We start from the raw sequence: 53,437 nt of genomic DNA, 5'->3' as shown, positions 1-53,437 counted from the left end.
GGGGGAGGGGGATGATGGATAAGGAGAAGAAAGTCTGAAGAGGAAAAGGAGTAACTTAAGAGCCCAGAGGCAGAAGCAGCAGTAGCCTAGAGGAGAGATTTTCTTAGTGTGATGGAGAAGAGGAAAATAAGCACTGATTAAATTTTAGTTACAGCACATTTTTAATCTGTGAGCAAACCTCCTGGTGATATCAGCATGAGATCCAGTGATAACTGGAGAGGTTATAACGAAACAGGATAGCCTGCCTTATTTTCTCCTCCGCTCGGCTCTATTATCTTCCTTATCCATCCCTGTTTTCCCTGCCTGGGCCTGCCCAGCTCCTACAGAATTTAGCAGGAGCTTTGCCATGGGCTCCAGGAGGAGCTTGGCTGGGCCCCATTTGCAGATGACTGGCCATTGAGGCCAGCCCTGGCAACGAGCTCACAGAAGTGCCAGTTCTACCGCAGGAAGCAGGAGATGTCTCACCAACAGCGTTAACGAACTGCAGAACAATAAAACTACTGGGTTCTGGCATATTATGGAGCAACATGACAAAAACTGCAGAATCCACAATATTATCCTACCCGCAGTTTTCCATCGACCCTAATTATAGTTCTGCTGCTAAAGCCATATAATTTGATTTTCAACAGCGCACCAAAAAGGCAGGAGCTCAGCAGTTCCCAGAACGATTGCACACAGTTTGCTGGACAAATGCATTTTGCTTGTAGTCAGAGTTAAGGTGAATAATGAATTAAGAAATTAGGTGTCGTGCCTAAACATTGGATCTCCAGTTAGACTACAGGAGGAGAACCAATATCAGTTAGTTAGGACCGGCCTGCCTGTATCTTCGAACTCCAAACTTTGAAGCTGATGATCCCTTTTTACTCTAAAGGCAGGCAGTGGATCCAGCAGAGGCCACAGTGTCCTTCCACTTTTATTGTGAGCACAATTCTCATGTCTATAGAGATAACAACAGGCCAAAGCACCACTGGGGTGGTGGCACTTGGGAGTAACATAGAGTAACGCTCTTGGCATGAGTGGGAATTGGGCATCCTCTGACTAAAGTAAAAAGTGGCAAGGGACACGATTTCAGATTGGGACTGATTTTGTTTTGCTTTCAAAGGCAGCATGATTAGAATTTGGATTCTAATTATCTGCCTTTTTTAAAAAGTAGCAGCGCCTAACTAATTCCCACCAGTGCCTTCCCTAAGATCAGAAGCGAAGCTGTCTCTAAAATAACTTTTTTTTTCAATTTCAAGCCCCTCATATAAGGATAGTGACCAAGATGAATCAGTTCTATGATACTCTCATTCTGCATTTAATAATAAAATAAAACCAAAAAATACTAATGGAATGCCGAATCCTGCGGGGTGCTGAAAATTGCAGACTGTGGTCTGAGCTTGCACTTCAACCCCGGCTTACATTTGTCTGCTAAAGCACAGTAAGCACACAGGATATTATAGAAACAAATAAAACACAATTAAACCAATACATTCCGGCAGATAAAACCAACGAAAGTTTTACCACCTCTCAGAAATAATGTGCTCAGTAGAAGAAAATCGCTTGAAGTGTGGTATGTGTTACCATAATACATTTTCATGCTTAGATTCTCAAAACTGCAAAATACAGACATTTATAGGTACGTGTTTCAAATTTAAAATAATCTCTTTGGAGGGAGCAGATGATTTCTTTTTCTGACACACTGAAGGGGAATAATGTTCATTGTTTATGCATTTGCTCAAGCAGTGGAATTTTACATGGCTAAACTTCACTTCATCACATGTACATCAGTTTAAATTAGCTCAAAATCCATCCCAACATTCATTTTTAGATCAGAGTCTTCAGAGGAACTGATTTATCAGGATGCCTAAATCCAGATGCACTACAAATAAGCCAGGAGAGACAAATAAGCCTCTTGGCATAAACCAAATGAGCTGGGGGAAAAGGAATGTGAAAAAAAGAAAGAGCTAAGGGAAAGTAAGAGAAAACCTGTCAGTGGGAAGAATGCAGTTTCAAATCCCAGATGCTACCCCACTTGAATTTCCTCATGTTCTACCTCCCCTCTAGCCCCTCCTTTTCTTTTTCTTTTTTAATTTTTGTAACATCACCTTCTGGACCACATCCTCTGCCCTCACCATCAGCTCTCCGCTTTTTCACTTGCATTTCTTTTTAAACCGTTTCTCTTTGACAAACCTTATAAAACCATTTAGAGTGCCTGCATGAGAGCAGCTGGGAAGCACCGAAAAGCTTTGTGCGTGGTCTGATCTATGATCGCTGCCCGAGAATGCTTTTAGCTCCCAGCAAATACAAGGAAAAACAGGATAGGACCTTAAAATGAAAGGTAGTTGATAGCAGGCCCCTTATTATCCTTCCGTTGGGTATATCGGTTTGCTGGTTTCGGAGTTGTGAAGACTTTGTAAAAGAGTATGAGTGAAGGGAAATTGAAATGCTTGTTTGACACTACTGCTGGCAAGAAACAGCAGTCAAGTGCTAAAATATCTACCCTTGAAAGGAATTCGGGATTAAAGGTAAAATCCTTCCAGGCTGAGACCAGGTCTCCTTAGCCACGGAGCAGCCCAACAGAAAGAAATCCTTCTTCCTGCACAAGTTTTTCCTTTAACGGTGGCTAATTAACCTGCTGTTACGTTAAAGATTTACCACATTTATCAGGTCTGACTCAGTTCTTATTCATCGCTATTTAAGAACACAACAGAGATAACTTGTCTTATTTTCATCCTTGTTCGTGTAGTTTATCTCGGGTAGAGGATTAAATGAGCTCAGAGAAGTTACTTCTCTTAGATCATGTACAAGACACAGTTTTACCAGGTAGCACCGACTGAGTCGGTGCCCCATATATTACCATTATATTCCTCTGGTCTTGATTTTGCTCCTTTTGTTTCCTATCAGACTCCCTAGAGGCCTTAGTTTGTCTTCATTCACTCCCTCAAACGTCTTCCCAGATGCTCAAATCCCACTTCTGTTATTGCAGTTCCTTTTAAATTTGTCTGGATCCCTTGTGCAGAGTCAGGACTTTACTGTTCCTGAGCTCAGCATTCTCCTGGCTGGACTCCAGCTCAGGTAATTATATCCAGGGCTCTCTCCGACTTCTCTCTCTCTGGCTGCATTTGGAGAAGTTATTCTGCCCTTTTCTTTTCCCAACTGCTTTATAAGGTTGCGGATGCTGAGGACTGATGGGATGTGTATTTCGGAGAGGCCATGCATTATGCATTAGGGGTGAACCAACACCTTCCGTGGGGGGAACTCAAAGTCCCATCACAGCTTCCTTTCTTGCTATTTTAAGTGGACAGCTGTCACACAAAGGAGATGCTGAAGGACAAAAATTTGGCCCAGATTAATCTGTTGTTGCTATTTGACTGTGGAGACTTCTCCCCCTTATTTACTATTCTGAATTTAGCCTAGATTTGTTCAATGGCTGCTCAGTGGCTTATGTCACTTGAGCCGGTTGTCACAAGATGCTCACAAAAATAGATTTCTCACTTATTGGGAGAAATATCAATACAGAGGCTAAAGAGAGGATAAGCATCGCTAGAGGTAATGCCACTACATCAACCACGCAGCAAACTACAAAGCAAAAGCGATAGGAAACTTAATTTTGCAATGCCCATGTTCAATCTGCTTGTTAACCAGCAGGTTTCTGATTCTGGTACTGATCCAGTGCTAGGCCAAGGCTCAGAGTATTCTTTCCAAGGAAAAAGGATTCAAACACCATCAAAACCACAATTTGTAATTCAAACAGAATCACAAGGATTCTGAAACATTTAAGAGAGAGGAAAAATATTTTCCTCCTGAACTAAGAAGTATGAACCATAAATTCAGGCAAATTACAGAAAGAAAAAAAAAAAAAAATATATAGTAAAAACCAAGATAGAGAACAGCAATTAATCCACTTACTAGATGCTGCTCTTTCCCGCAGGATGCGGGCATGAGAACTGGCTGCAAGTATTTACGCAAGCTCATCTAACTGCTCACTGCAGTGCAGCTCCTCCCCGGCAAAGAAATGGATCTTCACACTTCAAACGAGTAAATGATAATCAATTCTGGCTCCCTCACCTTGGAGGAATTGGAGCTGTTGCTATCAGTCAGCGGAAGGTAGCTCTTCCCCACTCTGGGCAGAAGTGCTGCACTGGGGAAAATTTCAGGAAGGCAAACGATTCAGGAGAGTTCTACGCTCACAAAAAGTTTAAGAAACGCTTTTTTAATCTAAAATCGAAGGCTTTGCTTTTGCTGTGGATCATCTATCGGAGGAGGATTATCAGGGACCAGCCTGCCTGGAACTGAGGTTGGACCAAATTACCTCTGGAGGTCCATTTGAGCCTAAATCATTCCATGGTTATTCTCCAGCCCCAAGGATGATGGCCTGTAATATCTGGAAAGAAGGCGGCAGTGCCTGCTGTGCACCCCCAGGGGAATCCATCAGGCCAGAGAAACTCCTACTAAGGAAAAACAATAAAAGAAACATCTACCTGATGCAAAAGTAATACAGACTATATTCAATATTTTTTGGTTTTTTATTCTTTCCCCTCAAATCTTCAGGTTTTAAAAGCCGCCAGGTCCAGCTCGGCTTCGTGTTAAAAAAAATAATTTATTCCCAGTTAAGCCATGACTGAAGTTGGATCACTCGCTGAATTAGGTTCTCCAGAGCAGTCACAACCCTCACAGACTTCACCTGATGATGTCCACCTGGCTGAGATGGCTTCTGCATTTGTCCCAGAAGGGACTCCGGGGAGCAAAACAAAGAGAGGGGAAAGGAAGGACCAGGGGTGTGTGGAAACGTACATCTGGAAGCTTGAGTTAACCTTGCCCTGCTGCAGAGTCAAGTCAGCGCAGCCCCCGCGCGGGTTTGATGACAGGACTTGGCCGGTGCAAAAATAGCTGGCACCAGGTTCAGCTTCTTCCCCTTCTGCTAAACAGCCCTTTCAGGCAAAATTTAAGAAATCGACTCCACTGTACTCGGTAACATTTTTATCCTCCCTCCCCTGCAGTTCAGTGGTACGTTAGCGGCAATAAATCCGTATTTAAAGTGCTGTTGACTGCTTTAGAACTTCAGCAGCAAAGGAAATAAAGTAAGCACAGAAGCATGTAGCCCTTGCACAGTTAAACACGGGGATAACTAAAAGCACGGTTGACTAAGGAACTAAATAAAACCATAACACGCTGCTGTATGGTTTTTATCACGTGGATTTTTTTGTAATCTATGTAAGTGGAAACCAGGAACGGGTGCGCGTGTTTGCACAAGACAAACAACAGGAACTGACTTATTTTAGGATTCTTACTGCAACCAAAGCACCGGGGACAAGGAGAGAGTCAAAGTATACAAACATGCCCGAGAGTTGGAATTTTTATGAAGAAAATTTTTATGATATCCACGTAGAATGGATGCAGTTGGCTTACATTATACCAGCAGAGATGAGTCTGATGATGATGATGCTAAGGCACAAATAGCTTATAAGAAATGTAACATGTATTATTTCATGCTTATACATTTTCATAAGGGGTGATACAATGAAGCCAATTCTACAGCTTCAAAATCTTCAGCATGTTTTTTTTCTCTGTATGAAAACTTCAAACAGGTTTGGAGGCCAGCCAGCAGGCAAGTAAAAATTGCTTTATCAGATCCAACTCAGGATTTTCTTATTAATTATTACAAGTAAAGGTGTCTAATGTAAGAATAGCAACAGTCTAAACTTCCACAGTACCCATCACCCAAATATTTCAAGTTCTTTACACGTATTACTGGGTGAATTTGCATTGCACAGTGCTATATATCTTATTGAAGAGAAGCAAAGGCACTGCTATTATGGATCACGTTTTTGACAGCGTTGGTTGCCAGTATTATTCTCTGCGGGGTCTTTGCACATGGGGCAAGCTCACCACGGTACAATCCTTACCTTCCTTTAGTCACTTAGTAAAAGAGCCCCAGACTGCTCATAGACATTTCTGCAAATGCTGTAACGACCTCCTGTTCTCAAAATACATTAAGAGGGCTACCTATTTTCTTTTTTAAAATGTTGTCAGAGAAACAAAGTGAATGATTGAACTGCTGCTTTACCAGGCAGCCCTACATTTGTAGGTGAGCGAAAATCATCCCAGTCAAACTTTAAAAAGGCTGTGGAAATAACCATTAGCAAGCCAGAGGTGTCTGTGAAGATCATAGAGGATATAGAGAGGGATATTAAGAGAGTGCCGCGATTCAGCTGGGAGAGATCAAAGAGAGCCAGATAACAGCCAGGGGACATCAGAGTACCATGAAAGTTGCTGAGGATGTAGGAAAAGCCTGTGTGGTGCTGTGGGACATAAGGGAAACTGAATAAGATATGTGTGTCAAGAAAGGTCCCAGGGTGATACAGAAAACCAGAGGAGACATCATCATGACAGAGCTGTCTGAGAAAGCCTCAGGATGACGATGGAAACCAGAAAAGGCCGAGAATTTCCGGGGACACAAAAGACAGGCAGCTAACACAAGGGAACGTTACTGAATGTGATCAGGAAGGGCTATAACTGCTGGGCAGAGCTGCAATGATGTTTGAAATAATGAAGTCACAGAGTGCCCAGATTATGGGTAATAACACATGCTGCTGGAGGTCAGGGACCGATAAAAGGTAAATGAGGAAGCAATTAGAAATATGCCACAGAAAGCCAGATATTATCACAAAATAGGAAAGAAAGCCATTGCTAGAGAGCATGAGGGGGAATATGAAAAACGTTTTCACAGAAAAACTCCCCAGCCTTAGGAACCTTCCTGGAGCAGCTGCTGAGGCTGAAGAAGGCTACAGCATGCTAGGGAATGAGAGAGCAATCGTGAGATTGCTCAGATGCCAGAAGCAGTGAAGCAGATTGTGAGCTGAATGACAAATGTGTAAACTGCTGGTTGCTATAAAGGGCCACGGTGTCAGAAAAAGTCGGAGCCTGCTGTTCTGGCTTCTGGAGGCATCCAGGAAGAATGCAAGTTGAAAGAACACCGCATAGGTTGAGCAGCCTCAAGAAATATTGGAGAAGGCCATGAATACCTTCAAGCCTGTTCAGTGGAGGGACCCAGAGGAAGGCAGTGAATTACTGGAGCGGTTATCTATGCAGCCACATAGAAACCGAGGCGAGGCCGCGATCTCCCAAGGGCCTGAGATACCAGAAAAAAGCTCGAGAAAGAATGCAGATTGCCAGGGGGACTAAAGAATCCTGCATATAAACTAGGGACAACTGAAAAGCTGCGAGATCTGTCAGGAAGCACAGGGTAAGGTCACAGACTGAAACAACTCAGATGTCTGGTTTCACCATTTGACTAACAGAAGAAGGATGTGACCCAAGATAATCTTGCCCGATTCTCTTTTGGAGTGCAGAACAGAATCCCTTTCAGTACTGTCTTAAAGGAATGAATGCTTCCTGCCCAACGACCAATGCCATGTATGGAAAATAGCTATCTATCCTATGTCATTGTATGTGTTTAAACTGGGCCTTGGAAACCACATGAGACTAGGAGAGGAAAATAATCTCTTTGGGACAAGGGAAACTTTTTAAGGGCTGAGTTATGCTCAGCTCTGTCTGCTGGCACATGGAGCCCTGTCGCCCCTCACAGCACAGTTACACAGCAGGTAGGTATCACTGAGCTCTCATCCTGAGTTTATAAAAATACTGATAGAGAAAAACCGGTATGGAAAATATGTTTTATTCATGCAACATCTATCTCCAGAGCACCGGTCCTAAATAGAGTAACACAGCCAATGTATTTATAATTCACGGTGCCGGCTGGCTCTGGAGCGATGCCTTGCTGGAGCCAGGGCAGAGCGAGGACCTCAGCCCCCATCTGGCAGCCTGGTTTTGCTAAAGAGACACTTACCCTCTTTGAAACGTGCTCCTTGCTGCGTGTCTTCCCAGGGGAATGACGATCGGCACTGGCACCAGCACTTCAGCAGCACATCTCCTCCCTCCCTCTAGCACAGCTCAGCCTCAGGAGAGCCATTCTGCAGCCTGCATTTGGATAGGGTGGGGAGGGGGGGGGTAGGGGGGGGAGAGGAAAGAAGACAAAGAGTTATTTTTTGTAAGATTTGCTGCAGAAGGCAGCAAACAAGGTTTCCAGCCTCTTCCCTTTGTTTGCCTTAGGTCTCTCAATTTCTATATCAGGCTGTGGTACAGCTTCCATTAGCGCTTCCTCATCAACATCGTTAACAATGGTTTCCTCACTGAGGGTATCACTAGGATTATACTCACTGCCAGAATCCTCTGGCACAAAATCACTGTCTGAGTCAGAGCAGAAAAATAATTAACCCTCATGATACTTCTCTGAGGAACGAACAGAATACCTAATAAGATTTATGGGGCATCAAATTGATCCTGCTCCTAAGGAGAAAAGCATCCACGGGCTGAAGTTGGCATCGCCACCGAGAAGTGAGGAGGTTCCGGTGTCAAGACAGGAGACTTCTTCACCTCATCTGTAAGCGGCCTGCATTACCTTAATTGCGTTAGTTACCTTGCATGTCTAAACAGCAAACCACTTGTTTACTGCTCTGGCCCTGGATTAGATCATGGTTTCATCACCCCAAAAAACTATCAGTGTCAACGGATTCTCACCTTCGGTGAAACTGGAGTCAGGCAGGGTAAGACTATCTTAGTCTAAATTACCAGCATCTGATTAGCAAAACAGCCTTCAATCACTCCTGATCATACTCTCGATCTATAAGATTTAATCTATAGATTTACGATTCAACCTACAACTCCAGAAACTGAAAGAGAACTGCTGGAAAATTTGCCCTACGTATGGAGAAGAGCATTGCCCCACAGAAGAGAAATAACCATCAAGATTTAAACAAATTTGCGTGTTCTCGCTGTTTCCAACTCCAGAGACAAGATTATTTCCTTCCCTCCAAAAAGCAATCAGTCACTTCAGTAGCAGACATTCGCAAGCAAAGCTAATTAACTTTCTAGGTCCAGAAGGATCCCCTCCCAAAAGCTGATAATATGTCTCAGTGGGATTGGAGAAGGATAGTACAGTCCTAGCTGGCTGGGAAGGACCTCTGGAGAAGCATACATCATGCAGATTTCTGTCTTCAAAAAAAACCCAGTAGTCTGCTCAGATCTGGAAGCCTCAAAATCCTTTCACTTCTGCTGGGAATTTAGTTCAAAGCAGCTGCATGTAAATTTTTCATAGCAAATGCTACACTGGCAAATCTTTCTCACGATTCTTGTTTTTAAATCAACAAGAGTAAACTATATAGAAGAAGAGCTAGCTTTAGGGCAGCCAGATTTACCCTAACTGCTTTAAAATAAAAGTGAAAACAACCAATCCTAAGGAAAAAAAAAAAAGGGATCTGAAATATGTATGAGCAGCCACTGCCCTGCCTCATCTCTTTGTGCTGCATAAGGGGGACACAGATTGGCTGAATCCTTATAAATAGAAATCTGATACAGAGATTCCTCAGAAAACATGCATCCATAATTCCCAGTTCCTCTCCCTCCAGCCAGGAGCAGGTAAGAGGCAGGGAGATGTGGAAGGAGAGTCAGAGCATCAAGCTCGGAATCGCCTGAGGGCTCCTTATCTTTCTCCAGGCTCTAAAACGATGAGAGGTGAATATTTCCTCCTTTGTTCGCATCCCTTGCGTATGTGTTTCTGCTATCTGTGTGACCTCTAAACTTCTCACTCATCTGAAAGAAGGCAGAACTTTGTCATTTACTCCCAAATTGCCAAGCTCACTTCAACCTTTGACTTACTTCATATGCATTAAAAAAAAAATAAAATAATGAGATCGGTAAAAGTTGCTAATGGAGAGAGAAAAACACCTCAGCAAGAATGCAATTGTTAGGACACATTTCAAATCTTGTTAGTAGTTATCCCTTTAACACAAAGTCACAGCCCTGGCATGTAATTTATATAGATATTCCCTCTGCCCCCACTCCTACTCACTACCTACACCTCCCTTCATACTTTTAATGTACTCCTAATCTTATGAAAATGCTGAGCTTACTGTTTTGGGGGTAAAATTTCCCTACAGACTCAAGCTGACTAAAAGGCTGGGTAAATACCTTGCAACCCCAGTGACAAGGATGATAAGGAAGCCCTTCCCAGCACAGCTCCCAGCTCTTACGTCTGCGTTACGTGGGCCTGTGAGCCCCATAACCACGCAAGCTCTGTATCAGGCACCTCTTACAGAAAGCTGCTGCACTGTAGACATCAAAGGAACGTATGTGCTTGCAGTTGTTTCAGGAATTGGCCACGCAAATGCCAAGAATTCACTTTGACACTGATTTGACCATAATTTGGACCTTCTCGGCCCGACAGCTGCTCTGCACAAAGTTTTTCTACCGTTGTAACTAGAGGAAAACAGCTGCACCGCCGTGGTTTCCCATGTTGTGCCTGCCCAAGGCCGGTGTGTGTGTGTGTGTCTGCAGCAGCTGGTGTCCTCCTCTGCCTGCTGCGGAGACGATGGGAGAACTTTGCTGATTCAGACCCTCTCCCCCTCTGCTCAGCCCCTCCTGCTCCTTCTTGTGGAAATCATCACCTCTTCAGATCTGCCCGTGGAGCGGGTCGTGCTGCCACCCCGTAACCTACTTTGGCCAACCTGAGCCAGACTTAGCCTAAATGGATTAAGCAGGAGGTTTTTTGCTAACCCAGTTTGATTGAAGTGGGTTAAGGGGCACTCACACAAGCATCTCTGCAAACACATCGTAGAGAGGGCATTAATTGGGGGCTACAGGAGAGGTGGGGAGGGACTCTTGATCAGGGAGTGGAGAGATAGGATGAGGGGCAATGGTTTTACACTGAAAGAGGGGAGGTTTTAATTAGATATTAGGAAGAAATTCTTTCCTGTGAGGGTGGTGAGACACTGGAACAGGTTGCCCAGAGAAGCTGTGGCTGCCCCATCCCTGGAGGGGCTCAAGGCCAGGCTGGATGGGGCTTGGAGCAACGTGGTCTGGTGGGAGGGGTCCCTGCCCATGGCAGGGGGGTGGAACTCGATGATCTTTAAGGTCCCTTCCAACTCAAACCATTCTGTGATTCTATGAATTTACTTTGCAAACAGCAGAAGTTACTGTTTCCCACCAACCACACGTTGCTGCTCTCACAGCACCACAGGGAGAAGGGGAAGCGCGTTTCTCTCTCATTCGAGCGAGAAGTTGGCAAGGTTCACCTGCCAGGAAGGTTCAAGCTTTAGCATTGCAGCAGACTAGGAACTGCTTGTGTCTTCCTTTCTGGAGATGGAACTGAGGAGGTAATTTCCATCAACTTGGGCTGAGACATGTAGTTTAGAATTAGAAGTTGACTTAGTTACAAGTACCCAAAGCCCTTCTGCCCCAGATGCAGTTACTCTGCTCCAAAGGACCTGGGAAGGTATCGCCATAAGCATCTAATCTCACTTCCCCGTTCTGGTGGTTTTTACTCTGCAATTACGTCAGCCACGGCAGCATGAATAGCACAGGTAAACCAGCCTTAGGTCATGCCCATCAAATAAAAAGCTCTTCTATTTAAAGATTAATGTAAGAAATCAATGTGCTTCCAGTGTGTGCCAGCAGATGATCTAACCCCATCTCAAGCATGCTCAGAAACTCCACATCATGGTGATACAAAATCTATCAGCAGTTAATGCTAAGAGTGTCTGGCTGGCTGCTCCCAGAGCGCTTCAAATGCCGGTTCCTGAGCTGGCTACCAGATGTGGTCTCCTTTTCCCCAAAGGCCATCACGAGGGCTGCTATTTCATTCTCAAATCTCAGCAGTCAATGCTGTGACAGCGCCGAGTTCTGCTCTCTAACATATGTCTCTTGCATGACAGCACATTAATTCGAGGACGTTATTATGCTGAAGGGGCTAAACTGGCCACTTAATGGGAAGGGATGCATCTTTCCAGCTATCAGAAGCAACCAGCTTAAGAAGAACGCTGTCAGAACAGCATTAAAAAAACGAAAGGGCAGTTTCTATTAAGGCCAGGCTGGCAACACGGCCATGAGGAGAAGGAACGGGGACAATGACAGGCACCCAGGTCTCATCCTGACTTAAAGTTGTGACTTGGCTGGGACAGGGCACCAGGACAGGGCCCCAGAATCCTGCTGTCCGCATACAGACTTAATTAATAATAAAATAGAGTCATGAACTGTATTTTAAAACCAAGTGACACCAATATTTAATTATCCTTTTAGGACAGTACGAGTCCGAGTCACTCAGTAAGATGCTTGTGTGCAAAAGAAATAGAAAATTAGCACTTATGTAATCAACTATGTATGGCTCAATCTGGCAAAACCATTAGCCAAGCTGTTTAAAACATAAAGCTCACAGCAAGGAGCAGTCTGTTTTGTGCTCCTTCATGAGCTATGGAGTGAAAACCTGTGGCTTGGTTTGGCAAGTTATAACCCATCCAGGAGCAGGAACTGCTTCTGACTGCAGACTCAGTTCTCATGGGGCCTGAGACCGAGAAGCCAGTGAGATGTCAGAGACCTTAAATCCTACTGAACCCAAGATCTAGCTGCATCCTTATGCGCCCAAATAGCCTTTCAAAGAAAAATGTAACCCCATGTGATGGAAGTTTGCATCGGTACAAATCCCAAGCTGGTTTAGACCATACACACACAAGAATGGAATGTATCATCACCGTGCCCATGCCTTCTTCTCTTCACCGAGGGCTGGGTTGAAGGTATTTTGAAAGAAGTGACTGTATCTCCCTCGTTAAGAATTAAGCATTCCTGGCAGTAATAACTGCCTTGTAACTAACTCCTCATTAGCACTCTCTTAGACCTGTGTAACAGCACTGACTTTATGTTGCTCCTGGTCCAAGAACAGGATTATCATCTCAGCACCAAAGCTTGCTCTTAATTAAACTGTTACAGATACAAAAAAAAAAAAAATCCCCTTAAATAAATGGAATGACTTTGGATTTACAACAGCGTAACTGAGATCAGAGTTGGTCCTATTGTTCCCCATAAAATCCATAACTTAGCATGATAATGCACAGTGTTCTACTCAAAGCTTCTTTTAGCTGGGAAGACCAGCTTGTTTTACCCACCAGTAGTATGTCATGGTGACAGATAACAATTCTAATGAATTCAGTACTCTGATCTGAATTCCTTACCCAGGAAAGAAAAATACATCTACAAATAAGAATATGGCACCTGCTTTAGATGGAATAAAAGCATTAATGTGAAGAACAAGAAACCAAATATCTAACCCTGAGTGATGCTGAGCAGCTGCAACTTCCATGAGCTTTGCAGGAGTTGCAAGAAGCCAAGATCTCCGTGGATAATATTTTAAGATACAATGCAAGGACTTTTTGTACTGTTCTCGTTCAGTTTGTCATTTATGCAAAGGGAGACACTAGATAAAAAACTAAAGAAAAGAACACGTGGAATCCAGATGCCTGAACACAACTGTACAAAGCAGAACTTGCAGTGGCGATGCATGTAGAAGCTTGATCAAAGAGAGATCATTAATCATGTACATACAGGTTGGATGAGGGGGAAAGGCCTGAGGAAAAACCGCACAAAAAAAGTCTTCATCACACAAGTACTTACATTATTGCTTCATAGCTTTTTATGGCCTTAAATCCAAGTGAAAAAAGACATTATCTAAGGTGGTCTAGGGGATATAGCAAGGATATACAAGGAGAGATTGAGGAAGGGTAAATGAGGTTTTATAGCATTCCAGATTTCACTTATGAGTGATGGAATGGCCGTTAAGACCACTGGAATGATTTCGTGCATGGAAGAAAGCAAGAACTCAAGAAAAGAAAGCAAGATAAGTATGTATGTTTTAGCAGAATTCTTACCAACTACTAAATTATTATTGGCTGCATACCAAGCGCTCCACACAGTGATAAACAACTGTTCATTTTATTTCACTAAACAAAAAGCCCATTGAAAGATCTCTACTATTACTGCATTCACTGGAAACTCACTTGAAAAATATAGTTTTGGACGTACATCAAATACAACTTACAGCTGAATAACTGCAGTGGCCTAAGTTACTTTTCAAACATGTCAAGAAAATGTTCTGTTCTCCAAGCAAGAGGAGAACAACAGAATGAAGCAGCACACTAACTATAGGTATCAGACATTCCCTGAGGCTCAGAAATAGCTTCTCTTTTTAATTGCCAAGATTTCATCAACTGGCCTTGCTTGCAGAGGAGTTGGGGGGAGGTGGTTTTACATACAGGCCCCCATTTTTGGTGGCAAGCCAGCAAAAACAGTAGGAATTCCCATATCCTGTCTTGCCACCAAAAAAAAAAAGGTACATTTTCAACAGCTGTGTCAGCACAACAGTACGTAAGGCCGCACAGTAAACTGAAAAAACGAATGGATCCTGGTTGAAAAAAAAAAAGTGTTACTAAAAACGGTGCTGCTTTTAATCCAGCGCAGGTTTACAAACAGCTGTGGCAGCACAACCATGGGGCCACAGGTAGTGGTCATAGCAGGGAAGGTGGAATCCTCAAGATCTGCAGCCAGGAACAGGCTCCGCAGAACCATGCATCAGGCTGTATGGAGCTGTCATGGTGACACATCACATTTTCTTCAGAGGTAAGGCCAATTATGAAATCCCTCTCTCTGTTCTTTGCCCTGGCTGCTGCAGTTTGTCACCTCCACAGTTGTGCATATATAATATTTTTAGAAGCTGCTTCCTAAACCGGATCACAGAAATCATCTGGGTTAAGCAAAAAGAAATCCCACAATGGGCTTGTTTTCTAATCTTTCTGTGTCGCATTAGCTCAATGGCAGAAATTGTGAATTACAGGGCTAACGACTAGTCATTGACAAGCTCCTAAAACAGCTCTTGTGTCAAAAAAACACATAAAAGATCCTGAAAAATCCTCTGAAAAGCAACCCTAAGGTGCTTCTGACTGGACAGCCCAAAATTGGGACTCCTCCTTCAGAAAGAAAATATCTGTCTCCCACTTGAAAACCTGAATCCAATTTGGTGAGCAATGGTTCTGTGAAATGTCATGCATGTCACAGGGTTTGTGCTCCCCACACCTTTCATTTTCATGTATTTACATCCCCCATGTGTCTGTAAAACCCTACCAAAAGCAATCCCTACTCTGCATTATAAACAGCTACCCAAACCTGAGACATTGGAGAAGCCCTCCCTCCAGGTTAGGTTCTGTGTTTGGGGTAAGTGCTCTGTCAAAACATCTATCACATTTAATCAAGAGCTGCTGATTATCAGCCTCTCTGAAAGACAACTCTTACATTTCTGAAGCTGGGTTCTCAGACACGGCAGCATCTAAACTCTGTGAGCAGTTCTGGAAAGAAAAAGTAAAAAATATCTTCAGTCTTTCCACTATTCATACCCTCTGCTTATTGGTGCAAAGCCCTTTAACAGAATTGTTTAGACCACATAACACCCACAAGTTGCAATTTATTAAAGTTTGGCAGACTAATCACGTCAGACTCTCTCAGAGTTGATCCCCACAGTAACAATTATTTTCTGCTTTACTGACTCAGGGAAACTCATTCTAGTTTTTCTCCCCTTACCTCCCATCCACCCTTTTATTTCTATGCCGTGTTTCTTCATTCTCCCTTTGCACCTATTGTGCCTTTTGTGGTCAAAAACCCCTACAGCTAGTTACTTCCCCATGTTGCTACTGGAGACTGGAAGAGCCTGCATAATTTGTCCCCTTACATGCAGATCTGCCCTAAACTTTCCAGTTTATTTGTTTGGCCACAATGTTGAGGTTTGCTCAGTTCAGTACAATGAGCTTAAAGTCGTGAGTCATTATCGGGAGCTTTTGGCTTTTCAGTGTGTCCCCACAAAGCAGAGAACGGAGGACTGCAATTTTTACGTGATTATTGTAACCACAGCAGTTACACAAGCCGTGTGGCACAGCCAGAGCTTAAGCACTGTGGATGGCTATACGTTGTGTGCAATTAAGGAACAAAGATCACAGGTCACTGAAGGAAATGGGATCTTAAAATGTAACAGGAGAAGTCGCGGATTATTTTTTTCCTCCCTCATTTCTCTTTTGAAATGAATTCCTGTCAGTTTTATGGAAATGCTTCACACAGACACAGATATAGATAGACAGACAGACAGACAGATAGATAGATAGATAGATAGATAGATATGTTTGAAAAGCAGGGTTTCCCAAGATCTTTATAATTTCCTAACTTTCAGTCTCTTCCTGACCCCAGCAGCGTTACTGCCAGCGCCAGGCCCAGGGCGGCCAGGCCCAGAGAAGCCAACCAGCTGCTCCTGAACATCCCTTTTGTTCCGCACGGAGCCACCCTCCAGCTTAACAAAGGACTTTCCAGCCCGGGGAAAACCTGGACTACATTCAGCTGTAAGAGCCAGCCCAGCTAACACCGCACTCGCCACTCACTCGCCCGCCAGGCCGGGGCTGGCCCAGAGCCCAGGCCTCACCTCTCGCCGGTCCCTCATGGCCAGCCAAGGCCAGGACGGGTCCCTCACCCCCACGCTGGCCCACCCGCACCCCCCAACCCCCTCCATGAACCTCAGACCGGGACACTGAGGCGGAGATGCCCGCACCTGGCCTGGCGGAGCGCCGCTGCTGCCGCCCCCGCGGAGCCCCCAGCCCCAGGCGGGCCGGCCACCTGCCCCCCCTTTCGCCGGTGGCGGGGCTCGAACCCGCGACACCCAGCCGGCGCCGGCCAGCCCGCGCCGCTCCGATGCGGCTGCGCGGCCACCAATGGGAGCCCTCGCTGCGCCGTGGGCGGGGCCGTGCCTGCCGGCATCCCGCCGCGCCGGGCGGGGTCGCTGTGGCAACGGCGCCACTAGGGGTGGGGCCGGGATCTCCGAGTCATCTTCTTCGCCATTGGCCAACGGTTTCCCGCCGGCCAATGGGAGGTACCGGTTTGCGGGGACGCGGCGTCCGCCTTCGGTGCCATCTTGCTGCCGGCGGTGGGAGCGGAGCGGAGCGGAGCGGAGCGGCGGGTAGGCCTGGCTCCGCCATGCCGCACTACCAGGCCTGGGAGGAGTTCACGCGTGCTGCCGAGAAGCTCTACCTCGCAGACCCCATGAAGGTGACCGGGGCTGGGCCCAGTAGGCCTCGCGAGCGGGAGGGACGGCCGGCCGGATGGGCCGGCCGCGGTAGGCCCCGGGGAGGTGCGGCTCTGGGGTGAGGCGGTGGGCGCCGGTCGGGGGCGGCCTGGTGGCTCTGTTGCTTTAGCATTGGTTTGTTTTATGGGCTTGCAACCTCTAAGACCGTACCCTTTGAATTAATCTTGAAAAATTAAAATAGAGCGTTGGTTAGCTCTTTACCTTGTGGTGTTGCCTGCATTGTCTCTTCGGAGTGGAAAGTAATAGCTTCCTAAAGAGTAGGTGCTCTAGGAATTAACTTCTTGGTATATGACTGTGTTTTGTTTCTCGTAACTTTTTCAGGAATGTAGTTTGTGGAAATCTTAAACGCTATTTCAGTTTTCAGAATCAGCGTTGCATTTTAGCCAAAAAGTGGCACATACGGTAATGTTGGGATTTGTATGTCTGTGAAAACTTCTGTAAGAAAGGCCTGGCTTTCCTCGCCAAAAACAGAGGATGCAGAGAAACCTTCAGAAGCTGCGTTTGATGTCTGTCTTTAAATAGTATGGTTGACCACTTTCTATGCAATTGCCACCTGTCTACTGATAATAAATTGTTCTGGTTTACCTTCTTATGGTCTGTAATATCCAATTAAATTAAAGAGTGTGGGAGGGATGTCGCTGCAGCTGGGAGTTGCTCTTCCCCTTTTCTTAAGGGGCCTCCAAAGGCAATCTCTTTCTCTCAATGACAACACATTTTCTGTTTATGAAAGAGTTTATGTAGGCTCCAGGGTCACAACATGAGTGGGTACCCTCCTTTTATTTCCCAGAGAGCTAGTCTGAGAAGCTTCTGTATGTAATGGGGCTTGTCAGGAAACTGAAGGAAGAAGAGTTTGGGATGTTAAAGGAGACGAGTCTGTGCTCTTTGTGGGCTGGTGAGGCCAGGCAGTGAATGGTCTGGCCTTTTGTGTGAGCAAGTTGGCTACCAAGTCCGTGCCTGCTGCCTGCAGCAGCCTCTCTGTGCTTTTGGGGCTGCTCAGTTGAGAAATGTATTGCTCCGCAGCTGCTGTTGTTTGAAGGCGACAGTTTCTTAAACAAGATAGATAAAACTGTGGTGAGATCCATCTCTGAGCAGGAATTTCAAAATATGTTTTGTAGTCAAGGAGGTTGTTCACCATTAGCAGGGGTCACTGTGTACAACAGAGACCTGTTTATAGTGTGAGTTCAGAATGTTCTCAAAGGACACTTTACTTTGTTTCCAGTTACTTGTGCTGGCTGAGGCTGGAAACAATAGATAAAATGTCTCCATGGGCAGCTCCCCGTTCTGGAGGAAGCATTTAATGCTCAGTCAGTTGTTTTTTGTCACTGTGGTTTTGAGAACCTTGGTGATCTGAGAAGCCAGAAGGACTGTGGACAAGTTAAACCTCAGGGCAGGTGACTACAGTATGAACTTGCTCTAGTGAGAAGGTGAATGCTTGCTTTCAGACTTCAAATTTTAGCCTTACTGAGCCTTGAAAGCAATTTAATTTGCAGGAGCTCTATTCAGTCTTCTGATTTTAGCTGCTTTTAAAGCGTTATTCTTGTACAGTCCCTTTCTCCTTGCAAAACATCAGAACACTTGAAATTTGTCTGTAGGCTTCAGTGCAGCTGTTGAATTAACTGTAGCAATTAACTGGAAATACAACTTTTTAATAGCTTAAGTACTGTAGAAGAAAAAACAGCCATGTTGAGCTTACCCCAATCAGTTAATCCCTTTCAAGTCTTCGAACTTAAGTGTTTCAAGTCTGTAAACACAGGTTTCCATTTAGTTTTTCTGAAGTGTGATACGTGGCAAGGGATTGTCTTGTAGTTTATCTTACTTGTTACTGAGGTCCCTGCGACTGTCATTGGGCATGTTCAAACCCACTAACTACAGCAATGTTAAGCTTCCTGATGCTATTGCAATAGCAGTTTAGACTGTTAGGCAGGGAAATGTGATGATTTATCTTCCAAACCATCCTGGCTGTGGGATATGAGGCCAGCAGAGCTGAGGACCACCATAGAGGTGGCAAAAATGTGAAGCAGTACAGAATTATAACAAAATGTAGTCTGAATTTGGGCAGATTTTCTTCAGGTAGGTTCTGGGAATTGTTAGTAGATGTTAATTCTTAAAATGTTTGTCATTTCAGGTGCGGGTTGTTCTCAAGTATCGGCACTGTGATGGGAACCTCTGTATCAAAGTAACAGATGATGTTGCTGTAAGTACGGAACATGTTTCTCTTTCAGGGCTTATTGTACCTCACAGGGACTTGTGTTTTGCTGTCAGCTTGTGAGCTCTTAGCCATTGCCTTGAGAGTCCCTGACAGTTTCCTAAAAACTTCTTGTGCTCAGACTTCCCTGGTTACTGTGTCCGTGACTGACACTGACGTGTGGTTTCACTCTGCACGGTCCAGGAAAAGTTCCAACACTTCAGTGTCCTTTGTAGGTCTCAACGTCATTATTTTAGGTTTCTGTGAAAACAAGCACTGCTAAAATCTCGGATCTTCTCTCTGCCTGATAGGATAATAGAGCTTAGCGTGGGTGAGATGTTGAGTGTGGAGCACTGATAACAGAGAAGGGCAATTAAATTGAAATCTTCTGCAGGGGAAGGCTGGAGTCAGGCAATTAATGAACGGGGACTGTTTCAGCTGTTACACGGGTCAGGGGGCAGGGGCTTGGTTTGTTTTTCTATTTTTGGTGGTGTTTTTTTTTTTCCTAAAGGTGGAAAGGGAAGTTTTTCCTTGCTGCTAACTCTGTAGAGCTAACATAGCTGAAGGCAAAAGTAAACTGTTTTTCTACTGTTTGTCTCTGAATTAAAATGGGAATTTAATGCTGTCAAAAAGTTGCTGTGTTGACAGCACTGAAGAATGGAGCATTCTGGGGTTTTTCCATTGTTAACTCAGCCTGGGCAGTTGTACTGCTGCTGTACAGGTGTAAGGAACTGCTTAGTCCGCAAAAAACCTAAGCGGTCTTTCTGCGATAAATCAGCGGTGTATTACTTGTGTTCCTTTTGCATTCACAGGCTTGTCACATGAAGGAGTTCCTTTTGATCTTACTCAGATGTTATGTTCCTTATTTAGGGCTGTCTTAGAAACAGATTTTACTTGGGGGAGGGGATCCTCTTCAGTGGAAATACGGACCTGATTTTATGTCACTGGTGGTGTAACGTTAAGGACTTTGAAAGGCAAAATAAACATGCTTTCAGAATATAGAGCATAGGGAATTAATTTCAGGTTTAAAATCTGCTTCTGTTTTCAGATAGCACAAACAAAGGTGGCTTTTAAAGACAGCTTTAAAAGCCAAGTTTTAGCACCTCTTTTGAGAGAGAAGAAACAATCATGAGCTACCCTACTTTGAAAATGGAAGGTATGAGCCTTTCAGAGAAACTTAAATGTAAACACAGGTGTGTGTGTATTTTAAACCAGGATAGACATGTGTTGGTGCTGCTTCATGGTAACAACGTGCCACAAATGAACGTTTTAAGTACTTACCTTGCTTTGCGTGTTCCAAGCGCAAATTTCTTGCAATTACCAAGAGGCTAAAAATGTGGAAACTGATATTAAGCAACTTTCTCTTCCAGTGTTTGCTGTATAGAACAGACCAGGCGCAAGACGTAAAGAAGATCGAGAAATTCCACAGTCAGCTGATGCGACTCATGGTGGCGAAGGAATCCCGCAGTGCTGCCATGGAAACGGACTGAAGTGCTGCAAATAAAATGAGTGCTCCGGTCATATTTCACTGGAAGAAAATTATCTCTTGGATTTGAATGAATACTGGGAGAGGAGATGCTTTTATGTACCGAAGTGAACTGATGACAAAGGTGAAGCATTTCCCCCCCCTCTGCAAGACTCTGCTTTGGAAAACTAGGGAAATAAATGCTTTCAATTGAAAGCTTATATTTATTTTTGAGAATCAAACAAGAAACTATTCTTACACATTAGGTATAGTAAGAAGACAAGTAAATATTTTAAATCTACAGTACTTTAGTCTGAATATGATGGGCCACAAGCATATTTCTGGCAAGTTACTATAAAATTTTGTGTAGATTTCTTTGTGTTCATGCCTTATGCTGGTGTGTTCTCCCATGAGAAGGGTTATTAACGAGCACTGTAGCGTGATGACTGGATCGAAGAACTATTTCTGTAAGTGATATCCATCAGTAGGGTTTAGAAGAACGGATGTTTTCTGAACTGAAAGGTTAAAATTGCCAATTTGTATTAGCACTGTCACTAGCAAGACTTTAGCTTTTGGTATTGATCTTTTTGGTATTAAGCTGTGCAGCACTGTGGGGTGCAGTTTGTAGACCAGTTCTATCGGCTGAATGATCAAAATTCTGTATTTTAGAACGTCAAGTAAAACTTTGCTAGAATATTGCTGCAGCTCGGTGAGAAAAGGGGACTTTCTTTTCTGCTTATGCAAATACTATTATTAAAAAATAGCCAGTGGCTTTTTTTTTCCAGTACTTGAAGTATTTTATACTAGCAGGGAGGGAGCTTTTCCTCTCTTTGCTTCAGGCAGAGTTGAAGTATATCAGCAAGACCAATTCTAGAAGCTGTTGCCTATTATGTTAATAGAAAAAATGCAACCAAACACTATCCAGATTCCTTATTTTAGCAGCTTGCTAACTGTGCGTTTTCAAATGTTACATGTGGCAGATGGATGTCAGCCAACTAAATAAATGGATGAAAACCAGCTTAATAAATACTTAAATACCACTGTCAAAAATAGCTCAATGCTCCTGTGGCTTAGACTCGTTTCTCGTTGTTACCTCTGGTAGGGTGGTGGAAGCCTTAATTGTCTTTTGCAAAGGCTTTTTGCTTCAAAACCCAGTAGCTGAAATTGATACTTGCTTTGACTAGATCTTGCATACTTATAACCAGATGAGTATTTTAATGTAATTATGCTATTGGTATAACTAGGCTTTTCCAGCACTAATGTTTTGTGTTAAAACCAAGCCACAAAAGTAAAGCAGAGTCATACAGAGACTTGTCTGTGGTGGCATTTATGTATAACAAAACAATCTACTTCAATAGCTACCTGCTGTCACTTACATAAAAATAATTGAGCTGCTTGGAAGCAGGGAAGTTCCTACATTTGCCAAGACCTCAGAAAAAAAAACCCCAGACTTGAATATTGCATTAGAGCACCCCTTCAGCTGAGCATAGAACATTGTGTATTGTTGGAAAATACTGCAGTGCTAAATTCCCAGTGGCTATCCAGTTCTAGTCTGCAGGAGTGACCGGTACCCGTGGAACATTTTTCTTTTTGTATTGCCTTTTGAAATACAAATAAATCCAGAGAGAAGGGTAAATTTTATTCATAGTTAATCTTAAATGAGATACTGTAATGCTGAAAATTTTTCTTGATGCTTCAAGTCATTATCTCAATATTTACAGTATGGTATATTAAGTAGTTAAACCATTTTTTGTCTAAAACACTGTTCTGCAGTATGAACGGTTGCTGAACTAAGTCATGCAAGCAAAGATTTAAGCTGTTAAATTGGCAGGTGAAAAGGCAGCAGCTATTTTAGTGTAATTTTTGGCCATCTCGTATATTGGTTTGGCATGGAGAGGTCTGCTGTGAGCTGAGGTACAGAAAGGCTGGAGTGGCTGGAAGGATAAAAGAGAGAGAGAGAAGCCTTTGGTGAACCAAGTGGCTGAAAGGCTTAAGCTATGGACTTAAGCAGGTTTTGGAGGGGGGCAATTACAGCATCATCCGTATATTAGAGTAGCAGTTGTCAAGCAAAAGAGACGGGGAAATAGATTTCTAGTTTTCTAACTTCAGAAATTATTTCTGTAAAACTATATGGAAATATTAATGCTACTTTTGTAAGATCTTTTGTTGTTCAGCTTGTTCTTCCTATGCTCCCAGAAAAAAACGGGGCAGTTGTGTGAGGACATAATACACAAGAATATTGATAATATGGAGAGGTCTGCTGTGAGCTGAGGTACAGAAAGGCTGGAGTGGCTGGAAGGATAAAAGAGAGAGAGAGAAGCCTTTGGTGAACCAAGTGGCTGAAAGGCTTAAGCTATGGACTTAAGCAGGTTTTGGAGGGGGGCAATTACAGCATCATCCGTATATTAGAGTAGCAGTTGTCAAGCAAAAGAGACGGGGAAATAGATTTCTAGTTTTCTAACTTCAGAAATTATTTCTGTAAAACTATATGGAAATATTAATGCTACTTTTGTAAGATCTTTTGTTGTTCAGCTTGTTCTTCCTATGCTCCCAGAAAAAAACGGGGCAGTTGTGTGAGGACATAATACACGAGAATATTGATAATGCTACTGCTTAAAAAAACAAAAAAAAACAAAACAAAAAAAAAACACCACAAAAAAAAAAACAAACAAACAAACAACAAAAGCTTTTGGAAACTTCTTCAGGAAAAAAACCAGGTGCTTCTTGACTTTGTCCTGGAATTTTCAGCAACTTCAGTACTGTGTGGCAAGAAAGCTGTGAACCCAAAGCTCTGCTTTTTTGTCTCTTGTTGAGAGTGTGTGTGTGTATGTGCACAAAGGGCTTCCCAAATCAACTTCCAATGAGTTAGTCCATCATATTGCCAACTACTTGAATGCATCCCCTGGTATGTGATGAAAAAAAAAATCAGCTTAATGTGGGTGCTGCACCAAAGGGGTGGTTGAATGTGTGGCATGAGAAGCACTGAGTTTGGCAGCCCAGCGTGTTGGCAAATGCTTCTCGTTACCAGCTGGGAGCTGGTGCCAATTACAGGCAGCACTGGAGCAGATGGGCAGCCTGTCCAGCTATAGACAGGCGGCCTTCTTTGCAGAAGATTGCAGATTTAAAAAAATAAAAAAAGAGGATATTTTCCATTGCTATAGCTAATCTTGTCAGTGTGTGTGACTTCAGCAATTGTTCTGTTTTGTGAGAATGGTTTAATAAAGAGTATGGGTCTTGTTAGTGCACAAAGAGATTGGATTAGTTTACCCATGGAATTTATTCTGGTTTTTGGATGTTTTCACTTCTTGGATTCTCAGAGTGTCTCCGTTTCAGTTCTGCCATTGAGCAGAGCACTTCAGCTGACTTTGTGTCTGAGCTCTCTCTTAATGTGCAACTACATCACTTTGGTTTTCCTTCAGAGGTTTTAACCTTGAGATTCTCTGTGTGTAGTCCTTTTTGTAAGTGGATTCTGGATTACAGGAAGACCCTGAAATTATCTGTACAAGTGAGGCTTTTGGTCACAGGTGTCTGTTCTAGAGATCCTTATGAAAGAGGCCTTTGTTTCCACTAAAGTCCTAACCTACCACTTTCAAAAGGGACGGATTTATTCTGAAAAAAGGGATGCTTTGGTGCCTGAGGCTGTCAAAATGAGAAATGGAACTGAAACCAAGCAGGTGCTTTTTCAAAATGTTTTAACTTGTCAAAATAATTGTATTTCATCTCAGTAAGTTCCTTCCTGCAGTATAAGAGTGGGTAATACTCTATGTTTTGCTGTAATAAATGAGTAGAAACCCTGGCTTCTGCCCAGTGAGGTCAGTAAGACATAGATGATCACTTATTACCTACCATAGATTGATTTTTAAAGGATGCTGTCGTCTGGCAGGTGTGTCAGTCCTCTTGCGAGAGCCGGAACAAATCCTCTCACTTCATCCATCGTAAGTAAGGATGTTAACACTCTGCTGTTCCCTGGGCTCTTTTCACTTCTCTCCCTGGCTGCTTAAGGGAAGATAAAATTCTAACACAGAAATGATACTGTAACCCCATTTAAAATTAAGGTTGATATCTAAAGTGGAAAAATAAATATATAACAAATAGGTGTGGGGTTTTTGTATAGCTTATTCTCATCTAGGCTGCATATTTCCACAAGTCTAGTTCCCTTCGAGAGTCTGTGAACGTTAGAGGGGGACTTGAGGGAGCAGGAGCAGAGCTGAAAACAGTGTTATTCTTTGTACAATGCTCTGGGCTGGTGTAACTTAAATTGACTGAAACAAAGCTGGTTTGGTCAAGCATATCTAAAGAGTCATCTTGTGAACATACTTTAAAAAAGGTATCTGCTAACTGGTTTTGTTTTTTGGGATTTTTTTAATGGAAACTAGTCTATGAAGAACTACATCTAGTTTTTGCTTAAGTTAATAATTTGCTTTTCAAGGCACGGGGGTGTCTGCTCTGAAAAGCTGTTAGATGCTGTGACTCAACATAACTGTTTGTTTATATAAAGATTTTATCCCTTACAAAGGCGTTGAGAGTTCAAGGACTGGTATTTAAATACAGGCAGGAGTCGAATTGTCTTTGTTGCTGGGGATGACATGAAAACATGCCTTTAATCTCTTACTGCTTTTACAGTAAGTAGACTCTAGACTCATGTCCAGATAAACCTAGGTCCTGTAGGATGCTGTTCTAACAGACTGAATGCTCTCAGGAGAATGTGGGCTGAACCTGGACCACATAAAGCTGAAGTCTGTGGGAACTGGGCCACTAAAACCACGGTGGGTGCTGTGGCAGAGTTAACGGCCTTCGTGCAAGTACAGGCCCCATTGTTGAAAGGAGTCTTTGTTTCTGGTGAAGGTACCTCTCATTTTCTTACACTCTGCCAAAGCTAGTTACGGGTGTGTGTTCTCTGAGTCCTGTAATGGGAGCATCCTAAGCCATGAGTGACCGTGGTGAGTCCACCCTGGCTGGACGCCTGGTGCCCACCAAAGCTGCTTTCTCACCCCCCTTCCTCAGCTGAACAGGGGAGAGAAAATACAATGAAGGGCTCGTGGGTTGAGATAAGGACAGGGAGATCACTCGGCAATTACCATCACAGTGAAAATCGACTTGACTCAGGGAAAATTAATTTCTTGCCAATCAAATCAGAGTAGGGTAATGAGAAAGTACAACCAAATCATAAAATACCTTTCCCCTACTCCTCCCTTCTTCCCATCCAATCAAATCAGAGTAGGGTAATGAGAAAGTACAACCAAATCATAAAATACCTTTCCCCTACTCCTCCCTTCTTCCCATGCTCAACTTCACTCCCAATTTTCTCTGCTTCCAACCCCTGAGTGGTGCAGGAGGATGGGGAATGGGTGTTGTGGTCAAGCCCTGAGTGGTGCAGGAGGATGGGGAATGGGCGTTGTGGTCACTTCATCATGTTGTCTCTGCTGCTCTTTCCTCCTCAGGGGGAGGACTCCTCACACTCTTCCTCTGCTCCAGTGGGGAGGTCCCTTCTGTGGCAGACAGCTGGGGGAGGACTCCTCACACTCTTACTCTGCTTCAGCTGGGGAGGTCCCTTCTGTGGCAGACAGCCCTCCATGAATCTCTCCAATGTGAGTCCTTCCCTCATCTGTCTGTCTTGGAGCTGGCTGGCATTGGCTCTGTTGGACATGGGGGAAGCTTCTGGCTGTTTCTTGAGGAAGACACCCCTGTAGCCCCCCCGCTACCAAAACCTTGCCAGGCAAACCCCATACAGTGCCATCTCTGAGCACTGTTGAAAACACCCTGAGCAAGAACCAGTGCTCAACACACGAGTCCTCCCCACACCGATGGTTCTTGGGTGTCATGAATGTTGATATTCTTATATTAAGGGGACAGTGTGTCTCTTAAACTGTAATGTTGGTAGTTCATGAAAGTGTTTTCTATTTAAATCAAGACCAGCTCTGAGGATATTTTTCTTTGTTATTGTAGCAAGTTTTGATTTTGTGCTCGCATTTTTCTATCCCCTTTTTTGTGGTGATTCTTAGTCATTTTGTGAGAACTTAAAGCATCAGTCATACCGAGAGGTCTGGGAGAAATTGGGGTTTTTTTATTTCCTTTGAAGTTGTGTTTGCATGTTGGATTCTTTTTTTTTTGTCTAGAAGTGGTATCTGTTCATAGAAGGGCTAATCTGCATTGTTCAGCTTATACAGAGCAGAATTTTCCTGAGCATAGGCACGCGTTTACAGCAAGATTTCAAAGACTGGGTTCTTGGAGAGGGGGTTGAGTTTTCTGGACACCTACTGGATGGCTTTTCTGGCTGGTAGTGAGCAAATGAGAATTTGCTGCTCGCATTGGCCAGCAAAAATACGTATTTTTAACTGGGTTGCTCATGCATGTAAATGCAGCCATCTATAATAGAGTTCAGCTGGCATTATGTGGCTAAAAGATGAAAGGCTCGCCTCGGGGCACTGACAAATGAGCTCTGGAAAACTGTGTGTGTGGCTTAAAGATGTTACCTCCCAAAGGCATCTGCTCCTCTAAGGAGCCAGCAGGAGGACAAACTAATGCCTCGGACATGTCCGTGTGACAGTCAATGGCTGTCTTTAAAAATTGCCATGAAAGATACCTTTTAAATGTGGGGGCATTAAATGCTCTGTAAGGTACACGCCATACAATGCCATACAACAGAAAAAACTTAGCTGTGTCTGCATTTGTTTCTGTATTCTAGTTCCTATGGACAGAACAGGAAGTGTGGAGCAGAAGATGGTAGGTGATATTCTCTCTAAAGGCCTCTAAAACACCAGTAGTGGGAGATTCTGCTTTGTCACACTTGCAAAGAGTAGGTGTCACAGCAGCATCAATAACAAACTGCGTGACCAACTTCCTTATCCAATAACAGGATAAAATATTTTTTTCTTGATATCAAAAAGAGCTCTTAGGCTTTAGCAAACGAGAAGATCCTTCAGCTCAGACTGTGTTGGAGCATCCACCTGGATTGTAGCAACTGATTTACTTTTCTGTACTGCAAATTGCATACTATTTGACATTGTTTTACCTGGCTGAGGACTGCCTAGCAGTCTACAACTTGTAGTCATTACGTATCAGCAAGTCTCCGTTATAATTTGTCATCAATATCTGTCTTTTAAAAATAATTCCTTATATCGTAAGATAAAAACTGTTTTCCAACCCCATCTGTTGCTCTTGGTTTCTCTGTGCTCATATGAATCTCTGTCAGTTCTCTGCAGTTCCCCTCACACCAGTAGTCCCATCAGTTTCTGTGGTGGCCATCTCTTCCCCTTAATTTCTGTTTGCTTAACGAACTCCAGCAGCTTTAAAGGTGGAGATAACGCTGTGTCATGTTGCTCTATCTCAGCTCAAGACTCTAAAGCAAAACTACCTTTAAGGAATGCCAGACCATGGAGTCGCTCATGTTTTTTATTTCTCTTATTTAGAATCATAGAATTTCTCAAGTTGGAAGGGGCTCATAAGGATCATCAAGTCCAACTCCCACCTCCTCACAGGACTATCTAAAACTAACCCATATGACTAAAAGCATCATCCAGATTCTCCTTAAACTCTGACAGGCTTGGGGCTGGGGACCACTTAGCTGGGGAGCCTGCTCCCCTGCATGCTCTCAATGAAGAAACTTTTCCTGATGTCCAATCTGAACTTCCCCTGAGGTGGCTTCATTCTATTTCCTCATGTCCTGTCGCTGGTCACCGGAGAAGAGATCAGCTGCCCTTCTGCTGTCCCCTGTGAATAAGCTGTGATCTGTGATGTCACCCTTCAGCCTTCCCTTCTCCAAGCTGAACAAGCCAAGTGACCTCAGCTGCTCTTCAGATCTCTTGCCCTTGAGACCTTTTACCGTCTTGGTGACCTTCCTCTGGGCTCACTAATAGTTTGAGCTCCGTATTTTGAGGTGCCCAAAAGCCATGGGGCCTAAGAGACCTGCTCAACAACCAGAAGCATCGTATGTCAAGTACTGTCAAAACACAGAGGAAACTAATAGTTAATGAATTGGCAATTTAAGAGCATTAACGACCACAGGAAGGCGTATACGTAAGAGTGATATCTCCACGGTAGGAACTTTGAACTACCCTGTCAGCTTCGTGAAAGGAAGAAGTGGAAGGCATTGAAGAGGTAACAGGGTGCCTTCCTGGATGACTGAAGACACCTGATTTAGGAGTATGGGACACCCTGGATAAAGTATGAAACTACATCTTTAACAAGTTATAGAGGCTGAAGTTACTGGCTAGGTAGAGATTGGAGCTTAGTTAACTTGGAGCTAAGTAGAGATTGGAACTTGTTATTTTTATAACAAATAGGGGACAGATGAAATGAAATTTTTCATTAACTAAAATAGTCAAATACAGTATCTATATGGTAGCTGTAATAAAATGTTATGACAGTGGGACATAATACAGTTGCATTTTTATCAACTATCCTATAAAAGTTATGTTTTACTGTGAAATTCAACACTGTCTTACTTGTATGCTTGTGAAACGCCCGTTGTCTCGCAGAAGAAAGATGGGTTGCTACTAATTCTTTTGGCATCTCAAGAAAAGTAGTGTGGAGCTGCTGGTGAAGACAGATGCCCCAGAAGGAGCGGAACTCTTTGCCAGCATGTTTGCTGTGGAAGAAGAAAACAACAAAAAAAGACAAGCCTTACTTATAGAACAGTTTAAGTTAAACAGTTGCTTTAGAACAGATTACTTTTTTTTTAATTGAACTGCTATTGCTTCTCAGGAAAAGAGCAGGAGAACTGCACCAAATGCTCCTTGGGCAAAGGAGTGCCTGAGCAGACTGGGGTGGTTGGGTAGAAGAGATTGAGAGGTGTGAAGGGAATTGTTATCTGTGACCACAAGTCTGTTTGTTAAGGCTTCTCTTCAACAATCAACACAAGAGAACGGAGTTGGCGTGGAGGTGACATCGCAATATTGGAACCTGGGAGTGGAGTGATAGATGAAAACTGAGATTGAATGGGGAAAAAAACCTCGATGAGCCAATAAGGAAGATAAATTGCTTGTATGTTCTTACTGATGGGATTAGATTTTACAGCTTGACCTTCTGAGGCTCGCTCTGACCAAGTTTGGAAGACAGGCCTTGGAAAACACGAGTTTGGGGGAAAAGCACCCGTTACCTGTGTTCTCGGTGTGTTTTTTTTTTTTTTTCTGTGAGGCACAGGTTGGTACCCGGGCAGGTGGAGCAGCCTGAATGCATTTCTCTTGGAGAAACGGTGTGGCGAGTGCTTGGTGAGGTTGGCCGAGAAGCCATTTAGGAAGCTCACAGCTGGTGCCACCCGTTCCGTAGTTGCTGCCTGGCTGTGCCCCAGGCCTGCCCCTACAGCAGGGAATTACATTGCTGGGCTGAAGTGTGTAACCCTGTGCCGGGGAGCCCAGGTAGCCCCCAGGTGCTAATAATTCCCCAGGGGGGGCTCCATGGCGGGGACACGAAGGTAAAGGCTTCGCGGCCCATGGCGGGGGATAAGGCCGCGGCCGACCCGCACCGCCCAGCCCGGGCCGAGCCGGGGAGGGCCTCAGCGGCGAGAACTACATCTCCCAGCGGGCTGCGGGACGGAGGGGCCCGGCCGACAGCCTGCCCCTCTCCCGGCGGGGCGGAGAGGAGAGGAGAAGCCAGGCGTGCACCCTGCCGGTCCCCGCTCCGGCAGCCACAGGTAATGGCGGGCGGGCGAGCGGGCCGGGGGTGGGGTGTGAGGGGAGGCCACAGCTCCCTTCTCCTCAAGGGGAGGAGGCGCGAAGCCCCGCGGCGGCGGGGTCCTGCCTCACCTCAGCCGCCCGGTGGGGACAGGGTGGGTGTGTGTGTGTATGTGGAATGGTGCCACGGGGGGTGTGTGTGTGAAATGGTGCCGGGGTGTGGGTGGGTGTGTGTGTGTTGGGGGGTGTGTGTCGCTGTTTAAAGCGGGCTCTGCGCCTACATGCCTTAAATACCATCGTCTGAAAGAGTGTGCGCCCCTCTGCCAGCATCAAAATACTATTATCAATGGGTGTTATTAGTCTGGATCACAACGGTGGGGATTTTTTTGGGTTGATTTCCTGGACGGGAAGGTCCTGATCAGCTTTTCTTTGGGGGAAAGGGAGTTGGGGGTGTAGATGGGACATACCCTGGATTGAGCCTGGGTTTTTGTCCTGGCCCTTTCTGCTGACAGTACTGATGGGAACAACAAGTTTATTTAGCCTTCATTGGGAATCTGGCCAGGTTTTCCTGGTTTAGGGGGAGTAAGTGGCTGTAACTTTTAGCTTATAAACGGGTTTAGTCTGTTCTTGGTTTGGTTTTTGTTTTTGTTTTTTTTTTAAACTCATATCTAAACCGGGAATATGAAATTTAACTTTCTCTTTTTTTCTTTCCTCTAATGGGCCATTTGCCAAACCTGAAAATGGATTGAGTGAGCACCGTATACATAGTTACATAGTTCCCTTTGCTGAACAAGCATTTTAGGAGTGAGGAAAAAACGTTTTTAAGTTTAACGACCATATTTTGTTGCATAACTGAGCAATCTGCAAAGATGAAGCAAACAACATGCTTGCTCCTCGGGGTTGGCCAGTTTGTCAGAATTCAGCTGGGATTTTGACTGGGTTGCCCTGCAGTTAAAACTTGTCCTAATCAAGTGTATTGCTTCATTTTCCAATTCTGTTGAGGTAGTCCGTTTTGTCTTATTTTCGTTAACAGAGCTTTACTGAAAATAGGCAAACTCACATAGCTGTTGTAGGTGAACCCGGGAGATGGGATGAGTCTTAGAAGCCACTGCCTGAAACTTACTTCTCTGGCCACAAATGTGGGGTTAACGATTTGATTGGCGCTGTTCCTTTTGAGATGCTGTGCATCTCCTCTGCAACGGATATTACCCCTGTCTGAAGTAAGCTAAAACTGAGACTTGAGTGCACAAATTGCTAATGCTTACTGAAAATCGATGGGAGAGAGGCACCAAAAGCAATTAGGCAGCTTTGAAAAATCAATCCGCAGCTGAAGTTGTCCAAGGACAAGGATTAGATCTTTGTCAGAGCTGAAGTCTTTGTGGGGAAGGTCCTGGCACGGTGTCAAGTTCGTGACTCTTTGTTCTACATCGTTCCCAGTCTGAATTCATATATAAAACTTGTGTGTGATTTGCTTGAACTCCGTTTGTTTGTTAATTCTTTTGAATTGTTATTTTTTTCATAGGGGGAATCATGATGTTGAAGTAAACAATTAGAAGTAGAGCAGAGTGGGTAATAAACAGTGCGGCCTGAAGTTTGTCTTTATGAATTGCCCAAAATAGGTTTGGAATTATTGAGTGTTTCAAAAGGCCTTTTTCCCCCCATCTTGATCTCCTATACTTCTTGTGTTTGGTCATTGCATAGGATAATTCCATGTTTATCTCGGGTTTCAGCAAAGCTTTCAGACGTACCGAGTATTTCTAGCCAGAGAAGTGCAATGTTTTGGTATGGTAAACACTGTGAAACAAGTTCAGGCTTCTTAGTAGAATATACATGGCCAATTTGTTCGAAGTAATTACAGCAGGTACATAAAAAGGTTTGGGGTAATAATTCCTGAATGGTAATAGTCCCAGAAGTTCTTGTTTCTTCAGTAATAGTTTGTCAAGTAATTTGTCGGCAGGGAAGCAGGGATGGGGGTGGTAAGTGAAGTATAGCTTATAGCTCTAGGCAAAATGAATTGATTATCTTGCATATTCCTATGCATAATTGCTTGTATTAGAGTCGGAGTATTCAAATTTTGTGGCCAGACAAGCAGAGGTAAAGCTTTACCTGTGTGGTAGAGCGTGCACTGCTTCCTTGAGTCTGCAAGAGTATTTTCTTCATGCCACGCACAGTCCTAGAACTGGGGCAGTCGTCTTGAATGTGCAAGTTCCACACGTGGCAAAGAGATCTCTAATTACTGCCTAGGTCCCTAAAGAAAAGTCACTTGGAAGTAGAGTGTCTTGCCTCTCTCTCTGAAGAGCTTGGTCTGCTTGTAATTAATGCTGAAAACACTTTTTTCCCTTCTGAGTACTGCTACTGGAAGAAGTCCTGGAGTCTCCTTCTGAACACGGTATTTTTAATTAAAAGCATCATTGTACGTGCAAATGGGTACCTATGTAAATAGTAAAGCACAAAAATCTACTTGTAACACAGTTTGCTTTAATATCTTGGTCACACTAGACATAGCAGGATGGTGAACACAACAATTTGAATATATGCTGGATTTTATGGGTTGGTTTGGTTGGTTTGTTGTTTTGGGGTTTGGTTTTTGGGAGTTTTATTTGGTTGGTTGTTTTGGTTGGTTGTTTTTGTGGTGTTTTTTTTTTAAATGCAGCATTATCAGCTTTGATACATATTCAAGCATATTGTTATTGATCAAATACTTTCTGATTGGCAGGGCTGGGAATACTTTGGTGGGAATCATGGTAGCTGTGCTTTGTTAGTTGCTTTTCCCAATAGTGTATGATACCAACTCCTGGTGCAGTTGCCAGAATGAGGAAATCAAGTGTGATCATGTTTGTGGAGGGATCCTCTGGGAGTAAAGAATAGGAGCTGTTTTCTAGGTTTCTTCTCTGAAAAGTGAGCTGTTCTCCAACATTCCTCCACTTGGGTTTTTTTGAAACATCTCTGTTGGATGTGATTAAGTGTAATCCACAAGAAAAATAAAGCCTCAGCAAACATTTTTTCCCCCCTCTTCATTCTTTCTCTACCTCAAGCAATTCTTTTTATATTTCTTGTGCCCAGCAGTAGTTTTTTTCCTATTATTTATTTCATGTTGAACTCTGCAATGAAGACACACGACTGTCATTTGTTCTGTATGTGCCCACCATGTCTGTACCCTGGGTATGCTTTGCTGCCCAGTGCAAGATGAATCTTTCTCTAAGGTTAGTTAGTTGCATGTTATGAATCAAAAATAAAGCTCTAGTTCTGTTGGCTGCTCCATCATGAGAGCTAATTGTTCTAATTTGGTGGTTACAGGTAGTCACTTTTCTAGGTGAACCCCTTAAATCCAAAGCGAACTTAAATATTTAGTTGTTATTAAGAGAGAGATGAAGTAGCAAGAATCGTTCCTGTTACATGTTTACTCTGGCACATCCTTTTGGTGTTGCAGTTATTTGACAGAAAATGATGACTACCATCTGTTCCCCTCCTCTCTCATCATTTAAAGTTCCTTTTCTCTTTGAGACTGAAGTCCTCAGAGAGAGATAACAAGTTTCTATCTCTTCCTGTTTCCATAGTCACAATTTAAAACAAATAATATTTTTTTTCTTTTACACTCTTGTACACGTTTTTGTTTATGATGCCCTTACTACTTGGAGTCATGATCCTAATTTAAATTTACAGAGTGCACCTTGTCTTGCTGTCTTGCAGATTGCCAGAGATTTCCTCTGGCAGTCTTTATATTCATCGTTTCCGTCTCCACACCATCTTTTAATGGAAAGATTGTCATATACTTTGTTCTTACGTAGTTTGAAGTGCAAGATTTCAAACTGTTTGCACTCTTTTCCCCTTTTTCCCCTCTAAGGCACCCGTATGTGTCAATTCTGCATGTGTTAATAACTACAGGTTCTAGTAACACAGTTTTCTAACAGCGCTAATACAAAAAGCTTGTAAAGCTGCTAGTTAAAGAAGTCTTTCCCTCTCTGGTTTCATGGAAGGCAACCTTTTACTCTTCAGTACTGGAGGATTTGGTGAAGTTAAAAATAGAGCCTGAATTGCCCTTAAGGCCTGAGGAACAATTACCTCAATCTCATTTTCTTATCTGTAATATCGAACTCTTCTGGTTCACCTGCACTTTTTTTCCACCCCCTCCGTAAAAGGCGGATGCCGGCATAGGATGAGGAGATTAACCTCGTTATTGCTAGAAACTCTGGTGGCAGGCAAACCAGAACGATGTGCTATTCATAACTTCAGATACTGGATGCTAAACGTTGAAGTTCAAATGGGATGTTCTTGGCAATCTGTTATATTGGACTGTGTCATTTAGGGGCTAAGAACTGTTTTAAAAACTTTTTACAGGCATGATATCCTTCCCTTTTTTTAACTCTAACGTGTGGTTTGAGGGAGTTCTGTCTAGGAGGCCCAGCTTTCACCCACAGGTTGTGTGCCATGCTTCTATCGCTTCTCTGCCTGCCTGCAAAAAAATTCTGCTGTTGTTGGAACTTGAGCGTAAAGGCTCGAGAGGATAAATAGGATAAAATCTTTGCATGATCTAACCTTAGTGTTTTAGCTAGCAAATGCGTTATTATGAAAGTTTAAACAGTTCTTTCACCCTTAATTAATTGTGGCTGAGCGGTGCTGATTTCAGAATCCTTTAGCAGGTTTTCTACAGATGAGTCCTAACCAGAAATTACTGCAGATGGAGAGCAGACCTCCCTTCCCCCGAATTGTGTGCATTGTCATTGGGTCACAGACCCATTGACACTGGGTCACAGATGTCCGTGTCTGATAATGGACATCGCACCGATCCTGGGTTGGATTCTGCCAGTTTGTGTTTATGTAGCCCACAGGCTTTTTTTTTAGACTCTTTGAAGGAAGTGGGTTTGTTCAATAATAGAAGCAAAATAAGGAAAATTGAGATAAACAAGACTTGTACTAACTGCCCTGAGTTCTGGGTGATAAGTACAAGCCTTACAGCGCTAGAGGCACGGGGTGTCCCTCAGCAGTGATGCAGGTGTATCCCCCAGCCTCTCCTGGCAGAGGCCTCGCTGTCCCCCTGGGAGAGAAACCCCCTGGGTTTCTCCTTCTTTGGGGAGGTGACTCCTTCCCTTGGTGGTAGTCTTCTAATTAGGTTCCTGCTGTACTGGCTAATTCCTGATTGCCAACAGTCCAGAAAAAGATTGTGGAACAAAATGATAACATCTCTTCCTGCTGTTTTGGAGATAGCATTGTGTGCCACTTCCCTATGGCAATAAAATAAATGTAAATGCTACATTTCTTATCGAGACAAGCCAGAAACTCTGGATTTGTATTTCCTGGCTTTGATTTGCTTCCCTGCATAGGACTCTTTGTTTCATCCAATGCCTACCTCTCCTCCTTTCCTAAAACCTTAACGGATCGCTTTATGCTCACCTGGGAGATCTCATCAGGTGTATGCAAAGCAATTCCTATGTTGCTAAGCTATTTTGAAGCTTGTCATAATGCTCCATAAACTACATAAATAGGCAGCTTTTCTTATACAAATGTCTTCACTTTGTGGTTTTCTTCTGTTTCTGGTGTGTTATAATGACAAAAATGTGATGCCTGGAGATGGTAGGAGGTAGAGTGAGGGTGAAGCTTCTGCGGCTGTGCCGTGTCTTAGTCCCTTTTAGGCTCCCAGTGCTAGGGGCACCTGTTATAGGTGCCACGAGGTTTTGAAGTCCTTCAGTGGGTTGTTTTTCCTTCAGATCTGTTGGGAAGAGAAACCTGCAATCGCTGTTCTTCAGGCAAACCGATCTGTAACCAAAGAGGCTGCAGCAGAGTGGTGTCTTTTCAGTAAAAGCTAATAGGGGAGTTTATGTAACACAACAAAAATAAATAGAAACATCACTTCTAAATTGAGCTGTTATTCCTCCTGCAGAGTAATTATTAATCAATAAACCTTGTATCTGACAGCATCAGAGTGTGCTGAGCTATCTTACAGCGTGCTCATAAACCAGCCTTGGGTTTCCAGATGTTAGGTTGAAAAGTCTTTCCAGTTGCTTATTTCTCCACTGATGTGTTCCAGGCCAATTCTAAAGCAAAGACCAGTAGAACAAGATGGGGATTTTACCATTAAGCTATTTCTTAGATGACCTCTCCAAAAAATTATTAGCACTGTTCTCCGGGGCATCTGTTACTAGATACTGATGAAAACAGGGCATAGCTTTCACGTAAATAATATTTGTTCTCTTCTTGTGGAGCTATTTGCTCTGCTGTTAATGCATGAACAGAGGACAGTGCAAATCAAAATGCAAAAATGCAAATAAGAGTTTTCAACAAGGAGTAGTAAGATGCTCTAAGAAACTTTTGGGGTTTTCTTGCAAACAACGTATTTCTTGAGGTGCACTTGGCCTTTTTCAAGAGGAGCTAGTTTTTGGGCTATTTACCAAATCCATCACACTTCAACATTTTTCTTTCAAAGCATGTTTTTAAAGTAGCAAAACAAAAACATTCTTCCTCAGATTCTTTAGGATAAAAGTACTGTCTGAGGTATTTAGGTGCTGTCTACAAACAATGTCCACCTTGGAGTACAGCAAAGTCTTGGAGCCTAAGCACTTGACGGTGGAATAAATGGAAATATTTCCTTCTGAGGTCTTGCCTTTGGTTGCATAAAAAGAGGAAAAAGCCAAAGTAAAACATGAACTCCCTTTGAAGTAGTCCTTTTTAAAGGCAACGTGCCAGCACGGTTGCATCAAGAGACTTTAGAGAATAAAAATACCAGCACTTTGTTGTTTACATCTCTGAAAACTGCAAGGGTAGAGAAGTTTTATTGTACCTGCTCTCCTTCCACATTCCTGGTGTGGTGTTAGGGAAGAAGTGCAAGGGGCTAATAACTTCCATCTCACAACAGCTCAGTAGTGATTAGCGGAGGAAATTCTGGTGCAGATGCGTCACGACTGAGGCTGCTTTATGCTGTTGAAATAACACACAGGAGTTTTAGAGAACTGACTTGAATAGCAAACTTGGGAAATCAGTGAGTACGTTTGCTCTAAGGGGTCTCCTCTCAGCATGGGCTGGAGGGGTTAGTGGGAGCGTGCTGCATTCCAGTAACTCAGAGCTGGCAAAAGAATCCCTTGGAGTGTGCTATGAACTGGTGCGAGTTAAAATACTGCTGACGCACTTTGCCCTTTCTCTTCCTCCTGTGCACTCAGAAAAGAAAAAAAATGTAGCATAGTTGGAGCTCTAGGCCCTAGTGTTTGTCATAATTAGGAATTTTGCAGGCACTTTCAAAGGAAGGGAGAGAGAATGAATATAGAGAGCAGCTTGGGATCTCTCTCTGTTAGCAAAAAACAATCCTACCGGTATCAGAGGCAGCTTCTTCCAAGTCAAAATGACATCTCATGCAAATCAATTTGTCACTGGCCCCAATTCGCTGCAATAGAAGACAGAACTTTTGTGAAATCTGAAATTGATTTTGGCACTTATTGTTGGATTGTAAACAAGCTCATCCTAAAGTCTGTCTGGAATTAATTGCAAAAAATGGCTATCTTTTCACATAGTGAGTTCTTTGTACATACGCTCCAGGGCATATGCAAAATACACAGGTTTGTATATACACCCACACCCACACATACCCACACCCTATGTCTTCTGCTGCAAAAATTCTGATTTCTCAAGTCCCCCTGAGAGCAAATGGGAAGAGCTGAAATATTTTTATAGTTCTGGGTACTCCAGTGACTTGGGACGTAGAAGTTTCTTGCGTGAGAATGGGCTGGGATTCTGTTCCTGGGTAGTGCAATTCCCTGTTGGGTGCTGTGCCTCTGTCACCACGTTGGCAGAGCCCACAGTGCTGATACACCATAATCCAGGAGAGAAATTTCTGGTTTTCTAGGTGTCCCCAGCCATCCTGCCTGAACGACGGGGCTGGCACCCACAGCAGCTCTTCTCTTGGTTGTTTGTTGTGGGGTTTTGTAAATGTACTGAAAGCTGGCCAAGAATGTGAATTTTTCCTACACGGTGTTTACATAGTTGTGCTGGGGAACCTTTGTAGTCTAGTCATGGCCTGAGCTGCGCTGTGATTTCAGGGAAGTTGCTGTTCTTCTCTGTGAAGACTTAGTAGTAGAAATGCTATTAAATACTGTGGTAGGTATTATTTCTATGTCAAGAGCTTTGAGGTTTCTAAAAGCCCCTCCAGTTCTGCTTTGCAGTAAAATTTCATTGTGCTCTAGAGGTTCCTAGACCGCGTGGGTTTATGTGTTGAGGCAAGCTGAGATTGGATAAACTTTTTAATTTGGGGGTGAGTTACGGCCTGAGTGTGCTGGAGGTGGGAAAAGATTGTCTTGTGCTCCAGAGAACATGGTGAAGAAGAACTAGCACCTCCTCGCACAACAGAAATTATGGAAGGACAAGTGAAATGAATGAACAGATCAAGTTTTTTCAGTGCCTGTCATTTCCATTTCTCCAGCCTCTGAGGATCAATCAAGGTTGTAGCACTTTCATATGTAAGAAATATATTTTTGTAGCTCACTGTCCTATACGCATAGGGCCTGACTTCTCTACAAATGCTTTGCTGCCTGCTTATTTTGACAGTTTTATTTATTTATTTATTGCCAGCCACTAGAAAATTGAACTCAAGAGGTTGACTAAAATGTGTCCTGTCACATAAAGGCATTTAAAGACAGATCAGTTTTACTCCTGTTATATTCATGTGAGATCCCATTACCTTGCACCACAATTCCTGGTTTTGATCCAGAAAGAAATTTGGTCCATTCTGTTGACTCTTTGAGAAACTTCAGAGCATCAAATTACTCTGTAGCACCAAAACCAACAAAACCTTCCAGCTTGGGAGAGAATGGAGATTGTTCTGTGTCATAAACAATGCTTGCCCTGCAAAATTTTTGAAATATTTAATGTCTTATCAATTCCCCAGCAAATGAGTGTTTGAAACGTTACATTCTTTAAAATTATGCATTAAAATGCTGACAGTACTGTTCCCCAAACCACCTTGCAAATATTTCTCATACTTTAAGGGATGCTTGAACACATTAATTTTTAGAGTCTGAGTAACTATTTTTTCTACTTACAGTATGGAACAGTTCAAATATATTCAAAATGGATTTATTTATTTACTTATTTTTCTGTTAAGATGTTCTGTTTGACTAAAGCCCAACAGCCCTACAGTTGGATTGTGCAGATCTGCTGTGAAATCAGGTTGTTCTTTGTTTTGATGGAATTTTATTACTTGGGGAAGGGTGTTTTAGAGCCAGGAGAGAATGCATGTGGTCTTCTGTTTTCTTTTTAAAGGAGTTCAGAGGGAGAAAGAAAGGGTTAGGTAAATGTAAGTTGTTCAAGGGTTCTGTAAATATATCCCTGCCCCACTCCCCCAGGCTGATGGGGAGGTACAAAGTGGCTGCCTCATGCTCTTCATTGTTTATTCTCTATATGTCATCTTGTTTTTTTCCCTTCCAAATTTATAACAATAGATATGTGGGCCTTACTGAAGAGATGCTCTGCTGTGGAATTTGGGGGAAATCTAGAGCTTCAGAGGAGGAGAAAGCATTAAGCTTGAATTATACCTACAGTCACCTCCTCTTCTGTTGAAGTTTAGCAGCAGTCAGCGGCCACTGAAGAAGTTTTTAATCAGAGAACTATTTAATTACCAAGCCATGTGATCTCTTGACTTGCTTTGAGTACTGTTTTAACTAAATGCTTTTATGTAAAACACTTAATTCCTCCCTATTTGGGTTGCGTAGGTTAAAACATCCTATTTCTGAAATTTTACAGAAGTGTTGATGTCCCGTGAGTGACAGAACGTTATGTAGATCAAATCTTAAGAAGCACATAAACTCTTCTCTATATATTCTATATTCTTTATAAAGTAAATTGTATGTCTCTGAATGATCTCTTATGAGCGTTCTGTTCTTTTCTTGCAGGCATTATGCTGCTGGAAGTGTTCCTGGCTCTGGGGGCAGTCATCATCTACTTCTATTTTTCTAAGAAGAAAGAAGAGACGTTACCTTTCAAAGAGGGATGGTGGGGCAAGGGACAAAAGCCTGATGCTGAAGAAGATACAACTATTTGGCCATTTAAGGTGGAAACTACAGAAGAAGACCTGAGTGTAAGCAAATCTCTGTACTGGGGAGAGGGAAGTACAAAATGGCCAAATAAATGCAGAACTTGTTTAGAAGTAATTTTTAAATTGAACCCATAGTTGCATTTATGAGACTGAGCGATGATGTCCAGGGCTTGGAGGACAGGATTTTTCAGTACTTCAGAAGACAGGGATTGGTAGGCAGATTTCACATCCTGCTGTACAATTTAGTTCTCAGCTGGCTGTTGCAAGATTGCTAGTAAATAAACCTACTCTGCAAAGCCTAATAAAGATAAAAATCATATTACAGATTACTCAACTCTGTGTTCCTGTTTGTGCACGTTCCTCAGTTTGATTGTAGAGGCCAGAATATGAACAATGTCGTCTTTTTCTTTTTTTTTCTTTCAAAAGCAATTATGAATATCTCATTTTTTTGACTGCTTTATATTTGCAGCTGTGTTGGATGCTGATTCTTCTGTAATTAATGATCTACTTCGATCAACACTAATACCACAGCGGTAATTACAGTAAACACATACATTGCAGAATTTGTTAGATGGCAAGATCTTGATTGTGTATGTTTAAGTCAGGGATTGCACAATTTCATAAATCTGTGTGGAGCAGTGGGATTCATGGGACTGCTTGTATTATTCATTTGCAATGGATTCCTGTTTTCTCACTGAGGCCTGGGATTTTTAACACTGTTTGCCCTCCTTAGTAATATCAATGGACATTGATGTCCAATATGTTTTCCTCTTACACTGCAGACACAAAGTGAGGTAATTTCTGATTTATAGATATTTTTGAAACACACGATTCTGTATTATGACAGCTATTGCAACATAATCCATCAGGAAAAAACTGTTTCTAAATAAATGTTTACATAAACTAGGAATTAGAAGTTACGCTAGCAGGCATTGCTAAGGTATTTTTTAAAAGGTGTTGAGCGTAGACAGAAAGCATTTATGTAAAGATAAAATCCCTCAGTGTTTCCCGGTGAAGATCCCAGCCCCTTGGTTTGAGAAGGACAGGGAAAGGTTTGGGTCAGACCCATGCATTGATTGTGAGGTTGGGCTTGCAGATAACCTGGGGAGCAAAGTACCCTGGAAAGGCAACACGACTTACCCTGTGAAGCCCCAGTGGTGTCAGAGCGTGTTGTCCTCTGGCTATCAGCCTGGCAACCAGGTTAGCCAGCCCTGCAAAACAGAGAGAGAGAGACTGTTAAGAACAGCTGTAAATGGAAGAGGAAGGAGGCCATCTGGAGGAGAAAAAGAATTGGAACAGCTGACGGACCATCAGGAAAATGCACAGGTGTCATTAGAGATCTTATTTTAATTGTTCTCCTTTCACTTGTAACTAGAAATCGCACACAGCAGAGCCAAGGTGGCAGACACAAGCGCTTGTAACATCCCTCGTTCTTTTTTCTCTGTAGGACTTATTTAGGAGACTCGACCAGGCTCGATTCACTGAGCCGCTGGAGAGCAGTTGCTTCCATTATGGGACTAACTCGGTGTATCTCAGGAAGGTTGTCTCCTACTGGAAAAACCAGTTCAATTGGAAGAAACAAGTTGAAGTCCTTAACAAGTACCCACAATTCAAAACTAAGATTCAAGGTGTGTGGCTTCTTCTCTTAAAAGAATAAACAAGTGGTAATACATAATCTTGTCTCCAAGGGCTTTTGGTGATAAGAATGCTATGGTTGTGTCGCGTGGGCTTTCCCTGGATCGTTGCCTCCGCTGCTGAAGCAGTGAGAAACTCCCTTCGTCGTAACCGAAGCCTTTAGGACAGGGAATGACAAATGGAATTCTCTTGTGCATGGATGGGTTGTCAGCTGGTGTTAACAGGAGCCGAGCGTGGGTATTTGAAACAGAACTGCATCTTCAGATGTACGCCTGTTGCCTGACTCGCATGCAGTCACGCAGAAATACCTCTTGCTGATGCCTCCGGATGCCTCCTCTTGCTCCATGGAGTTCCCCAGCTGCTGCTGTCGTGGTGATGCCGTCAATCTGGCAGCTCTCCTCAGCTTGGCTTGTCCCCACTTGGCAGGCCAGATGCCTCTGCTGCACCGTTTCAAGCGGTTGTAGGTTGAGAAACACAGAACCCCTTTCCCTTGGGGCTGACGTGCTGCCAGGTGCCACTGAATGGTTTGTCTTTCCATTCCAAGCACAGGGGCCACTCAGCCAAGGTCTGCTGGTGCAGGAGCTTGCTCAAGCTGTACATTTTAAATGCTTGAATTAGGTTGTGCTTGGGTCATTTGGGGGTACAGCTGTAGATTTAGAGCACAGCAGGTATTCGTCTCACACGGTGGCAAAATTCAAGCTTGAGATTATACTATTAAATTTATACTTGCACCCTTAATTGTACGTTATTTCGAAGGGGGCGGTTCACCATAATATTTAAAATGGAGTTGGGAGAATAAACGGTTGTTACATATTGGTTAGAACATAAAGATTTTATTTAAGTGTATAAAATGGGATTAGTGCTGAAAAAGATAAAAGCAAAAAGTCTTTCCTTGAAAAAAAAACAACAAAGTACCACCTGAAATAAGAAAGGGAAAAGAAGCTATGGACAATGCACTGTGTATAGCAGTGGGAAGAGAAATTTCAACATTAGGACTGATTAGAGAGATGAGCCATGAAAAGATGAGATGGAGCATGCTGTGTATCAGATTCCGGCTTCATCACCTGAAGTTTTTCAGAGAATACAGAAATCCACAGAACTGTCAAAGATGTGGAAATCTCAGTCAGTGAAAGGGGTGTGAGCTGGAGCCAATGTGAGCAAAATATACTTACATACCTCAAGAATGGAGGCATTCAGGCTCGAGTAAGAGCAAATACTGTTTCCTGGAAACCAAAGCCTGGAATGGGTTTAAGGAGAGGCAGTTCACCTGGAGCAACTGGTGCAACACTGTGAAGCTACTGGTTACGTATTGTAAGAATCACAAAGGAATCAGAACTGCAATTTTTATCTTTTTATTTAAGAGGAGACTGGTACTAGAACATTGTTTCCTGGTTTGGTTCACTTACTTAAAGAGATACTGAAAGCTTTGGACAAAAGTTAGGAAAGAATACAAAACTGAGGACTCTCTTTTGGCAAGGTGTGTTTTCAAATCTTTGATTCAGCATGAGTGGTTTATCAGCAGTTAGGATGTGTGATGACTATAGGAGGGCTCCACAGAGTATAATCACTGAAGGCTTTTTCAATTCCTTTTGCTGGGACATTGGGATTAATGGCTGGAGACAGCAGCTAGATGTGTTCAAATGGAAAGTAAGGCATGCACAGAACAAGATAAGTGATTAATGCCCCCAAACAAACAGGATTCCCTATTTCTTCATGCCTTCAAGTTGCAATTGCCTGCCTTTCAGGACAGAAAGGTTGGCAGAAGCCTGTCTAGTGCTATATAGGGACATTTGGGTAAAATTTAAGGGCACTTGGACTGAATGATGTCATCATCTCTTCTGTCTTCAAGCTGTGTGAGTCACTGTGTAACAGTCAGTAGATTGCTTCACTTCTACATCCTAATATGTCAATTTATTTTAGAACAGAAATACAACAGCCTCATTTGGCTACTGTGCGGCTTCATTGCCCAGTATAAAGTACTTGAAGGTCCTTGGATAAATGGGTCCAGAGAAGTGCAGTGTGTTTGTATGCTCACCAAAAAAAGGACTTCAGAAAAGATTTATTCGTAATCTGTTCTGTGATTAGTTCAGTTGCAGTAAATTTGGGCAAGTTAATTAATTATTTTATTTTTGCAGGCATTGATATCCATTTTGTTCATGTAAAGCCTCCCCGTTTGCCTGAAGGCCGTTCTGCAAAGCCATTATTAATGGTTCATGGTTGGCCCGGCTCATTTTACGAGTTTTACAAGATCATCCCTCTCCTGACGGATCCCGCAAGCCACGGCCTCAGCGATGAACACGTTTTTGAAGTCATTTGCCCATCTATCCCTGGTTATGGTTTCTCGGAAGCACCCCACAAAAAAGGTATGATGTATGAGAAGAAAGTGAGCTGACACAAGCCTAGTCTCACAGAGAGGAAGTATCTCCTGCCTCTTCTTTTCCCAGTGTAGAAACGTGGGAAGGGGGAAATGACAGCGTGACTTCAGGTGACACCTTTGATCAGCTTCAGGAGCAATGTACAGATAATTTACAAAGGGCTATAAAAAGTTATGAAGTTACAACTCATGAATTGTAATGGAATTAACGAATTGTGTGTGGGTGAGCAAGAAGGGTAAAGTTAATTTGTTCCAGGTCCTTTGGGATGTGTTGAATCCATATTCAACGTTGTTATACAGGCAGGTAAGCAACACTTGAAACAAATCAATGCAACGGTGGTTTTTGTTTTGTTTTGTTTTAATGCAGACTTTAATTCTGTAAGTGCTGCTTCTGTGTTTTACGAATTGATGCTCAGACTGGGATTCAACGAATTCTACGCGCAAGGTGGTGACTGGGGCTGGCTCATCTGCACCAATCTGGCCCAGATGGCTCCCACGTGAGTATCCCTTCAGTGCAGCTGCTTTATTCTTTCAATAGTTATTTCTTGTGCACGTGAGAGTTCCTGTCCAAGCCCTCATATGTGTAGTTTCTCTCACCAGTGCTTGGTGTTAAGCGGTGATCCAGAATTACGCACCTTAGTTTTATATTATGTACCTGTTCTTTCAAACAGTCATGCAGTAGTTTTGTCATGGCCCCACTGGGGTCTGGAGTGGGATGATTGCTGGTAAAAAAAAGAGGAGGATTTGTGGCTTAGTGTCTGGGAGTGTGTGCTGATTACTGACAGTCGTCTCTTTGACTTGTTTTTTTGTGTGAAGATCCACACTACAAAGTACACTGAAGGTCAAGATGTAATTAGCAGGTCACAATTTAAATATGTCCATTTTCGTTCATAACATTTTAAATATAACAACTTTAAATCGCGTTTTATTTGTTGTTAATTAACGGGGGCTTTTCTGTTTTTATTTTTAGGCATATGAAAGGTCTCCATTTAAACCTAGCCACGGTTACAAACATGGGACTCACTCACCTGCTCTCCATTCTGCTGGGCCGCTACTTCCCGGGGCTCTTCGGTTTCCAGGAGGAAGATGTCAGGCGGATGTTTCCCTTCTGGGAAAAAGGGATCTACAGGATCCTGCTGGAGTCTGGCTACGCTCACATACAGGCTACAAAACCTGATACTGTTGGTAAAAAAAAAAACAAACAAAACCCCTTTTGAGCTCAGAATACTCAGTCTGTTCATTTTAGTTGTGCTTTAATAGAAATGAAACATACTGCTTAAAATATGCAGAAAAATCGGGGTTTTTTTCAGCGAAATTGAAGAATTTTTAAAAGGTGGGCTTCTTTTCCATATCCAAGTTAGAAAAGGTTACATATGGGTATGTAGTATCACACTCTCTTGTATGCAGACGTGGTAAATCTGCACATCAGAACTGAGCGTGCTCCGAGTGCCACTGACCTCATTTCAAGTTTTCATAAATAGTTTATTTAATACTTTTTCACTTCTGCTCTCACTGGGGACTGGGATTCTTTTCCAAATGCAGTTATGCTGAGAGCAAAAGATAGTTTCATCACAGAGAATGGATCACATGCAAATGACGTAAACTACAAAAAGCTTTTAGCTGTCTCAGCGCGCAATGGAGCTTATTTATAGGGATAAGTAATACCTGAAAAGTAAAATCAAATTTAGTTCTTACTCATTGTTCTGAATCACTTGCAGACTTTCAAGGAAAAAAGAAAAGCGTACCTAGGAACGTTCCTTCTAGATGAGCTAGTCACTCAGAAGGTTTAACTGCTTAAAGTATCTGAGTATTAAGTGTTTCTATTTTAAAAAACATCTTTTGCAACTGAATTGAACAACTGAGTCAAGAAAACCGAATACATTTTAGTTTAGCGCAGCAGCAGTTCACTCGTGGATTTTATTAAAAACATAGCTGAGGAAGCTATTTCTTAATGGCTTTCCATAAGCTTAGCTACAGAAGCAAGCAGATTTCACAAGGTCCTGTGGACCTTCACGTTCCTTAGGTGGTCTTGAACCTGATCTTCTCCTATAGTGGGTGGTTCTTCATTCTAACAGCCCCTGGGTTTGCCTTCTGCAGCTTGGGTGGTGTGGTTAGAGCTCCTGTTGGTGAAGACTGAGGTGAAAAAGTCATTCAGTACCTCAGTCTTCTCCATATCCTGGGTGACCAGGTCTCCTGTTTCCTTCCAGAGAAGGCCTACATCATCCCTAGTCTTGCCTTTATCTCTTATAGAAGTACTTACAGAAGTTTTTCTTGTTATCCCTGATGTCCCTGGCCAGATTTAATTCTGTCTAGGCTTTAGCTTGCCTATCTGGTTCCTGGCCACTTCAACAGTTTCTGTGTCTTCCTCCCAGTCTACCTATCCTTGCTTTCACCCTCTGTAGGCTTCCTTTTTGCTTTTGAGCTTGTCCAGGAGCTCCTTGTTCATCCATGCAGGTCTCCTGGCTATTTCATCTGACTTCTTTCTCGGGATACATCAATCCTGAGCTTGGAGGAGATGATCCTTGAATCCTAACGAGCTTTCTTGGGCCCCTCTCCCCTCCAGTACTTTTTCCTACATTACCCTGCTAAGCAGGTCCCTCAAGAGGCCAAGGTCTGCTCTCCTGAAGTCCAGGGTGGTGATCTTGCTGCACACCCTCCTCGCTACCCTAAGGATCTTAAATTCTACCATTTCATAATCATTGCAGACAAGGCTACCCTTGAGTTTGACATTCCCCACCAGCCCCTCCTTGTTGGTAAGGACAAGGTCCAGCATGGCTTCTTTCCTCATTGGGTCTTCTACTATTTGAAGAAGAAAGTTGTCGTTGACACATTCCAAAAACTTCCTGGATTTCTTGTGGCCTGCTGTGTTGTCCTTCCAACAGATACTGTGGTGGTTAAAGTCCCCCATGAGGACCAGGGTCCCACTTGGGTGGCCTGTAGCAGACCCCCACTGTAACATCACCTGTCCCCACCCTCCCTTTAATCCTAATTCAGGAAGTTTTGCATTCAATGATAATATTAAATTTCTTTCCTGTGTCAAAAAGTTTTGCTGTTCTCTAAGTGATAGAAACTAAACTTTATTTCTTTGAATTTTGAGGGAAACCAGAATTCCCAATTGCCTATTATTCTACAGCCAAAATTGTATTTTTTTCCATGTCCAAGCAAAAAAAACTATAAAAAATATATTCAGCCTTGTTCTACATGAAGGCAGTTGGCTATTGCTAATTCAGAAGATGGACCTTTTAGTAAAGCCTTGCTCTTCCTTAATGACTTCCTAATAATCCTTAAAATGTTTTTGCTGATAAGATAATGGTGCAAATTCTCCCAGTCATGTGTAGGCATGTGGGGTTTGGCCCTGTAATGCTCTTTAATACATGACAACTTCCAGATTAATGGAAGCAACCCCTACTTGGCACATAGAGCTTAATCTTATTAGTTTACAAGAAGAAGAAAAAAAAACACAGCAGAAATCCAATACTATTACATCAGTTCAAAAAACATACAGCGTGAGCTAACACGGAGCCTGTTGGTTTGCAGATATTACCAGTTTATGATTCAACAATAAATGGCTCCAACCTGTTCTACTATTTTACTTATTACTGCTGGAATAGCTTTGTAGCATTATCTACCCTGTATTATAATGGGATGCTTCTCTAACAGTCGGGGTTCAGTAGTGGGATATTGCCATTTTAGTTACGTTTTCCTCCTCCTTTTCAGGCTGTGGTTTGAATGATTCTCCTGTAGGACTGGCCGCGTACATCTTGGAGAAGTTTTCTACGTGGACTGATATGGAGTTCCACGATTTAGAGGATGGAGGACTAGAGAGGTAAGTGGTTCCACTTACGCCGTTCTGGACAAGGTGACTAAGCCCAGAGCTGAAGAAGTTTGTCTGAACTGGTGGCCTCCCCTCTTGCAGGGAGCCTGTGGTGGCCACAAATAGTGCAGTGCTGTACTGCGAAGTGGTAAACAGGCAATGAAGGCTGATGTGCTCCCTTCCCACTTTGATCTCCTAGAAAAGAGATACACCCTGCAGCTTCTGGGGATTATAACCCGACTTTGGTGGAAGAATCTCATTAGGACAGAAAAACAAACATTTAACCTACATTACTGACAGGTGGAAGGAGAGTAACACGTTTCACCTCTCAATTCTTCTTAACTGTTAACTGTTTTTTCCTTGTAACTTTTTTTTTTCTTACAACCAAAGTCAAGTCCCTGCTAAAGTAATGCAAAATGGTGTTCAGTTCTAACTAAGCGATCTCTGGCCTTACCTCTTCAGGAAGTTTAACCTGGATGATCTGCTGACCAATATCATGATCTACTGGGTGTCAGGCTGTATAGTCTCCTCAATGCGTTTTTACAAAGAAAATCTGCAGAAGGGGATAGGCAATCAAAAACATGAAAGGTAAGCAGGTTTTTTCCTTAAATATTTTGCCCTGAACTTATGGTTGCAGAAGGGTTGCTTATGTCTTATAGGCTGCTGCAAGTTTCTGAATGCTGAGGAAAAGCAATGCTGTATCACACTGTTCCTATGCAGGACAGGGCTGTTAATTATCTACTGTGTTGTGCATGGAAAACAGGGTAATTAAGTAAAAATCCTGACCCATCAGTAAGGAAGCTCTAACTGGAGGTACTGCTTAAGGACATCCCATTCATGGTGTATTCAACTGGGGGAAAGCACGTGCAAGTTCTTCCAGATTTTATTTCAGTTACTAAATTAGCCTATGACTGAGCCGTGCAGTCAGTTTTGTTTATTGTTTATTTGGTTTGTAGTTCTAGTGCTTTTCTGGACACAGTTTGCCAACCTTTGGAAGCAACTTCAGCACACTGACAAACTGCGTAACTTCAAAGTCATTAAGACTGATATTCCTGCTGCACAGACACTTAAGACAGCGGCGTGGTTGTATATACTTGTGTCAGCTTGAGTATTAGCAAAGGCTTAAACCTGCCCTGAGGTATTTGGAACCACAGCTCAGCGCCACAGTATTTATTTAGCTGTGAAATGATGCTCCCAGGAAGCTGACTCAGTTCTTGAAGCTGTTGTGGCTACGCCGTGGGCAGCATCCTGCTCCAGTTCTGCCTACATGAGATGAGCTCTAGGAGCCTGGAGGAAAGAGTCTCAAAGTCCTACATAAAATTAGGCACCTTGTTTTTTTCCAGTAGTGACGTGCCCAAGAATTTTTCTATCTAAATTTTAAAGTCTATTTTCTGACAGCGCAGCCCTATGTGTATGGGATATTTAAACCTAGAAAATGTTGCTCTGTTAATAGTAAGCGCAGATCGTTCCACTTTCTAAGCTACTTTTCCCCTCATATCCAGTTGCTTCCCTACACTTTCCAGTATGTAAAACGTTCTGTACATTTGTGCCAGTTAAAAGCAAGAGCCATTTTACAGGGTAGTCTCACGTTCTGAAATGCTTCCTCTGAACTAGTCTAGATTTACTCTCCTATTGCTCCTCCCCTCTCCTCCCCCTTTGCAGCAGTTCAAGATACTTCTTCCCCTGCCTACCCTCCAGTTGTCCTGACAGGCTCAACATGTTCCAGTTGTAATCTTCACTCTAAATCTCCCTCCAGCCCTTGTCAAATCATGTGCTTTCTCCTTAGTATGTGACTCTTGTGCCCTGAATGCAGCATAAGTAAAGAAACTTGATGCAAAAATTAAAAATTTTATTTATCCCCCCCCAGGTATGGGATTGTTGCTGAATGTTCAAATTTAGGATCTGGAAGTAAAATTTTTAATTGCCTAACAGTGTGCCCAACTCTTAAAGAACAGTATTTCCACTGGACTTTCCCTTTCTTGCTAAGTTAAGTGTTTGAAATATTAAAATTATTCTCTCTCCTCTCAGGCTGACAGTAAAAGTACCTACTGGCATCGCCTCCTTCCCTAATGAACTCCTACACGTCCCCCAGGCCTGGGCCCAGAAGAAATACACCAACATAGTTTCCTTCCATTTCATGCCCCGAGGTGGCCACTTCGCAGCTTTGGAGGAACCTGAACTTCTTGCTGAAGACATTCTGCAATTCGTTGGGAAAGTAGAGAAAGAGCAGCTTTGGAGAAAGAAAGGAGAATAACTCCCCTAACAAACAGCACAATAATTTCTTATAGCTTAGCAGAGGCACGGGCCTTACTATGTTTACTGTAATCCATGTAATTAGATCTTATTCTTGACCAGATGCGAGAGAGGACAGCAAGAAAAATGCATTAAATCTCCATAAGATACTGTGGTGGAGTCCTACAGGTTCTGGGGTGGTTTATGTTGTTCAGCCAAGCTAAGGTGGCAGCATGAAGATTACTGGATTACTTTCTCCCCCAAGAACAGACTTCTAAAATCTGTTCTGTAGTATTCCTCACTCTTGCTTTAAAATGGAAAAATAGACTTTACAACTAGTAACATAACTAATAACAGTTTAATTGTTAGGAAAGGCTTTTTTTTCACTGCAGCAGTAAAACTTGAGCTGGTATAGGTGTGAGATTTCTCGTGTAAAGGATGGGGAACAGCCCAGCAAGACCTAACTTGCATGAATGCTTTGGTTAATCCGCATCAGTGATCTACAGTACCTTTAAACTAGCCAGCTGGCTACTGCTGGCTGCCTTTCTCTTTGAGCCTGGGCTTGTTAAGCAGCTTCCTGGCTGCGAGGAAGCTCAGCTCCCCTGGGACAGCAAGATGTGAGGAGCAGCTGAAACACAGGGGTGCCTGTAGCTGGGACCAGAAGGAGGGGTTGGGTGGGAGTAATTCTAGCCCAAGCTACTCCGAACCAAAAATCACAGCCTTGGACCGGCTCAAAACACTGTGGGCTTTGCACTGCTTCTGCACAGTATTGTGAATACTTCTTATTAAGGAATAAAGATGTCATTAATTCAAAATGAAAAGAAACTTGCATTAAAATTTTGAATAATACCTGTATGTTTCTTCTGAATTTTTAATAATGGAGATATTGCTTGGTGACAGCAAAGAGAAGCATCAATTCAGACCCTGTCACTTCTGTGCTGGATCTGTTACAAAGGTGGGATTGAAGGCAAACTGCTCGAAGAAACAGCAACAGTTCCTAGTGTGTTCAGTTGAGCTTCAGACTCACTCTTAAACTCTGTCCAGATGACTGATTTCAGTATGGTTTTGTTCTTCCAGTCACTTCTGATATACTTCCCTACCCCTGCAAACAGAGGGAAATATAATCCACCAATAACACTTAGTTATTGTTTATGGATTAGTATTATTTCACAATATTAATTGAAATGGAAGCTGTTAAGTAACAGTCAGTCCAGCAAAGCCCAGCTCCATCCCACAGGGCTTTAGACTCAAGAATAAATACCAACGAGTTTGTTTCACAGAAGGAAAATCAAGGCTCCTGCTGGGCACATTTGAATCTCGGTGCTCAAAGGCACCTGATCTGCCGTGACAGAAAATCATTAGGGCAGATGGGTTGTAGAAGAGCTTGGATCAGTTTTCTGAGCAGGGATGAGGCCTCTCGCTGGCTGCCCTCCACCTTCTGTGCTTCTCACGAGTCTCCCTCCAGGATCTGACTGCAGAGCTGCCTCACACCTTCAAGCTGTACGTGAATTAAGACAGCTGACTGCTTCCAGATCAGTAGTGAGGACTTGTAAGTGCTTTCATTAGTCAGAATTTGTGTTTGCAAAATACCATGTGGTTCAGGCCTGTCTGTTTTGAACAGACAGGAAAATACAGAGTAATTCGCTTTGTCTAAAATAGATTCTTCTCAGAGAAGACCATCCCTCAAACTCATTTCACGTTCAGTAAATTAAAAAAAGGTTGCGTATTGAGGAGGAATCAGCTCACCTCTGACAACAATGGCTGTTTACACAGACCACTGTGCTCCCTCTTGCACAAGTCTTGATCTCTGGCTGTTTGGTTTTGCCTTCTGTCCCCTGTGTGGCCTTGTATTTCAGAGCTGGTCTTCTCTCATCTTTAATGCACGTGCAGACATCTGCGGTGGTGCTGCCGTACACTGATATAATGGAATCCTTCCCAGGGGAATGCAGATAAAGTAAGCAGGAAGAAGCTTGCTATAGGATACCTGCCAAATCAATTTTCAGACACGAGTAGAAGGCTCGAAGCATTTTCTCTCTCCCTTCTGGAGCAAATCTGCTTGAAGGGCCCTGGCCTTGGTGAAAGGAGGCACATCAGGACTCTGTTTGTGATCTTGTGTTAGAGTGGCTCATCCAGGCTCGGGTCACCCATGAGACCTGGACAAAAAAAACAGCCTCCTGTAGAACATTTCTATTTTCAAATGCGCCTCAGCAATCAGAGATGATGATAATGAGCAGACACAGTGATCAAGCATGTCCTCACCTCTCTCTGCAGGCCAGGTAAGTGCCCCTCAGCCTGCTACAAACATGAGCCGTCCCCGCTGCCAGTTTTACTTGGTGTAGAAGAGAGACACCCAGACACTAAATCCAGCATGGAAATGGGTTTGATTAGCTGCTGAAAGAGGTAAAAAAAAGGATGTAGTAGACTGTGGAAGCTTAAAAATTATAATTAAACACCTGTTATATAGCAAAGGTTGTTCTGAATTCTGATGTCACCCTTCTTAAACCCTGAGCCAACAGCCATCAGCAGCTGTTGTTCATCACCTACTTATCTACGAAGATTCAGTGAAATGCTATGGCAATGTGAAAGAGTGTAAAATCCAGCTATGTGACCGACTCCCTTCCCCGTTTTCAAAATTATCATCTGTTTTTAGCCAAACACAGCCAATCCCACTGCCTGTGGTGGAAGGTTTAACGCTGCTGAAGTGTTTGTGGGCTCATGGTAGCATCCGCATCTCTTCCTGCGGGGAATGACTCTCTCATAAGCCTGAGATTTGGATTTGAAACCCACCCTGAGTGAATCCAGACTCTGATACACAGTACAGTACATTCTGGTACAGTCACATAATCAGAAATAGTTGTAACATTTCTGTTAGCAACTGTGTGTCAGATTATTGCAATAGTTAACAGCAGTAAGAAAGGACTCCCTGCCCTGTTAAATTCTTATTTAAGTACCTGCTGCTCAGACAGTAAGTTTCCTCTAACAAGGCCAAATGTGCTGCTTTTGGGCTGGCTGAACTACTTCTTGGGAATAAGGCTCTTTGTAATAGTAGCTATGGCCTTCAGAACCCAGAATCCGATGATGACATTTTGATGCTCCAGAGCCATTTCTTGGGCCTCTGCTCAAAG

The 53,437-nt window shown here is 43.1% G+C and overlaps 2 protein-coding genes and 3 long non-coding RNA genes across 5 annotated transcripts in view; 3 read left to right on the top strand and 2 right to left on the bottom strand.

Annotated features, from left to right (window-relative positions):
* The window catches only part of LOC106892997, a 27,807-nt gene extending 12,611 nt beyond the window's left edge, over window positions 1-15,196 (bottom strand). The window contains exons 1-2 of the long non-coding RNA XR_001412962.1: window positions 15,154-15,196; window positions 7,832-7,962 (exon numbers count right to left, since the gene is read on the bottom strand). This is a non-coding gene — a long non-coding RNA (uncharacterized LOC106892997). The remainder of the gene's footprint in view (window positions 1-7,831; window positions 7,963-15,153) is intronic.
* A 1,606-nt stretch (window positions 15,197-16,802) lies between these two features.
* On the top strand, window positions 16,803-21,939 carry SRP9 (signal recognition particle 9kDa). Its single transcript, XM_014951026.1, has 3 exons — window positions 16,803-16,944; window positions 19,107-19,175; window positions 20,537-21,939. The coding sequence occupies exons 1-3, from the start codon at window positions 16,873-16,875 to the stop codon at window positions 20,654-20,656; spliced, it is 261 nt and encodes an 86-aa protein (XP_014806512.1). The 5' UTR covers window positions 16,803-16,872; the 3' UTR covers window positions 20,657-21,939.
* A 4,061-nt stretch (window positions 21,940-26,000) lies between these two features.
* Window positions 26,001-29,059, top strand: LOC106893226. The gene is made up of 2 exons (XR_001413029.1): window positions 26,001-26,113; window positions 26,179-29,059. It is a non-coding gene; the product is annotated as an uncharacterized LOC106893226 (long non-coding RNA).
* Window positions 29,060-30,140: 1,081 nt separating this feature from the next.
* EPHX1 (epoxide hydrolase 1, microsomal (xenobiotic)) lies at window positions 30,141-51,161 on the top strand. The gene is made up of 9 exons (XM_014950890.1): window positions 30,141-30,262; window positions 40,115-40,299; window positions 41,705-41,885; window positions 44,028-44,255; window positions 44,634-44,763; window positions 45,237-45,451; window positions 47,984-48,092; window positions 48,543-48,668; window positions 50,109-51,161. The coding sequence occupies exons 2-9, from the start codon at window positions 40,120-40,122 to the stop codon at window positions 50,332-50,334; spliced, it is 1,395 nt and encodes a 464-aa protein (XP_014806376.1). The 5' UTR covers window positions 30,141-30,262; window positions 40,115-40,119; the 3' UTR covers window positions 50,335-51,161.
* LOC106893163 lies at window positions 36,332-39,042 on the bottom strand. Its single transcript, XR_001413024.1, has 3 exons — window positions 38,905-39,042; window positions 37,542-37,614; window positions 36,332-37,154 (listed from the first exon to the last, which is right to left on the bottom strand). It is a non-coding gene; the product is annotated as an uncharacterized LOC106893163 (long non-coding RNA).
* Window positions 51,162-53,437: the final 2,276 nt, after the last annotated feature.

The sequence above is a fragment of the Calidris pugnax genome, unplaced genomic scaffold (assembly GCF_001431845.1).
Source record: "Calidris pugnax isolate Ruff unplaced genomic scaffold, ASM143184v1 scaffold24, whole genome shotgun sequence".
NCBI classification, from domain to species: Eukaryota; Metazoa; Chordata; class Aves; order Charadriiformes; family Scolopacidae; genus Calidris; species Calidris pugnax.
Note: the sequence above shows the minus strand (reverse complement) of the source record. Positions and strands in the feature narration are given on the sequence as shown.

What these genes read in the sequence shown, in the direction of transcription:
- SRP9 (XM_014951026.1), top strand. Translation starts at nt 16,873, where the DNA reads ATGCCGCACTACCAGGCCTGGGAGGAGTTCACGCGTGCTGCCGAGAAG. An exon ending in ACCTCGCAGACCCCATGAAG is followed by an intron (nt 16,945 to 19,106) that starts GTGACCGGGGCT and finishes TTGTCATTTCAG; the next exon opens with GTGCGGGTTGTTCTCAAGTA. An exon ending in AAGTAACAGATGATGTTGCT is followed by an intron (nt 19,176 to 20,536) that starts GTAAGTACGGAA and finishes TTTCTCTTCCAG; the next exon opens with TGTTTGCTGTATAGAACAGA.
- EPHX1 (XM_014950890.1), top strand. Translation starts at nt 40,120, where the DNA reads ATGCTGCTGGAAGTGTTCCTGGCTCTGGGGGCAGTCATCATCTACTTC. An exon ending in GGAAGCACCCCACAAAAAAG is followed by an intron (nt 44,256 to 44,633) that starts GTATGATGTATG and finishes GTTTTAATGCAG; the next exon opens with ACTTTAATTCTGTAAGTGCT. An exon ending in GAGGATGGAGGACTAGAGAG is followed by an intron (nt 48,093 to 48,542) that starts GTAAGTGGTTCC and finishes TTACCTCTTCAG; the next exon opens with GAAGTTTAACCTGGATGATC.